We start from the raw sequence: 72,089 nt of genomic DNA on the forward strand, positions 1-72,089 counted from the left end.
CTCAACCCTTCCCCTATACCTCTAGCCAATGTAGAAAAAAAGAAACACATAGCAATACGCACATTAAAACTCAGTTTAAAAGAAGTCCGAGTCCGATGTCAAAATAGGTAACAAAAGAAACTAAGAAAAATGACAATGATACATAAATAAACAAAGGACTACTAGCAGTTACTGACATGCCAGCCCCAAACCTCAATTAAACTGATTGAAAGATTATGTCTTCATCATATGAAAATCAAGTACAATCCCTCCCTTAGAGGTTTAGTATCATACCATCATAAAATATATGAGAAGAACATAACCCGTATCATGCCAACAACTGGTTTTAGAATAAATGTGTTTATTTCCGATGCAAAGACCCTATGAGTGAATCAATATTAATACCAAAATATGAAATCCTTAATGACTTGACAACAGTATCGTAACAATATCCTTTCCGAATAAGTCTGTTTAAAGGTTTGGTTAGCTTTTGAGGTGAATGCCGACATTTTTGTGCTTTGTAAAGAATATTATCGTACCATATTGGCTGTGAAAAACCTGAACGTATAAGATGTCTGCATGTTGATTTATATTTACGAATGATGTCCTTGTACCGATGATAAAATTTAGTAAATGTTTTTACTAGTTTGTGATATCGAAAAACCCTGGTTTAATAATTTTTCAGTAATACAGAGATTTCTTTCGTTGAAATCAAATACGTTGTTACATACACGAGCGAATCGAACAAGTACATGAATTTCAATGGATTACACACAGATGCCAATCAATTGAGTGTGGCACGTGTCGATAAAACATTTAATAACACTGTAACCATTGTGGTAATTACTAAAGATATGATTATATAATTTGAAATTATTTATTTACTTATATAAACATAGTCTACTTTTATATTTCATGTCATGTGTGCCAACTATATCATCACATCAAGTCCCTAGTGCGTAATATTGAGGTGGTCAATTGCCGTATTTCTACGGACGTCTTTATTGCAACATTTTGATTCCTACCGTATTATATTCTGTATAGGCAGTTTATGTAGATGAATCACAAGAACAGAAAATAGTAAATTGAAGTCACATTATTAGTCTCTGTTGTATTGTTTTAAAAACTTAGCATTGGCATGGATTAGTGATTTCTGTGACTGTTTTCTTACATATACAAGTACATGTACCAAATGTACAGGTTTGTTACTTTTCACGTGAGTTTTTTTTTTGTGTGTGACTTATTTCCGTTTACCTTTTTTTTGTTTTGTTTTTGTTTAAACACATTTTATTTCCCAAAGTAGCAAATGGGATTGAACACAAGTTATAACAACATTAGTGAAGTCCTCTCCTTATACAAATACAAACACAAAACACATAAGATAATGACGAAACACAAAATAGGAATGCATGTAATACAAACTATAAACAAAAACGAAAATGCAATATAATATTGTTGTAATATGAACTGGCATGAAATGTGAGTAAGTAGGAATTCAGAGTTTTAATTGTATGTGAAGTTCTGAATCTTTGTGTAATTCTAATATGAGATTGAACAGATTCAAAAATTGCTTTACTATGCTGAAATGTATAAAGGTCTCCGTGATCAGCCAATAGAAGCTCAATTGGTATAGCATATCTTTTTATAATCAAAAAGAATATTTCTCTTGCTTCTTTGTAAAATGGGCACTCGAAAAAATTATGAATACAATCCTCAACAGCATGGCTACAGCTGCATGCGGGATTTAGTTTAATATTAACACGGTGCATATCTGCATTTAAAGAACTTCGCATATATCTGAACCATGAATGATATTAAGTTTTCTAACAGCCCAAATAAAGTAGAAGGGTGGCTGTTTTTATATTTCGGGAAGTCCGATGTCGGAGTTAAGACTTCCATTTAATTGTAGTAGATGGAAAAAAAGATGTTCTGGTTAATCTAGTTGATGACGCGGGGTACTACATAGTTGTTATCAATTCGTAAATCATAATTTGAATTTGACCAATAAGTGGGAGCATTAAATCGCAGAGATAATCAAGGGCAGTCTCGTTATGTAAAGACAATTGCACATTAAGCTTTCTCGACTTTCTTCTGTCTACTAATAATTTCCGGCCTGTTTCGAAATATGTAGCTTCACGACTGACATACACGGGCAACCCAGTTACTATTCCTCCTGCTTCCAACTTAACATGTTCTAAATTATTAGAATCTTGTTGAGTACAACTATCCCGAAACACATATGCATATTCCATAATTGGTATAATAAATGTTAAGTTTATACGAGCAAGACTATTTCTATATAATTCATATTTCAATTTTTCAAGAACATTTAATCTTGTATTGTGCTTGCACAATTCATTATGTTTTCTATATGTGTATGTATTTTCCTTGTTAATACATTCTGTATACATATTCCGGCTCGGAGTTTCATGTGTTAAAACAATACCGTGCGATGATTTTAACTTATTTTACACTGAATAATGTTAAGATGTGTATTCATATTCAATTCATTCACCAAAAGTGTATCACTTTCAACGGCGGAGAATAATTTATCGCATATATAGATAGGACATTTAGCAAAAAACAGTCGGAAGTTTTAGCGCTATAAAAAAAATCCATTTATACCCAGAGGAGAAATTATCAATGCCATTTTAGAGAATATTATTCATTCGTTGTATAATAATGAATTTTAATTTAGTATCATGATAACACAATAAAACCAAAAAATACAGCTAAAAAAAGTCTAAAAAGTAAAAGGGAAACTCCGCAAAAAAAAAAAAAAAAATGATATCATATTCATTTTGTATAAGACAGCACAAATTTCATAAATATTAACGTTTTATTCTCCTAGATAAAATATCACCATCAATTTCAAATTCAAAATATCAATTCTCTACATTCTCTGTCATTTTTAAACTTTTTTTTAACTAACTTTATGAAACAAGTAAATATAGGGGAATTAATTTAGAGCAATTTCTTTTATGGATTCTCTCATTTTTGTATTGTTTTCTGTCTATCGTTTTGTTATTAATATGTTTGTTTGTTTTTTGTTTATTTAGTAACAATCCTATTGTTTGGACTTTAGACTAATAAAATTCTTATTCTTATTCTATTATTCCTAGTTTAATGCCATAGTTAACTAGCGGTGTTCCGTGTAAAATTGTTTCCAATAATCTAATTTGTTCATAACTTCTTTTATCTGGAACTATTATACAATATAAAATCTGTTTATGTCCCAGCCTTTATATAATACCTTTATTCAATTCCCTAACTTGGCCATCAGCATGGCTAAAGGAATAATTGCCAGATGAACTGTGAGGTGACACTTCCAGGTATTCAAGCGATTTCCTGTCGGGCTTAAAAACTTTTATTACACGTAATGCAGGTTCAAGCACCTCTTTACTGCTGAGCAGTGTACGCGGACGGTAATTTGGAACTTTATATTTAAAAATTATCTGATATAATGTACATCACGTGTACATTTTTGTGTGTTTTGAGTCCGACAGTGGTATACTATACATTACTAAACTCATACGTTTAGCCAATTTTACTACCGCTTGTTTATGAAATACATTTCTGGTGTAATGAATGATATTTAATTCCAACCAAAGATTTGAGGAAGTAACAATTTATTGAGATATTTTCCATCTGTAAAATTTGAAAAATGTAAGTTTGTACTACTTGTCAATAATTATTGACATTTTAAAACATATAAATATTCATTTCACAAAAAATGTACGCGCTTGTCGATCGTTGATTTATACAGATAGAAAGATAGCTGATACGGAACTAAAGATAGTCACAATTTAAAATATGTATTTTGAAAATAAGACAAAAATCTCCAGAACTGATCTGATTTAAATTCAGGGTACGTATATGCATAAAGGTACTTAAGTTAAGATTTGTTTCGAACTGACGGATTTTTCTACATGTTCTACGATAAATCAATACTACGATTGGATATCGTTTTATGCATATCAGTCCAGATCTATATCTAACTTGCTTTGCTTCGTCGAAGTTATGAATATAGAAAAATCACAGATTTATATTTCAACTATAACGTTCAAGGACAGTTTGAGAAATTCGTCATCACAATTGTTAGTTATATTGTACATGTATAACTATAATAATGCGAAGCTTGTGAATGGCACGTGAAATTCCAACTAAGCGAGAATACTTTGGAAAAGCGACGGTTCTATTAATACCTATTGTCAATTTCTAGTTCTTTTTCGACATGCAATGTTATATATGTCATTACATGCAATGTAATATATGTCACTGGACGTTAAAATTCCATCACCAATTTCGTCTTTGTCAAATATTGCTGTTGGTTTCTTTTTTTTTTTTACATATACACGTATACACTCCAAGTTATTCCTATGTTATCTCATTTAGATATTTAATGCAAAGTGAATTTTAAAGATGAAAGTCCAATAGGCTGACATAGTTCGATAATGCTTCGAATTAAATATAAATTGAGAATTGAGAATTTATATATAATTTATAACTGCCATATTCCGAATCCCTGACATTCATTTGTGTAAAAGAAGAAAAGATAACAATGATCGGTATCTGAGTAAATCTACGTCTCAATCAAGCTTCATAAAGTTATTACAGAATATTCAAGATCTACAACTTTTCTTGAATAAAAAGATGTGGGCTATGATTGCCAATGAAATAAACTATGCAGCAGAGACCAAATTAGCCCAATCAAATTTTGTGTGTACTATAACAACTGAAACCGTAATTCCGCTATTGTGCAAGTCGATCGTATCTGTTATAACAGGAAGATGCACGGTAACCATACTACCTTACTAAGTTCAAAAGTACATAACAACCCTTTCTTTGTGCATTATATGCTCAGGAACATACATCTTACTATTTTGCATGGATTGGGTTTTTTTTCATCTGACAAGCTAAATTTTGGATTAAGTGATCATACAAGTACGGAGGCTAGGATTTATAATTCGGGTAGTCTGCCTGACTTCGTGCAATACAACCGCTCCGTATTCATTAGTTTTTACATAAATCATTTAAACTTTAGATCCGTCAGTTTGCATATAAATATCATATTTAAATTTCGTTTACAAACTTTACATACCAGAGACGAATAGTAACGTATGGCTTAGTACAACATGCATAACATTTTATCTGATGTCACCAATTGTAAAAATGTAAAATGAAACAATAACCTACTATACCAACATAGACTTTTGTTTTAGGTTTATACAAACCGAAACCACTACTACATGAGGGGGTTGACACGCTCAAATTTACAAAATTGTGTTTCAGAGAACCAACGACCAAATTAATTTTATAGGATTTAGTTTTACATTTAAACCTGTTCGGCCTATAACACGAAATTTGTTCAAAGAATAGTACCAAGCATGTGACAAAATGAGGGATATGTAACAGAGGTATCGCAATTGTAGATGGATTGGTGGATAGTTGCCATTTGTTTAACGTTCCGTGGCAAGTATTTCATGTATATTCAGGACCAAACAAAGTTGGGCAGACGACAAAAGCGAAATGGTGACAAACTCATTGTTCAAAATTTATTTCCAAGTGTTATTTAGGAATTCAAATATATATTATGGAAAGTAAATTTTACTATTATTTATTGAACAACATAAAAGATCAAAACCGCTAAAAGAAAATAAACCCGGTGAATGAAAGCTGAAAAAAATGAAATGTAAAAAAAAAAATTATTACACAAACAACTATAAAATTTCAAGTTTATGACCATAATGCTGATTTTCTTCTGGCCAGTTTTGATTATAGTATAAAATCACAAAAAAGGTTTCTTGAAATATAGCGGAGAATTTGTTTTTTAAATTTTGCATTATCAAGTTGAATACCTTGTGCGATCTATGGAAACACTCCTTGTTGTTGAATTTGGGTTGGGCTGACCTCAATTGATATTACGTTTTAAAACAATAATTCAAATTAAATATACAATTATTTTACTTTGGGTCGGGGGGGGATTCATTGGCCCTAAAAAATATTAACAACAATACAGGCTTATACAACAATATAGACTTTTCTTTTACAAATTGTGACTTGGATGGAGAGTTGTCTCATTGGCACTCATACCACATCTTCTCATATCTATTTAAAGTATTTTGAAGCATTCAAATGAAATGAAACGGAAGATAATTTTTACGAATAAAAAAAAAAGAAAAGCAAGTCCGCCCAAAAATGATTGATATTTCAAAGACAGATTTATAGTGTGTTCATACAAGGATTAGCATAGTAACTATAGAAATCCTTGGTTCATAGTAAACTTAAACCAGAATGCGTAAAGATGTCTCTGCTTATAACAGTCACAAATCACTTCTAAATATTACAAATCAGCGATGTAACATTAATGCATTACTATTTTAACGAAAGTGATCGAGATGCGCTAATTGCGTAATTTAAATTCTCGGACACCTATTTTTTTTCCAAAACACGTTATAGTTAATATCAGAGACACATAATACATGTATTATATGTCTCTGTTAATATGCATCCTTCTCTTAAAGTTTTGTTTTTCTTAAGCACTTTAAGACCGTATCTCGAGGGCACTGCTGAAAATAATCTTTCAAAAAGCAAATTTCAATTAGCATCTTTAAAACTTGTATATCAGATAAATTTGACCACATGACAAGAAATACTACAATAAACATTGGTCATGCACGACATTTTCCGATGCAAGACACGTGCCGTTACGATGTCATAGCCATGCAGTTTTAACGCATCAGCGCACACAGGTTTGTCGAATAGGCCAGTTGATTGGAGGTAAGTTACCGAAAACCACGCCTACATTAAACTAATACCAAATCAACTGCCTTCGAAAGAAACACAATTCAAACATGGATAAGATTACAGAGATTTGGTTGCGTATTCAATATTTGAAAAAGTTAAGACTCTATATTCAAACTTAGAAGTATAGAATATGCCCGCAATGCAAGTTTCGCAATTTTACAATACATTTTATACATCATTTTCACCTACCTAATGAGGAGAAAAGGAAATTTAATAAAATTGCAAATTATTTCGAATTGTTCTCTATTCGTACAAAAAATCACCAGCATTTATCTTAAATAAAAAAAATTAAATAGTTCTTTCACCTGTATGCAATCTCAAAAATAATTCATTTTAGTCTTTGATCTAGATACAAAAGACGACGATGCTCCTTACATTTAAAACAGTCTACTCCAAATTTCTTAATGTATGCAGAGCTTGGCAAATACACCATTACTATGTCGGTAAAGTTGTGAATGATAAATATCTAGAGTAGACTTCTAAATGGAAAAGAAAGTAAAATTTGTGTTGTATTATACAAACTTGTGTTTTTATATTATAATGATAACGGAATAGAAACTAAGTGGATATCATATATAAAAAAATATTTTTGATAATTGCGGTATGAGTATGTCCAATATATGGAATGCACAGTTTGCTGATAAATGGGTGTCAAAATGTATTGAGCAAAAACGCAAAGACAATTTCAACAAGAATGATTTGCTTTTGTTGCAGAATCGCATAAAACTTTATGTTATCGTATTTTTAAAAAGAATTTATAATTTGAAAAATACTTTTCATTTTTACCTTACAAATTCATTTATACATTATGCAAATATAGATGTGGTAGTCACCACTTGCCGATTGAGTCTGGAAGGGTGCAGGGTTTACAGAGAGAAGACAGAATATGCCGTCTCTGTGACTCAAACGACATTGGTGACGAGTACCATTACATTATGAATTGTGGAACATTTAAACTAGAAAGAAAGAACTTTTTACCGAACTACTGTTGGTCAAACCCTAATATCTATAAATTTGATCACCTGTTTAACTCATCAAATATTGTTATATTAGAAAAAACTATGTAAATTTATCAAAGTTATAAATGTGAAAGTCAGTCCTCCTAGTTAATTTCATTGTATCGTTCACACATGCATGTAATAATTTATACCTTATAGGTATATCTATGTATGTTCTCTATAACTAGTAATTGAAGTTTAATGAGAAATAATGTATTCGTATTCCTTTCAACTATAATTTACATGAAGACATACTACGGGTTAAATACAAGTGTATATAATACCATATTAAGTATTTAATCCTCATCCGTCCCTGTAAATGCAAAACTCTGGATTCTCTTTGATATTTACCTGAGGGATCATAAAAGACAAATCTAACAAGACTTTCAAAAGTGTTTGTGAAAAATGAAACGAAATGAAAGATTTTTTTTGTAGACGAGTAACACATTGAAGTAGGAAATTTGACCGAATGAATGAAATAAACTTTAAAAAATCAGTGCACATCTTGCTAGTGGCGAAAAACACGCATATCGAGTTACGTAGTTGAAAAAGAATAAGTATATTAATAATAATTATGATGTCAATTTAATAAATTCAAGGATTATAACTAGAAAACAATCTTAACACGATTCGTGATTACTCATGTAAATAGATTAAAACATATTTATAATTTTTAGTCTTAAATTAAATTCTGAAATACATAGGCATGACTCTGATCCTTGGCAGTTCAGCGAACAATATTACATGAAATGCACGATGCTATTGATCAAAAACAAAGGTGAGAGATTCAAATTGTAAAATCAGCTGCTGGACGTTAGAGTTTCTTTCAATCATTCAATGATAATAAAAGACTTATAAATGTAAAAGTATGACAGAAATACCTTTAACTTATTGTAATTACATATTTTTTTTCATCAAATGAAATTTTTGTTAAACTGCTCCAGACATGGTTATTAGTAACCGTCAGTCCATTGCGATATTTCATAGCTCTTTTACAAATTCCGAAAAAAAAATAATAAAGGGAAAATTAATGTTCCCATGGGGAAAATATATCTTCCCATGGGAAGAACTAATGTTCCCATGGGAAAAATAAATGTTCCCAAGGGAAAAAGGTGTTCCCAAGGGAAAAAGGTGTTCCCATCGGAAGAAAAAATAGTTCCCTTGGGAACAAACATTCCCTTGGGAATTCGAAGAAACTATCTACTAATGTTCCCATGGGAAATTGTAGTTCCGATGGGAACTTTAAAATTCCAATGGGAAAAGTACTTTTTCCGATGGGAACTTTAAATTTTCCCATGGGAACATGGGAAATATACTTTTAATCAGCTGTGGTGACAACATTGATAACAGTGACATGTTGGGACATATGGGAAAATTTTATTTTTTTAATTATCTATCACTTGGCCAAAAAATATTTTTGATATCTTGTAAAATAACAAAGTCAGTTTTGCCAATTCTGGAATTGCAAATTTGTCCCGCACAGTGTTGCAGAATGACAATAACTTACTTTCATTTGACAAATTGAAATTGCTCCATTAACTCCAAATTTCAGCTAATTAGTATGAGTGTACCGGAAATGAATGTTATAACATGTCTGGAACGTTATGAAATACAAAACGTATTGATAGTGGGGCGCAGGACATTTTAGCGAAACATTATAAACTCCATTTTTGCGCAGACATTGTGCGACATGTGATGGTTAACGTCACCCAGCCATTTTTGCTTTCTCGCACAACATATATTAAGAAGCATCGATTGATCTGCTCTACAACATGTCTATACAAGACGAAGAGAAAGAACAGTTCCTATCGAAATTTTATGGACAATCTTTTACAGGGAGTATACTAAGAGTCCGTTACATATCCGTACGTTCATTGGTACATACATTGACAATTAAAAAATTTAGTTAACTTTTTAGACTTTTATTGCTGTATTTTTTGGACGTGTTATATTTTCATTGTGCTATCATGATACGATAACAAAATTTATTATTCTACAATGAATAAATAACATTCTCTAAAATGGCATTGGAAATTATGGTAAAATGGGTTAAAATCTGGCGCTAAAATGGACTATAATTGGCGCTAAAACGTCCGGCTGTTTTTCGCTAAATGTCCCATCTATGCGCTTAAATGTCCTCCGCCGTTGATAGTGATACACTTTTACTGAATAAATTGAATATGAATACACATCATTTTACATAATTCAGTTTAAAATAAGTTAAAATCATCACACGGTGTTGCTTTAACACATGAATCTTGATAACTCCGAGCAGGAATATGTACAGAATGTATCAACAAGGCAAATTTCATACACATATAGAAAACATGTTAAATTGTGCAAGCACAAGATTAAATGCTCTTAAAAAGTTGAAATATGTATTGAATAGAAATTATCTTGCTCGTATATACTTAACATTTATTAGACCAATCATGGAATATGCATGTGCGTTTCGGGATAGTTGTATTAAACAAGATTCTAATAATTTAGAACATGTTAAGTTGGAAGCAGGAAGAATAGTAACTGGGTTGCCCGTGTATGCTAGTCGGGAAGCTTTATATTTCGAAACAGGCTGGGAATTGCTAGACAGAATAAGCCAAGAAAGCCCAATGTGTTCTATTCTTTACATACGGGACTGCCCTTGATTATCTCTGCGATTTAATGCTCCCACTTGTTGGTCAAATATCTAATTATGATTTGCCAATAGTAACAACTATGTAGTACCCCGTTATAGACTGGATATAACCAGAACATTTTGTTTTTCCATCTACTACTATTGAATGGAATAGTCTTAACCCCGACATACGGACTTCCCGAAATATTAATACAGCCACCCTCCTACTTTAGTTGTGGTGATAGAAAACTTGATATTATTTATACACGGTTGAGGAATATGCGAAGTTCTTTAAATGCAGATTTGCACCGTGTTAATATCAAACTGAATTCCGCATGCAGCTGTGGCCATGCTGTTGAGGATTGTAATCATTATTTTTTTGAGTGCCCTTTTCACAATGTAGCAAGAGAAATATTGTTTTTGATTTTTAAAAAGATATGCTATATCAGTTAAGCTTCTACTGGTTGATGACGGTGACGTTAAATTTCAGCAAAATAAAGAAATTTTCGAATCTGTACAATCTTATATCAGAATTACACAAAGATTCAGAACATACAATTAAAATTCTGAATTCCTACTTTCTCACACTTCACGCCACTCCATATTACAACAATCTAATGTTGTATGTTTGTTTTTGCTCATAGTTTATATTACATGCATTCCTATTTTGTTGCTCGTCATCATCTAATGTATGTTTTGTGTTTATATTTGTATAGGGAGAGGACTTTACTAATGTTGTTATAACTTGTGGTCAATCCCATTTGCTACTTTTGGAAATAAAATATGTTTAAACAAAACAAAAACAAAACAAGATAACCGGAAATAAGTCACACAAAAAAAAAACTCACAGGTAAAAAGTAACAAACTTGCATATTGATATTATTTGTTAAAAAAAAATTCACAGAAATCACTAATCCATGTCGATGTCAACAATACAACAGAGACTTATAATATGGCTTCAATTTACTGTTTTCGTTTCCCGGTACGTCTAAACACTGCTAAGGAGTCCTTAGTGCACTAAGGACGTATACTATGCCACTAAGGACAAGAAGAGGTGCAGTTATATGTATTATTTTTCCATATTAAGTAAGAGATTGATATTTAATGCATAAATTTCAAATTTTATAGAATATTAATCACAAATAAACGAGTTATTAAGCATTGATTAAGCACGTGTCGGTTTTTCTTTGATATGCCGAAAATCAGTGAACCGATTGACACGTGCCATATAACATAGCAACTGAATAAACAATCATAATCTTTTTATTTTAAGTAATTAACAATTGTATCGAAAAGATTAATGCATAATAATTTATATTGAAATGTGTTGTTCTTATTTACAATGATTAAAAGGACAAATAATTTGGCTTTTGTTTTATATCTTTTCCCAAAAAATTATTTGCCAAAGGTTTATGTAAGAGATACCAAGACAAAAGGAATAGATATGTTTATAAGTTTTTTGTTTCATTTTTAATTCCGACGAAGATGCGTGTAAATACAAATGGTTTCATTAAATAATATGAGTAAATTCTGATAAAAATATCAAAACCTGATGTTTGCCTTTCCACTTTCTATTACTGCTTCATACTTAGTACGAATTACGATTGAATTGGAAAAACATCATGTGGCGTCCTTGGGGTTTATCAAAACCACTAGTTTTCAACCAGTTTGATATCTGTTTACAAAGGCTTCATACGGTATTTATTTTTTTGTAATTGTTCGACATTTGTTTTTTTTTCTAAAAGTATAAGAAGTTTAAATATCATTTATCGAACTTTGAAGTTTCATTTTCAAATGTATAAAGGTGAAAAATGTTTTTTTTTAAATGTTCCACAGTTTTTAGCACATTATTTACGAAAATTATCCCATATGTGTTATTTTAGAACTATAGATATAATTTTGACATAAAAAGGTTATGCTTCGTACGAATGCCTTGAAAATAAACTTTTTCCACACGATGTGAAAATAATCATTTTTTTGTAATACAAGATAATTTGAATACTTTATACCTTAATCTATCATGTGTAAAAATGAAAGAAAAAATCAAGGATTTGTATAGTATATTACTGTACAAATCCTTGAAAAAAAAAACAACAAAAATATTTTCAAATACAATTTCTTTGAATCTATTTTTTCTTTAAAAAGAACAGGTATGTCAGAAGGAAATCCGATTTGTATTTTTTTAACCAAGTTGTCTGCTTAAGATATTGTATGAATCAATTTATGGAATAATTACTATGTGGTACGTGCTTTACTCATTGTTGAAGGCCGTACGGTGACTTAGAGCTGTTAATTTCTGTGTCATTTTGTCTCTTGTGAAGAGTTGTCTCACCTCCAATCATACCACATCTTCTTTTTTTATATTGGTTGCATGTACATGTAGTAAAAATTTATTATCATATTGAATTATTTTTTGTCCAGAAATATATTGCTCAAACGTGTTCTTCATATGATAAAATTTTTGAAAATGAACCATAGCAAACGCAAAAGATTTAAACTCTGTCCAAACTGTTCATGTTTTGAATACGTCTGTTTACATGTAGCTTGCATTAAATAAGTTTGGTATTACGTAGTAAATATTTTGTATCATATTGAATTCGTTTTTGTCCAGAAATATATTGCTCAAAAGTTTTCTTCATATTATAAAATTTTTGAAAATGAACCATAGCAAACGCGTCAGACAATCTCTGCCTAAACAGTTCATATATGAAATTAGTGTGGTTGCATGTAGTAAAGATTTATTATCTTATTGATTTCGTTTTGTCCAGAAATACATTGCTTAACGTCTTCATATATAAAAATAAATTTAGATATCAAATCTATTATTTACAAGAAATAATTACAAATTACTCTTGATAATCTGAAAAAACCCAAGAATTTCAACACATTATTCAGTGTGAAGTCAAATCAAAATTGATCACTTAAATCTGGGACTATTATACTAATAGTCCCAGCTGAAATATGATCTCAAAAAGAATTCATTTATTAGTATCTAACTTCTCCAATCTTGTCGATTAAACACAACAGATAGCAGGATTCCCGTGTAGTCAGTTATGTAATTTGACACGTGTCTAACGGTTCATTGATTTTCGGCATATCAAAGAAAAACAGGCACGTGTATAAACAATGTTAAATAACTCATTTATTTGTGATTATTTTTCTATAAAATTTGAAATTTATGCATTAAATATCAATATCTACCATAATATGAAAAAAATTACATGTAACAGCACCCCATCTAGTCCATAGTGGCATATCATAAGTCCTTAGTGCACTAAGGACTCCTTAGCAGTGTTTAGACACACCCTTCGTTTCCTGTCAATCATCTACATAAACTGCATGTACAGAAAGAAATCAAAATGTTGAAATAAAGGGGTCCGTAGAAATACCACAAAGGACCAACTTAAAACAGGACTTCGCACTAGGGACTTGATGTGATGATATAGTTGGCACAAAGGACATGGAATATAAAAGTAGACTATGTTAAAATAAATAAATAAATAAATAATTCCAAATTATATAATCATATCTTTAGTAGTTACGAAGTTATTTAATGTTTTATCGACAGGTGCCACACTCTATTGATTGTCACCTGTGTGTAATCGATTGAAATTAAACCAGGACCCGTTTATTACGCACGTGTATACAGGTTGTACATGAATATATTAATCAGCATGTTCTTGTGTTTTTGTTTTTGTTTTATGGGTCTTGTATTTGTATAAAAAATCAAAATGTGCGGTATTTCTACGCACCGGATATAAAGTTGTTTTATAAATTTTTTCATCTACGTTCCAATTAGTTCCATAATAGAAAAAAAAAGTTAAATACAATTAATCTTTTTTAAACATTTTAATGATTTTTCTAAATTTAAAGAAAATCTTAAAATAAAAGAAAGTACAAATACAAGGTAAAAATAATTCAACAATAACTTATCAAATTATCATTGTGACTTTATTTCCTGTGACTTTCCCCCCTACATTCATCAATAAGGAGGTAGGACAGAAGGTCACAAGAAAAAATTGAAGAACAAGAAGTCACAAATTAGTTTTTAAATTATTTTTTGGCAAAGATCTAAAACAAAAAAATTCTTAAACTTTTACATATTGAATACATTTGTAGTAAAACATCAATTATTATAACTTTTTGCTAGGAAAACATAGACGTATTGACTAGCTTTATGACATCAAGATATATATATCCTTTGTATGGTTCAAATTTATTTAATCTCTATTCAAAAAAGCTAATATAGAAAATAAGGAGATGTGGTATGACTGCCAATGAAACAATTATCAACCATAGTTAAAATGACAAAGATAAATCAATTATAGGTCATCGTACGGCTTCAACAACGAAAAAAATCCTAGTCGTATAGTTATCTAACATAAAAGGCCCCGACATAAAACATGTGAAACAATTCAAACGAGAAATCTAACGACCTAATCTATACAATACAATTTACGAAAAACAAATATGGCAGACACGAACCAACGACAAACAAACAAATAAATTTTGAAATTCTGTCCTAGAAAGTTGAAAAAGGACAAAAATACAGTCACTGCTGTTTTCATATTGCGAGATAAGATACAATTATTTTTGTTTAAACATTTTTATTCTTTATATAACTATCAAGCCCTATACATTCTCTGCTATGGATTAATTGATTCCCTATAAAAATAATTTTTTAAAACGTTTAGCCCCAACATATGTTTATATGGTCCTGTCCCCAACCTGGAACTTTGCAGTGGAAATCGGTGTTATCATTTGCCATGTTTTTATGTATCTATTCTTATTAAGTGAATTAGGTGTTGATGGTAGTTTTGTCAATGTCTCTATTTAAGCTATTGGTGTCTTTTAAAATGACTAAATAAGCTATTTTGTGTTGTTGGATTGCGGTCTCGTTGACTTATACCTTTTAAAGACAGCCAGTTAGATACCATAAACATACTAATGTATACACATGCCAGAGTCTGAGCTTGTTTTGCTATATGATATAAAAACTAAATTGATGAAAAAAGGTCATTTATTCAAAATCATAAAATGCAAAAAATACAAACATTTGACATAAAAGTTCATAATTAATGTGGAATTATAATACATAATTAATACGAAATTAAATCAACTTAAATCATATCAATTGAATAAATGACTAAGGATAGCAAAGGTGGGGAGACAAATCTGCCCCACTTATAAACATATATAAATTTCTACTTAATAAAAAAAAATAAAGGGAGGTATGCGGGTGGGAATTTTTCACAAATTGTTTGATAAGAATTACAAGTTAACACATCAAAACCTAATGGTAAAAGGAAGTGACCACAACGCACTTACACGTGAACTCGTGCTGAATCCACAAGATCATTGGCCAATAAGTAAGATGTAATCCAATCATGCACAGGTCATTGGTAAAATTTCTCTACACGTGAACACATGCTATCTAATTTCAACATTTTATCATTTAATCAAGTATGACAAATCTGACCCATTGACCAGTACAGAGACATTATAAATTTACAGTATAAATAGGCGTAATAGCTCACTCTTTATTTAAGTCTGAGTAATAAACAATTAATACAGAATTATCTTCTCTGCTGTCTTAAATGATTTTATTCAGCTTAATTTTCAATTAGCAAATAAAATTGGTTTTAAGACAACCAGTAAGATACCATAAACATACCAAGGTATACACATGCCAGAGTCTGAGCTTGTTTTGTTATATGATTTAAAACTAAATTGACGAAAAATGGTCATTTATTCAAAATCATAAAATGCAAAAAATACATTTTGCAAATAAAACATTTGACATAAAAGTTCATAATTAATATGAAATTATAATACATACTTAATACGAAATTACATCAACTAAAATCATATCAATTGAATAAATGACAAAGAATAGCAAAGGTGGGGAGAAAAATCTGCCACAAATCCACTCTTAGGTTGAAAGAGTGGACCCCCCACCCGAGGACTCTGGCGACGTGAATACAATTTATTTATAACTTGTTAGAATTTGGAAGCATGACAATGACATACACAAAAAATCAACACTATATTTTTGTAAAACGTTTCCACATTGAGGTGAAATATTAAAAGTTCATATAATCATAAACCTACATATATTACTTTTGAATTATCTCTTGCTGATAAAAATGATTGAAGGTGTAAATCTTATTTCGGACAGGACCACAGCAATAAAGTTACAATAATCATCGTTATTAAGTATATTTATTCACATTTCGTCTTACATCTAGACATCTAATAACATAATCCCAAAGGAGTAGGCCCAGTAAGACCCCTTTTTGGCCCCAAAATATAGCAGTTTTACAAAATTGTTAAAGTGTAAATTTTCAGCTATTTATTGGAAAGAAGAATAGTTCTGTTACATACATATGGACTGTTTTTGACAATACAATGCACATGTATCGGGTACTAGCATCATTAAGTCAATCTAAATTACTGAAATCGTCAAAATTTTAGCATTTTGGTTAATTTTTAGACGGTTTCCGTCTGAAATGGAAGTGGCCGCATTTGTGTTCATTCTTAATATTTAAATGTAAGTTGTATTTGATGATAATACATAACATATATAAAGGGTGAGAATGAACACGGATGCGGCCACTTTCTTTTTTGACAAAAACCATCTGAAAAGTGACATATTATGGCATATTTGATAGATTTTTCATATTTAAGCTTGAATTTGAGCATCTTTAATGACTAAATCAGTTCAAATCTTTCACATTAACTAATTGAATCGACTGAAGTAGACACTTAAGTGTTTAAAAAGTGTCCAAAATCTTTCATCAGATGAACCTGAATTTTGAGGCCAAAATCGGCCCTTACCGGACCTACTCCTTTTTCAGTACAGACAATTTGTATTAGTACAGTAATTAACCGAAAACATTTTTGCCTCATTTGAGAGATCTGAAATATCTCTCCATAATCATTGTATACTGGACAACTAATAATACAATGTTGTTCATCTTTAATTTTCAAACAAAATAAAAGTACATTTTTACAAAGCCCTGACTTTTTTTCTAAATAGGAAGTTTTATATCTGACTCTTTCTATCATGGGATCATGGGCACTGATTCTCAAATTACATTTGGCATTTTTCAATCGAAATTGTATGAAAGTAGATGAATTTCTTAAGGAAAACAAGTTTTTAAATTGAAATAAGTAAATAATTTTTCATTTCCTATCGTTAATTATCCATTTTTAGATGGTGACGTTCCCTTGTCACCATCTTATGGTGTTTATATATCTCAAATTGTACGATTCGCTCGTGTATGTAACAACGTACTAGATTTTAGCGAAAGAAATTTATGTATTACTGAAAAATTATTTACACCAGGGTTTTCGATATCATAAACTAGTCAAAACATTTACTAAATTTTATCATCGGTGTAAGGACATCATTCGTAAATATAACTCAACATGCAGACATCTTATACGTTCGGGTATTTCACATCCAATCTTTTATGGTAATATTCTTTACAAAGCACACAAATGTCAGTATTCACCTCAATAGTTAACAAAACCTTTAAACAGACTTATTAAGAAGGAATATAGTTACGATACTGTTGTCAGGTCATTAAAGATTGCATATTTTGTCTTTAATATTGATTCACTTATAGGGTCTTTGCATCGGAATTAAACATATTTATTCTAAAACCAGTTGTTGGCATGACACGGTTATGTTTTTCTCATATATTTTATGACGGTATAATACTAAACCCCTAACAGGAGGGATTGTGCCTGATATTCATATGATGAAGACATAATCAGTTTAATTGAGGTCTGGAGCTTGCATGTCAGTAACTGCTAGTAGTCTGTTGTTATTTATGTATTATTGTCATTTTGTTTATTTTCTTTTGTTTCCTATTCTAACATCGGACTCGGACTTCTCTTGAACTGAGTTTTACTGTGCGTACTGTTGTACGTTTGTTTTTTCTACATTGGCTAGAGGTATAGGGGGAGGGTTGAGATCTCGAAAAACATGTTTAACCCCGCCGCATTTTTGCGCCTGTCCCAAGTCAGGAGCCTCTGGCCTTTGTTAGTCTTGTATCATTTTTAATTTTAGTTTCTTGTGTATAATTTGGAGTTTAGTATGGCGTCCATTATCACTGAACTAGTATACATATTTGTTTAGGGGCCAGCTGAAGGACGCCTCCGGGTGCAGGAGTTTCTCGCTGCATTGAAGACCCATTGGTGGCCTTCGGCTGTTGTCTGATCTATGGTCGGGTTGTTGTCTCTTTGACACATTCCCCATTTCCATTCTCAATTTTAAGTATCTAATTTAGAACTTTTTTATTCTCAGTTAATTTTTTGTTGTGTTCCCAATTGATATGAGACTTTAGAAAGTTTCTGCTTAACTGATGACTTGATAAAAAAGTTAAGCTTTACATCATTATTTTGAATATTCAGCTTTTTAGAAATTCAATGAATGGGTGAATACCAGCATTCGATATTAATAGATATATTTCATATTGATAATACCACTATAAAATATAACGGGAATCTACCAAATTTACTTACCACTGCTAAGGTAGAGGACTTTTAATTTATACTTAAAAAACACTTCATTTATATCGGGAATTTGTTTTTTCTAAAAAAAATTAAAAAAGTAAAAAGTAAAAAAAAATAATAAATATCATTGCTATAAATTATTGAAATAAATATTCGTTTTCTTCCTGGCATGCTGCAGATCTTGTTCTGAAAAAACCTGTAATTTCACTGCCACACATTTAAAAAGGTTTATATTGTATGGTCGTAATTAAGTAGAAAAATGAAAAATATCTTTGAAATCTAAATACAGCATTTAGTAATTTTTGTCGAGCCTGCGACTTTTGTCGCAAAAGCGAGACATAGCGATCCTACATTCCGTCGTCGTCGTCGTCGTCGTCTTCGGCGGCATTCACAAATATTCACTCTGTGGTTAAAGTTTTTGAAATTTTAATAACTTTCTTAAACTATCCTGGATTTCTACTAAACTTGAACAGAAGCTTGTTTATGATCATAAGATAGTATCCAGAAGTAAATTAAAAAAAAAAATCCTGTTTATCCGTATTTCACTTATAAATGGACTTAGTTTTTCTGCCAGTTACCATTACATTCACTCTGTGGTTAAAGTTTTTAAAATTTTGATAACTTTCTTAAAATATCCTGGATTTCTACCAAACTTGAACAGAAGCTTGTTTATGATCATAAGATAGTATCCAGAAGTAAATTAAAAAAAAAAATCCTGTTTATCCGTATTTCACTTATAAATGGACTTAGTTTTTCTGTCAGTTAACATTACATTCACTCAGTGGTTAAAGTTTTTAAAATTTTAATAACTTTCTTAAACTATCCTGGATTTGTACCAAACTTGGACATAAGCTTGTTTATGATCAAAAGCTAGTCTCTAGAAGGAAATTTTGTAAAAATTTATTTCCTGTTTTTCCGTATAGAACTTATAAATGAACTTAGTTTGTCGTCCAGTTAACTTTACATACAGTCTGCAGTTAAAGTTTTTAAAACACTGATTAGATTCATAAACCATCCTGGATTTTTACAAAACTTGGACAGAAGCTTCTTACAACAAAAGATAGTATCTAGAGGAAAGTTTTTAATAAATTTTCCCCATTTTTATTGAGCCTGCGACTAACAGCAAAAGTAGGCGAGACACTGGGTTCCGCGGAACCCTTACGAATTTTTTGTATATTTTTTCTTTACCTTGCGGTAAAAGTCCATAAGATGTAAATTTTAAACCTAGTAAATATTTGTAACTATTGACACATACTCTAATATCTTTCCCGAGAGAGAATTATTCTTTTAAATATTAACCAGGTTAGGTAAATATAATAACTTTGGTGTTTTGATAGATTGACCTCTAAAGACCATAGCATTATTACAAAATTGGGATAAACCATCAAGTCGTTTTATGTATATAATTTGAAAAATTGCAAATTTAAATCAAATAGGCAACGCTGACAACCATAACATATATATGATCTTCAAACAATTCATGTATACATACAGGAAGTTAAACTGAGCCATAAAATTAAACAAAATCAAGTCAATAGTAGCCTATCTACTTTTAACATTGACAGTCTTAATAATGTGTAAAGACATCAGGAGGGCAGGCAATAATGACCCCATCCGTATGAAATAAAGACCATAAAAGTTTTGGCAGGCAATGCTGACCCAAAACAAGATAGTTGTAATTGTATGAAATAAAGATCATAAATGTTTTGGCAGGCAATACTGGCCCAAAACAGAGGCATAGCATTTTCTTACTAAATATCCTATAAATGTTTTGGCAGGCAATGCTGACCCAAAACAAGATAGTTCTAATTGTATGAAATAAAGATCATAAACGTTTTGGCAGGCAATGCTGACCCAAAACAAGATAGTTGTAATTGTATGAAATAAAGATCATAAACGTTTTGGCAGGCAATGCTGACCCAAAACAAGATAGTTGTAATTGTATGAAATAAAGATCATAAACGTTTTGGCAGGCAATGCTGACCCAAAACAAGATAGTTGTAGTTGTATGAAATAAAGATCATAAAACGTTTTGGCAGGCAATGCTGACCCAAAACAAGATAGTTGTAATTGTATGAAATAAAGATCATAAACGTTTTGGCAGGCAATACTGACCAAAACAGCTGAAGCATAAAATTATATTACTAACTTAATCCTTTTTATCCTGTAAAATTCTATAAACGCATTCGACTTCAATCCTAGAATCACGGGGACGAGAATTCCATCCATTAGCTGCAGCAGAAGTCTTTTTTCTAAACTTAGGTGCTGTATAGTACCGAGAATCGAAACAAATTAACGACAAATCGAACTTTAAAGAGCTGGTAGAATAAGAGCGTGCAACTGGTGCTTCAGACTTTCATTGATACTAGGGTCCAGTTGTGTATCCAAATGCTGATCAAAGACAACTTTTGTTAATTAGTATTGATAAAACAGTCAAAGTAGCCTTTGGTCAGTCAATGATTATTGTTGATACGACTCGCACGTCCAGATCAAAATTCTAATCTGAAAATTAAGTATGTGTCATATACGTCAGTGAAACAGCAAACCATCAACATTCGTATGTTTGTATTATCGGACCTATGGCATACCGCTGATATATAAAAGTATATATAAGTTGTTGATATCACGCTTTATTGCACATTTCCTTCAATGGGCGAAAGTTCTTACGTAGCTGAATACCAAACTCAACGCTCTTTGTCCATAGTTAAAACATGATATAAACAAAATTAAAATGTAAAATAATGAAAAACAAAAATTGTCATCATATAACAAACTCGATCTAACAACAACAAGCATAACACATGTTTAGGTTTAATATGCGATAATTTAATTGTTTTTTCAATCAACCATTAAACATATGTATCATGTATTAAACGGAGAGTATGAACTTTAAACTATTATCAGTATATTGATAACGTATGTCTTGTCCATTGTTATTTTTAATAGTAAATCTATTATAAATTAAAAGCAAACGACCTTACAATGCTTCAGTATTGGTATAAAAATTATCAATTAAGTTCATCGCAACCCAAACTATATGAATTATACTAGTAAACATAATTTAACTAATACATTAGAAACATGTATTAAAATACTGACAAACATGTGAAACTACTGTAGCTACATGTCTTAAGATACTGGCAATTATACATGTAGCGAAAGGATTAATTACAAAATAATTTAGTCCAAACCAATCACCATGACGAAATTAACAAAGTAGCATGAGTTTCATGACGTAGCATAAAACAATACCCTCTTCATAATAACATATTTGCAAAAGCAAATACACAAAGGTCGTAAGTCCAAGCTACCACGACCTCTGCAAAAAAAAGTAGCATGAGTTTTATGACGAAGCATAAAACACTACCCACTACATAACATATTTGCAAAAGCAAATACACAAATGTCATAAGTCCAAGCTACCACGACCTCTGCAAAAAAAAAATACACAGAGGACATAAGTGCAAGCAACCACGCCCTCTGCAACAAATAAAATATCGTCCACATTACCCAAACAGGCAAAGACAGGCAAATTGGTTTGTAATAAATAAGCATTCGGTTGCGATACAGGTAAGAGACATATCCTTTTTATACCGTTAACATAAAGCAAACAAGGTACACGTGTATACATTAAAATACTGACAATTATAGCGAATAGGCTAACTTACAAAATTATTTGCTCCAAACCAAGCACCATGACGAGATTTACGAAAGTAGCATGAGTTTCATGAAATAGCATAAAACAATAAACACTACACAAAAACATATTTGCAAAAGCAAATACACTGAGGTCATAAGTACAAGCAACCACGCCCTCTGCACCACTTAAAATATCGTCCACCTTACCCAAAACAAGTAAGGCAAATTGGTTTGTAACACAATAAACAATAGCTTATAGCCTTATTACTTAAACTGTCTGCCTCTTTCATATAAGAGTATTTAAATGTATGGAATAGTCAATAATATCATATATAAGTATGTAACGATTCAGTAACTTGTAAAAATACAACATCGGGTTTATCGTCAGCTATCATTTCCATAGTATGGTAAATAAGTACATTTTGATCGTAAACGCACAGTGTCACCACCAACACCAAAATTAATTTTACCAAAATATCTCTTGTACAAAGAGATAAATTTGACCAACTGCTACGTTTATTGCATACAACAAAATCGTGTAATCTATACGAATGAAAGTATGGTCAAAAATTAACTGTACGCTTGTCCAGAATGTAAGCATAAAATAGCTAAAACATAAAAGTATAGTTCGATTTTACCTCAAATTGCAAAAAGGAAATCATTCCAGTCCAAAATTATCCATAAAATTTAAATTTTTCACAAATTGTTTGATAAGAATTACAAGTTTACACGTCAAAAGCTAATGATAAAAGGAAGTGACCACAACGCACTTACACGTGGACTCGTGCTGACCCCGCAAGATCATTGACCAATAAAAAAGATGTAATCCAATTATACACTGGTCATTAGTGAAATTTCTCTACCCGTGAAAACATGCTATCTAATTTCAACAATTTATCGTTTAATCAAGTATGACAAATCTGACCAATTGACCAGTACAGAGACATCATAAATTTACAGTATAAATAGCTCACTCTTTATTTAATTCTGAGTAATAAACAATTAATACAGAATTATTTTCTCTGCTGTCTTAAATGATTTTATTCAGCTTAATTTTCAATTAACAAATAAAATTGGTTATCTCCTCTTATTCATATTTATTTGCAAATAATGTTGGTGACGTACATTTTGTAAGAGGTTTTGAAAGGTATTTTATATAGGTCATGGCAAATAATGTATTTGAAATCCTTCCATGGCACAATAATGCCTTTAATACTTATATTTCTAATCATGCAGTCAGTATTTAAAAGGATATTTATTTTTATGTAACAATTGAATAAAATTTACGGTAAACGAAAGAATCAAAGTGTACCTAAATATTGCAAATGAATATTTTGTTATCACAACACACACGCACAACTGAATCTAAAAACTTACTTATCATTGCTTCATAGTTTACTGGATAATCAGAGTTTTATGGAAGTTGCATGTTGAGTGCAACTTTCGATACGAAACCATATTGATATCTTGTATAAAACCTGCTTACTGCAATACTTTAACATAAATCCTGTATTTTCAACAAATTTCAATTTTTCTAGGAGAAAAACATTCAAAAAGGAAAAAAATTCCCATCGTAAAATATATATTCCCATGGGAAGAAAAATTGTTCCCATAGGAAGAAAAAATTCTTCCCATAGGAAGATTAATCGTTCCCATGGGAAGAAAAATTGTTCCCATGGGAAGATAAATTGTTCCCTTAGGAAAAGTTAAATTCCCATTAGAACTTTTTGTATTCTTGTTTTCCCATGGGAAAAGTACTTTTTCCGATGGGAACTTTAAATATTCCCATGGGAACTTCTAATATTCCCATGGGAATTTTTAAATTTCTCATAGTAAATGTACTTTTAATCATCTGTAGTGACATGTTGGGACATATGGGAATCTTTTTTTTAAATATCTATCACTTGGCCAAAAAATAATTTTGTTATCGTGTAAAACAACAAAGTCAGATTTGCCAATTCTTGAATTGCAAATTTGTCCCGCACAGTGTTTGAATTATACTATCAACGTGTTTGTACTTAATTGAGCAACACGACGGGTGCCACATGTGGAGCAAGATCTGTTTACCCTTCCGGAGAACCTTAGATCACCCCAGTTTTTGTTGGGGTTCGTGTTGCTCGGTCGGTATTTTAGATGTTGTGCTTTGTGTTCTCTTGGTTTTCTTTCGTTGTTCTTCGTTTTTTGCCATGACAATGTCAGTTTGTTTTCGACTTATGAGTTTGAATGTCCCTTTTGTATCTTTCATCTTTCTCTTAAGGAACTTCGTCGTCCAGTTTAGTTCAGGAATTTGACTGTTTGTTGTCGTAAATGTGTGCGTAGAGATGTGAATCTGAAATAAAAAATCGCTTATCCTTCTGCAATTATAGATTTTTTATATTGGAACATAATAGGTGATTGTCAAATTTCAATTTCTTGAGTTCTTAGACCACATTCGTCCTGTGTCAAAAACCTATATGCTGTGTCAAATATTTAACCACAATTCAAGTTCAGAGATGTACCAAGCTTAAATGTTGTGTACCTACTTGCCCAAACTAGAAATTCTTCCAAATGAAATGGTTCAAAGGTAATTTTCCTCGAAGTTCTCCTGAATGAAAAGTTTCAAGGGGAAACTAACTGGAAACATTAGTTTTTGTTGGGTGATTTACTGTTTTAAACGTTATTTCCTCAATTGTTCCCTTTGAACCCTCTTCCTGTCAGATTTTCAGACAGTTTAAAACGTAATTTCGTGTTATTGCTAAATGTCATTTTCTCAAAAATTTCTCATAGAGACTTCAGTATTATGTGTAATCGAAGGGATACTGAGTGTGTCAAACGAAATGTTATTGTCAAACGTCATTTGAAAAAGTAAAAAGATTTATACAATTACTATTGTATCTTGATAGATTACACAGGGAATGCTTCATTTAGAAGAACTAGAACGTTTGACGACATAACATTTCAAACAGTAAACATTTCAACAAACTATCAATTAAATGTATTCTGCCGTTTTCCACAAGAAACACTTAATTAGGAGACATTTTGCGGAAATGACATTTGAAACAGTAAACATTTCAACAGTTTCTATATAAAACACTTGATTTTAAAGTTTTAATGGAAATGTCGTTTGATACGTTCGACACTGTCAGTTTCCAAATAAAACCCATCAAGAAGAAGTTTCGAAGGAACAGTTTTTAGCGAATGGTATTTGAAACAGTAAATATTTCAACAAACACTGATATATCCTGTCAGTTGGCTAAGAATAGACTTTTTCTAAAAAAAAAATCTAAAGAAACTAGAGTTTGAAACATTAAACATTCTAACAAAGACTTTTGTTTCCTGATAATTTCCCCGGACGAAATTAAATTAACAAGAACTTTTGGGCAAAATGACATTCGAAACAGTAAATGTTTCAACATTTCCACAGGGAACACGAGAAGCTTTTTGAGGAAATGACGTTCGGCATTAACATAAGGTTACGTCTGACACTACAAGTTTCCCCAGAAAATCCTTCGTTTAAAAGTTTTCAAATGAGACTATGTAGGAAATGACGATTCATAATTAAATAAAATTACGTTGACAAAGGGTTTCACTACGAAAACCATCGAGTTAATAACGTTTTAAACAGTTAACATTCCGACAAAATACTATTGTTTCCTAATAATTTTTGAGGAAAATGACATTTGAATCAGTAAACGTTCTAATTGTTTCCCCAGTCAATACTTATTTCGAATTTTCCACGGGAAAGTTTTGAGAAAATGACGTTTGAAAATAACATACTAAAAGTACTTTTGACACTGCCAGTTTCCTCAGGAAATCTTTTATTTAGAAGTTTCCACGGGAAAGTTTCAAGGAAATTCGCATATTCTGCAAATAAAATTCCAACACCATCAGTTTTCCGTATCTGTTGTCCGGTACAGTAGTTCTTATGTAAATCGACACTTAAATGCAAAAAATATCTATGACATTTCTGAACTGAAATGTTGATATAGCTAATAAGCTTACTCCTATACATTTCTAGGAATATCATTGGTTAAAATCGACTGTGTGGAGACTGTGTATATTTAATATGAGGTTAGTGGGGCGTGGTATATTTTAATAATGGCAGTGGTTTTACGTACCTTTAACGGCGTTGATGACCCCCCCCCCCCCCCCCCCCCCCCCTCCCCCGACAACAGATGAAGAAATTGATGATAAACGATTAAAATAAATGCAGAAACTACATAAAAAGTTAACACGTTGTTATTGTTGGCATTTGTTTTTTGTATAGACCAATGGAAGTAGGTTCTTTATATTAAAGACTTGATCACTTTGATAGGCCACTAGTCTTAATGCCACATAATAAGATAGTCGGTAAATTAAATTCGTTACACAGTGTGCCAGTGACACTCTCACTCCATATGGCATTTACTGACCCTATATGTATCGTCTAAGGTGAATAGCACACTGTGTAACTAATAGTATGCTACCAGGAACGCCAAGGTCATTGTGAAATTGTGTCTTTTAATGTTTTGAGTAAATTGATGATAATTGTCATGGGAGTTGACCATCCATATATAGTAGATGTCATAATAAATACTGTGGTATGTCAAAAGGTTAGTTTTCCTTGTTAAACAGATAAATACCGCGGACCAGTTCAATTTAATACATGAGCAAACTTGAGTTAACTGCTGTAAATATTAACTTTGAATGGCTGTTTACCACTATCAGAAGGTCTTCCGCAATTATTAATCAGATCTTTCGGAAATATGTTAAGAAAGCTTGGTAACCATTTGGCATATGAAAGAAATCATAAATACTTAAATGTCTATCAAAAGCGATGTATTCTTCACTCTGTCATCCGTCCAGTTGCTCACGTTAAAAGTCCGATATTAAAATACCACGTGCGAAAACAACGACAGGTTCAGATAGAAGACTATTGCAATCAGAGAAAACTATCCACCTTAATCATTGCGTGCATTAAAATACGAATAATAAAAGTCTCAGCTTAACATAGACGTTTTAATTCAATTCAGTCGCCGGTTTGTTTTATCTACATTTAAAATCATCAAAGGAATTCAGATTGTAACATTATTGTTTTACGCTTAATCTTGTGATTCGGACCCAAATCATTTTTTATGAAATATTTTAATTAAATTAAACATCGATCATTTCGATCTAAACGTATCAACACTAGTCCATGTAATTTATATTAGCGGCAGTGTAGTAAAATACCTTAAACAATTTCATTGTTAAAAATCTCTACTCATTCCAGAATTTTGACAATTGTGGGCAGTTTTTTTTCTTCTTCATATAAATTTTCATCATTAAAATTTTAAACAACATGTTATAAATTTAATGCGTCCGAAGCCCTTTTCAGGATTTACCTTCATCAGGAACGCTCAAAGCCGAATATTTTATAAGATGTATAAGAAACCAAACAGTTGAAGAGCTATATTACTAAAAAGGACCTATAGTTGAGCGGCAGAGAGGACAATTTTAGAAATTTAAATTACCTATATACCTCATGGCATTATAATAACTCATTGGAAAGCTTTAATCGTGTACTTCTTGAAAATATGTGTCGTAAATATGAAAGCTGGTGCCATCATGCCATAAATCAAGGTCAAAGGTCAACACTAAAAAAAAAATCCTATTTGCATCTAGAAAAACAAACCACAGATTTTTTTTAAAATCAATAATCCATTCAATAAATTATTAATTGCCATGTGATTAGGGACTTTCCGATTGAATTTTCCTCGGAGTTCAGTATTTTTGTGATTTTACTTTTTTTTTTTTTTATACCAGTAGTATTATTTACAAATACTTAAGTTCCGACTTAGATGTGTTTCATATTTGCACATGATGTCAGAATAACATATTATTCAACTTTTTCGAAGGTAACACGTTTAATGGAAATTTCAAAGCCTAATAAATAAGTGCAAATAAGACGGTACTGTAATGAATGTAAGCGGGTTTTATGACAAATTTCAAAAAGTAAGACATGGCCATTTTCAAAGAATAATGTTTATCAGTGTCATCAACTATGTTGGCCTGTACATTGTCACAACTACCTACATTTTGGGAAAACACAAATCCGTGCAAGATAGATTGTTTGATTGTTGGTTGCTTAACGTCCAGTGGCAAATATTCCATGCATGTTCAGGATTGAAACACATTAACAATAAATACAATAGGTAGGTCCTGTAACAGCGGCCGTCTGTGATGAAGGTCGGGGAAATTTTGACTGCCACTGGAATATTAGGGTATATCGGATAGAAACAAAAACGTCCTTGCAACCATCTACGACTCTTTTAACAAACAAATATTACAACTAAAACTAAGTTATACTGAAATGTTCGTGACTTACGAGTATTTATTCTCGTAATATTATTTTAGAAATGAGTCGCTGCCCCTTGCAACGCTTGCTGCCTCCACATGCTTTCCCCCTTACACGAACTAACAAGGTCATGTAGACAGTCTGATGCCATTTGTCCTTTGAAGAAAACTGGCTTTTACTTGTCATTATGCAAAATATTCAAACCAAACTCACATGGCCTGCCAATATTTGGGTTGGCAACATGTGGTTACACCCAAACTTTGATATGCCATATTGCACGTGTAATGTAGTACGTATTGCTTAAACACTAACTCACATGGCGGAAGCTTTGTTATACTTTTATCTATATATAACCAACTGTTTTCTTAGCAAATCTAAATGGTTGTGCTATTTATTGAACTTGTATTATAAGTCGTACAATGCAGTTACAAACACCCTTACATCATCTATAGCACTATCAACATCACCGTTTGTTAATGCTACAAGTTAACTGAAGTGAATTGCTTTCGTCCTAAGGAGAATCATGTCCACTCAAGGCATGAATGATCGGCAGAATTTCTGTACCAATGGGTCAGAAATAGGTAGAAATTGACAACCAGAACAAGAATATCAGTTTCATCTGATTTGATTACAATTCTATCCTTACCACCTTTTCCACCATACATAGCATCAGCTGGAAAAGCATAGAAAATCATTGTGGTATCTGCCTCATCATGGTTACAACGTAAAGTCGGACAGTTGATAACAACACCGTCTGTCAGTTTTTGAGCAATTTCCGATCTTGCTATGATGTTAGTCGCGGCTTTAAAGGCGTCGTCAATAGAAATGCCGCTTGCAAAAAAAAAAATCTCGATTTACCTTGTCATTGTTGAGCAAAGAACACTATGGCATCCATGTAGTGCTTCTTAAGTTTTGCCTTGCGTTTAGAGTAATTGCAGTAGGTCTTACTAATGTTATTTGGTAAGAAGACTGGTACATTATCAACATTGATAAAATAACAAGTCTTTTTTGTCACGAATAATGTTTTTGTCTATATTTTCAACTACCCTTTCAAACGCCAAATCCTACGTAGTCTACTAGATTTATCTGTGTATTTTGGCCTTTATGCCAAGCATGTTGTAAAACATGCAGTATGATAAACTGCATTATTGAGCATAATCCCATGCTTTATTTGGTATAACATATCTGCGTATCCTGCTCTAACAGCACCATCATTTATATTTGCTAATCTTCCAGCATGGTATGTAAAGTTTTCACTTTCTATAAATGAGACATTTTCTTTCAAATCATACACTTTGATGTATCGAGATGGTCAATATTACTTTCAACCAACAAAGGATTGGATAAATCTGGCTTCATATCTGGTACTTCCTTTTCAGCCGTGCAATTGACTTCAAATTTTATTTACTTGTGTAGCTTTAAAAGCAAGACTTGTGATACCTATATATGGTGGAATCAGTGTTTGTATCATTACAAAATTCACTGAAATAAATAAATAAATCATCACTTCTCAATGCTGCAGTATTTAGACTTTTATTTTATTTTGTTGCTATACTTAAAATTTCAGCAAATACATTATTGCCAGTAATGTATTTGTCAACTCCAACTTAAGAGTACGATTCCTTGGCATCGAATGGAGCCAGTTTTAACGAACTAGTGTAACTGTTCTTTGACCTGAATATCCAACAGATCAAACACACCTGAAAACCAAACGCACCATACAATGATTGTCACGTTCACGGTTAAATTCAACAAACACGATTAAACATCAATACCTAACAACATGAATAAATCTCAAAGCTTCAGAAATTCTAGTGTAAACAAAAAATACGCAATGATAATAACTACTGTAACAAATGACCATCACAAAATTGTCTTATGTGGGCTTATCACAAGATACCAGAACAGTGTCGGTTCATGTGTGACAAATATCCGGAATTGAAATTCTGATAAAATGCAGATTTTTAACCTATTAAATTGCTTATTACTTATTTTCTTCAAAAAATAAATCTAGTCGATTGAAATATTATACTTCGGCTTTACGGTTGTACATTTAAAATATACATTTATTGCACGTGAAAAAAACTCTAGGTGAAAAAACAGTGATTTTTTGTTTTTTTTCCACTATTTTCAGATGCTCTGTGCTTTAAATATGTTACTTAATGTATGAAGTGCAAGAGTTACCATATTTACCAATTTAGTTCAGAAATCATGTTTATAAAGGGGTTAATTATGAGATTAATCTATCGAAACAGCAGTGGGGTATTCGATGAAAGTTTTGTAACGTCAGTAACGGTCGTTTTTAACGTCACTGGCACCACATTTGACATTTACGACAAATATTTTTCTGAAGTTGAATAATAGATAGACATTTTAAGACATTAAAATTCCATGAAGTATTAAGGTAATTTAAACTCGTTAACTAAGCGTCTTAATCAACATTCGCCGCTCCATTAAAAAAAAAAAAAGCCAAATCCATCTTAGGTCAACTTTGCCTGAGGGAATTGAAACCTTAAAATTGAGAATGGAAATAGGGAATGTGTTAAAGAGACAACAACCCGACCAGAGAGCAGAAAACAGCCGAAGGCCACCAATGGGTCTTCAACACAGCGAGAAAATCCCGCACCCGGAGACAGGCTTCGGCTGGCCCCTAAACAAAAATGTGTACTAGTTCAATGAAAATGGACGTCACACTTAACTCCAAAACCTATAGATGAACTACAATTAAAAAACATACAAGGCTAACAAAGGCCAGAGGCTCCTGACTTGGGACAGGCGCAAAAATGCGGCGGGGTTAAACATGTTTTGTGAGATCTCAACCCTCCCCCTATACCTCTAGCCAATGTAGAATAAACACACACACAGCAATACGCAGAATAAAACTCAGTTCAAAAGAAGTCCGAGTCCGATATCAGAATAGGTAACAAAAGAAACTAAGCAAAATGACAATGATACATAAATGAACAAAGGACTACTAGCAGTTACTGACATGTCCGCTACAGACTTCAATTAAACTGATTGAAAGATTACGTCTTCATCATATGAAAATCAAGAACAATCCCTCCCGTTAGGGGTTTAGTATCATACCACCATAAAATATATGAGAAGAACATAACCCGTATCATGTCAACAACTGGTTTTAGAATAAATTTGTTTATTTCCAATGCAAAGACCCTATGAGTGAATCAATATTAATACCAAAATATGCCATCTTTGATTCCCTGACAACAGTATCGTAACTATATCCCTTCTGAATGAGTCTGTTTAAAGGTTTGGTTAGCTTTTGAGGTGAATGTCGAGATGTTTGTGCTTTGTATAGAATATTACCATAAAAGATTGGATGTGAAATACCTGAACGTATAAGATGTCTGCATGTTGATTTATATTTACGAATGATGTCCTTGTACCGATGATAAAATTTAGTAAATGTTTTGACTAGTTTGTGATATCGAAAATCTTAGTTTCTTTATAATTTTAAAATCTATAAACGGACAATTTAAGAAGGTTTTTTATAAATCATGTCAGTACCGAAGTACTGACTACCGAGCTGATGATACCCTCGGGGACTGATAGTACAACAGCAGAGGTATCAAACCAGTGCTGTAAAAAATGAAAACAACACGTCATAAATTTCATGCGTTCGAAGCTTAAGTTACTTTTGATTTTTGATTTCAGACGAGCCGTCTGCTGTGAAAATAAAAAATGCTTTGCCAGACAACAGAATAAAGGGAACGGAAGGGAAGAGCATATCAATTCAGTGCTCAGCTGTTGGGGGAGAGCTTCCACCAGACGTTAAGCTATATATAGCAGAAACAAATGTTGTAAACGGCAAACAATCCGTTCAATACACAATGATTTTTAACAGATCGCATGATGGTCAGATAGTGAAATGCATTGCAGGATACGAAGAGTTTTCACACTATTCCCTAACTGATTTAGCAATAATTTACATTAATTGTAAGTAATTTTAATATTTGTGTTTTTTAACCATATAAGCAATACCTAGAAATTATTTCTATTGGAGTCAATTATTTCTTTTCTATGAAAGCGTTTGTACTTACATTTTGTTAATTGTGTCAATAGTTATCAAAGGTAACAGGATTATAATTTAATACACCAGACGCGCGTTTCGTCTACATAAGACTCATCAGTGACGCTAAGATAAAAATAGATATAAAGCCAAACAAGTACAAAGTCGAAGAGCATTGAGGACCCAAAATTCCAAAAATTTGTGCCAAATACGGCTAAGGTAATCTATGCCTGGGATAAAAAAATCCTTAGTTTTCCGAAAAATTCATAGTTTTGTTAACAGGAAACGCGTAATTCCTTTCAGGTAGCCAATACTAGTCTGTGGTATTTTCTTCAATTCCTCCAGTCCTTTAAATTTGGAAATTTATGATGATTCTTATCGAAACGGAGACATTTCAATACGGACCAAGTACCATGTGGGATTAAATATACTACAATTGACTATCTTTAGAAGGCATTTTAAAATATGTATCATCGGAAAACTATTTTAATACCATGTATTCTTGTGTAAATTCAGTAATTTGCAATCATTTGATAACCAAAGTTTTTACAACCTTTATTTTATGATCCTATACGCTTGAAACATAACGACTGGTTAAAAACTGTGAATTTCATAAAGAAACAACCTGTCAAACTACATTAATTAATGTTAACAAATCATTATTGTGTTTTTCACTTTGGAGCCGCCCAACAGCAATATTGACCTATATTGAAAACGTATATTGCTGAATTTTCAAAGTATTTCTGCATAATATCTTCGGATATAATTTACTAAGGAGTTTGGCTGAATAAAAGGATATCTAGGTCATGCATCAATAACACAGAAACTGTAAGACACAGCAATCTAAAAGAAATCTATAGATCTAACAATATCACATGTAAGCGTCTATACAAGATATCAAGCTTTTCATCGACCCTAGTCTATAAAAGTGTAAATAGATTTACAGCGGCTTTCAAAGATGCTATAATGATTAGAACACAATTGTCTGAAAATATTACTACAATAACCAACTTCAGACAGGCACATGCACTTGGAAAATAAGGCAATTTTTAATAACTTTTACCACTACTTGTTACATCGGTAACTCGATCATAGAATGTAAACGTTTTCTCAGTATCACTAATACCACTTATGAACTTAATAGTTCGTGTTCTTGCATGTTTGCAACCAAAAAAGGGTTAATGCCTGTTCTCATTTCTATATTTCGAAATACCAGGAAAACAACTATTTCATCTTTTGTAGACAAAAATATCAATAAATCTCAAATAAACCTCAACTTGAAGATTTTTGTTGCCTAATTGCTTCAGTTCTACCTTACCTTTGACAGAAACGGAACCAAGTTATTTCCCCCATTAGTTCAGAGCAATTTTACCATAAGTGAAGGGTCCCCGTTCCTGTCAAAGCTAAGGTAGATTAAGCAACACAATTTTCAAATTGAGGTAAATTTGATAGGTATTGTTTGGCTTGAAAGCGTTGTATGTTTATATTAATAAATCAACTGTTTACAACACTTTGAAATTGTTCAAAATGCTAAGGATTGTCTACCCAAAGGAATAGATTACCTTAGCTCTATTCGGTTAAACCTTTCGGAATTATTTGTCCTCAATTCTCTTCAACTTTGTACTTTATAAAGCCTTTTAACTTTTTAATTCGAGCGTCGCTGATGAATCGTTGGAGACTTGAGTACACAATTATAAGCCTGGTATCTTCGATTTTGTTTTTTGACAGACAGTGTTGTGTTAGATTGTGCAACTTCTTTCGTTCGTGTTTATCTTCATATCAGTACAATTTACTCTTCGTTTCTTCTTTCTTTAAGTGGATAACGTTTATGTTATCTGATTCCGAACACCCAAAATGATACAAAAAGCCTATTCTGGACCTTGAAAAATTGCCGTCAATAAAACTGATCATTTCTGTAGTAAGCTTGATATATAGTTAAACAGTCCTAGTTGTGTACTTAAAAGTCCTATTGTCCGTAATAGTGCGATGACATTAAAGGTTAATTTAGAAATGAAATGGACCGAAATACCTCACGGCTAATTTTGGTCTTATTTTGAAAATAAATATAATGACCTTTGATTGAGTCCTGTCGTAGAGTGCAAAAGTGGTGCAGAGTTTTGAAAACTGTGGTCAAAGGTCAGAAGGAGGGCTTTTTAAAATATCGCAATTTTTTGACATTTTGGACAATTTTTCGATGATCCCTCATGATAACTGAGAAAAAATTTCTATGGAATCATGCTCTGGAGATGTTGCACAATTTCAGTTTGTCATATTTATGCCTGATTGTCAGAGATTAGTTACGTATACCCCTCCTTCCAACATGTAAAAGAATGAAAATAAATTATCGACAAAAAATATTTATATTTAATATTTAGCTATGCAATAATATATGACAACATATAAAGATATTTGTGGGAAAGGTTTGTTAACATTCTATCAATAATATAGGAGAAATAAGTACTGTAAAGTTAACAGCCGGTTTATGATTCAATGAAAAAAATGATGAAATTCATTATTGGTTATTTAAACCCAACGGAATGTTAGATCTATAAAAGTAGTCTTGATGCATAAATGTCAGCAGGAACACGATAGTATCTGAAGTTTTTTTTTATGTAAATAGGTCAATCAGTACAAGAGTAATAGCATATTGAAAACTTGTGTCCCCTTTTTATACAAAAAACACAAACAATGGAATATACAGCAGACTTGATTCAAACCGATTTTAAAGTCCGATATATATGTGAATTACAAACAAACACGATTCTCAGAGATTACGACACAAAGGAAGCTGTCTAGATATATATTACAATTACATTAGACATCAATACGCACGTCTATTTGAAAAGGTAACGGAATACTAAGAACAAAATATGTCGATGTCATGGTATTTAAAATATTCACCAACCGCGTCAAAATCGGAGACAAATTTTGTTGTTTTCCAAATTATTGGAAATATGGGCTATTTCCCATTTCCATACATATTCCTCCAAGGTGATCAAGGTGATGGTTTGGTCGTTTTAGCATTTATCCAGACGTACACTTAGAGTGAAAAGAATGTGTTGTCTGAATGATGCCTCTGAAAGAGGTAGCCTTGAAACGCTAGGGATAATGATAAGGTTAAGGGTTAGGTGGGTTTGTATGTATGATATTTATGTCTACTTTTCCTTTTTATGATTACTGAATCACATTTTACTTCTTGTTTTTACACGTTCGTTGCCGTTGTGATTTGAGTATCATTATCGCGTGTGTGCTGATTGAATGATCTATATGAACACTATTTCTATTGCAGATACTGCGTTCCGCTGGACTTTATATTGTATTTATTGATTGTTATTGTATATTTTGGGAATGAAAGGCATACGTTTGTCTCATTGATGTCAGACCACAAACATGCTTTAGTTCACTACCCCTTGATTGTCACTTGTTCTCACCTTATTGATTCATTTACGTAAGGGCTATATATTGTAATCTGGGCTTTATTCTGTCGTTGTAGTATTTCATTAAGCCCTTATCCCTCTTTTGCCAACATACACAGACTAAAATACTAGAAACCGCCTTAATCGTATTTGGTTTCCAGCCAAAGAATACGCATGAGCATGGTGTGAGAATCCTGTTACCAGGGTTAGGGACCTTTAACCAACTAAACGTTCCGTAGGTCCCCAGAGGTCCCCATGATGGAATTCAAACCCCCGCATCGTCTACAAGAGGTAGATTTCGAACCGCTACAAGCATTTTAAATTTACAAGACCTGTTGGAATATATAACAGAGTGTTACCAGCGTTATCTTTACACACCAAGACGAGGATTTATACAATTATATGTGTACGTTTACCCCTGTATTTATGTATATTTACTGACCTGTGACTTTGACCCAAATATTTTACTACGTCCGTCCGTTGATTTTACGCTAATCTTTATATCTAGCCAAATACTATAAAAGGGGGATGCCAGTTATTCTTAACGCTCTGGGCGTGTTTTTGTTGTGTATATATTAAAACATGTTGTTATTCAACTTTATTAGCAAGATTTAAACAATTCTTGTCCTTTATTAATTATTATAAAATCAGTGTCTTTAGGCCGTGCTACCTATGGTTATACTGTGTTACCAACAGTTTTAGCTTTTCATCACGCTACCAGTGACAAATTTTAAACTAAAGTAACTTGACCCCCTGTACGCTACATTTTTGGTGGCAACGATAGGATTTGAGTCCCCTCTTTTAGAGAAATAAATAAGTGTTATAAACTTGTGTGAAAATTTGATTTAAAAGAAAAAACTAAAAATTAATATTTTTTTTTAATGAAATAAGTTGAATTCATTACATTGCCAATTGTTAAGGGAATTTCCGTTTTGAATTTTCCTTGGAGTTCGGTATTGTTGTTGTTTAATTTTTTTTCAACATGAGTGAACCAAATTCACCAATTCGTCCCAATCAAAGTTCTCGTGCTAGTTCACCTGAATCAATACATTGGTCACCACCTGAAACACATGCAGCTAGAAGTGGTTCAGTGGCAACTGATCCATTCAAGATTCTACAATCACAAGTAAATAATTTGTTCCAACAAATGGACAACACTAATAGAAATGTTCAAAATTTAGGTTCTAATTTTGATCAACTTAGGAGTGAAATTGACCGTAAGCTAGATAGACAATTAATGCATTTCTCAGATATTGTTAATAATCAGATAGATAACCTTTTAAGAAGGCTTAATAATAACCATCCAAATAATGATAGATGTAACAAGTCAAGCACTCAGATAGAATACAGTACTAGAATTCCAAATGTACAGCTAAATGCTAAATGCAGCTAAATATACCTGATACTGTCACAACCAGACAGAATGCATTCCTACCTATTGCTCAAACCAGTTCGGTTAATGAAATTGTCCTCTTCTTCCCGGCTTGTTCCTTTATTCATATGAGGCTGACTGCATACAGGAACTTCTTAGGAAGAAAGAAAAGAAGTAAGCAGTATCCTGTAACTTTACTTTCCGCTATATAGATGATGTTCTCTCACTAAATAATTCAAAATTTGGTGACTATGTTGAACGCATCTAACCCGTCGAACTTACAACAGATATAATTAAGTCTGCCTCATATCTTGACTTAATATAGAAATTGATAGTGATTGTCGGTTAAACAGAAAACTTTACGACAAAAGAGATGATATCAGCTTTCCAAGTGTGAACTTCCCAATTCTATGTAGCAACATTCTAGCAGCGCCTGCATACGGAGTATATCTCTCTCAGTTGATACGATATTCCAGGGCTTGTATTGCCTATCATGATTTCCTTGATAGAGGGTTGCAGCTCACAAGGAAGATATTAAACCAAGAGTTCCAAGTGGTGAATTTGAAATCATCCTTTCGGATATTTTACGGACGCCATCACGAGTTGGTGGACCGTTATGTAATATCCGTTTCACAGATGATAGCGGATATCAACCTATTGTCGTAACTACAAGCCCGTTCCCTGGGTTTGTACTTTCACGAAAAACACGACGGGTGCCACATGTGGAGCAGGATCTGCTTACCCTTCCGGAGCATCTGAGATCACTCCCAGGTTTTGGTGGGGTTCGTGTTGCTCAGTCTAGTTTTCTATGTTATGTTTTGTGTACTGTTGTTTGTCTGTTTGTCTTTTTCTTTTTTAGCCATGGCGTTGTCAGTTTATTTTCGACTTATGAATTTGAATGTCTCTTTGGTATCTTTAGCCTCTCTTTTTCACCCCGGTAGAAAATAAAATAACAACCAATATTGGCTTCACTAAACCCCATGATTATGATGGTAAAACAAACTGGAATGACTACATGGTTCATTTTGATACAGTAGCCAATTTAAATTATTGGTCAAGGAACATCAAGGCAATGAATCTTATAGCTTGTATGCAAGATGTAGCTTTAAGTACCTTAGGGGACATTAATACCAATAGTTCACCTTCATATGATGATTTAGTAAGTACAATTAGCAAACGGTTTGAAGCAAAGAATCAAATGGAACTCTATAGAAACCAAATGGATGCTCGCATAAGAAAGAAAGGTTTGAGTTGACCTGAACTGGCCCAAGATATAAAACGGATTGTCCGTTTAGCATATCCCAATGCACAACAAGATGTAAGAGAGAGTCTAGCTTATAGAACATTTAGGGACGCTTTTAATGACAAAATTAGCAATTGAAATTTGCCAGGGTGATGTTGACACCATTGATTTAAAATATGAAGCTTTTAACCAAAGTTATAAAAGATATAGAAAGCATAATTCAGACAATTTCCCCCAAACAACTATGTATGAAAATAAAAATTCAGAAAGTGAAATATTTCCCGATAACCAGGGAAACTATTACATTCTGGGAATGAGGGTCAATTTTCAGCTGTTCATAATAAAAACAAAGGCCTTAAAAATAACAGTTATAAACATGATGGTTTATATGTAAAGGTTGATATTTATTAACAAACTTTACATTGTTTAGTTGACACAGGGGCCTCAATGAGTGTTCTGCACTCCAAAATATTTAAACATGTACCTGTCCATAACCAGAACAAGCTCAAATCATATGAACATGAATTAAAAATGGCTAATGGATGGGAGAAATGTTAGACGTCTTGGGTTTATAGAATTACCTTTAGTCTTAGATGAACAAATTATTTGGAAAAATGTTGTTGTTGCTGAAATTGATATACATGTGGTATTAGGTTATGACTTTATGTTTGAAAACAAATGTGTTATTGATGTACCAAACCAGTCATTGTTACTTAACAACCAGGGGCCGGTTGTTCAACTTGTCGTTAAGTCTAACGCTGTCGTAAAAATATGCTAACGCGTCGTTAAAATTTAACGCATGGTTAAACCTGTTGCTCATCTCTACGTTAACTGTAACGCAACGCTAAACTGTCGTTAACTTCTATAAAATCTAACGCTGCTATAGACCTTCGTTAAATACTTAACGCAGGGTTATAATTTATAAAATGGTTGCTCTGATGATGGCACCTTGGCAAAGAAAAGAAAGAATTTTCAGAGGAAATGTTTCTTATCTAACAAATTTGACAGATACTGAAATGAGGGCAAGATATTGGTTTGGTAGAGACTCTATTACCTACATATGCAATATTGTGGAAGATAAACTAAGGAGATCAACAACAAAGAAAACTGCTTTAACAGTGGAACAGCAAGTCTGCATAGCCTTGAGGTTTTATGCCTCTGGGTCATTCTTACAAGTGATTGGAGATACGATGGGGTACGATAAAGCAACTGTATCGAGAGCAGTGAATGATGTTACTAATGGTTTGATTGATGTTAAAGACAACTTTATCCAGTGGCCAAAAGACATTAATTCTAAAAACAGAATGAAGTGTGGTTGCCACAGACAAATGAACTTTCCCAATGTTTTGGGATGCATTGATTGCACTCACGTAAGGATACAAGGTCCATCAGAAGACGAGGCAGCTTTTGTCAACAGGAAGGGGTACCATAGTGTGAACGTGCAGGCTGTGTGTGATTATGAAGGTACTTATTTAATTTAGTAATATCAAAATTGTGTATCTCTGATCTCTTCTTCGTCTGTTTATTTGTATACCCTTCATTATTATCTCCCTTAACTTTCTCATCAGTAAATGAACAACTCGGCCCTTGATGTATTACGACCCAGATATTACCAGTTGATCGATCACCGATGACCACCATAACTAAATTTAGAATGCTTATTCCTTAAATGGAGTTGTAAAGTGACGACCCTCACCCAAATGTCCGTCTGCATATTTTGCATTCAAAGGCGATGCAAATATCGAAATCTGAAGCTAATAAAGAGGGGGTGGACAGGGTAAAGGAACATAGAAAACTATTTTGATCGATTTTTATCTAGGAGTAAGGGCATTGTGTGCTATCTTTTTTTCAATTAGAACGCGGACCTGTGAGGGGACACCAAACGCTGTAATATATACCACTTCTAAACTACTTTTTATAATATATACAATGTTTATGAAGAAAAATATATTTGTTGTATTATTTTGTGTATGTATTCCATGATGATTTGATTGAACCTATCAGTAAATTCAATAATTTTGTAATTTATGTAAGTTCAAAGATTGTTTTCGGAAAAAAATACGTTTACTTCGTTATTTGTCACAAGTAACAATAGACTGACCTTTATTCAAGCTGCAATTAACTGTAACATTAAGTTAGTACTCCTCATAAAATTAAAGTAGTTTAATATATTTTCAGGGAAGTTTACCAATATATCCGCTAACTGGCCAGGGTCAACACATGATTCCCACATCTTCAACACCTCAAACCTGTGTCATTACCTGGAGACAAACAACAGAGGACTAGCAGACGGTTTGATCCTCGGAGATATCGGGTATGCATGTCGCCCTTTTCTCATGACACCCTACCCAAATCCCAGAGTAGACACCAGCAAAGATTCAATAGAGCACACTCCAGTACAAGATCCATTATTGAAAGGGCTTTTGGAATCTTAAAGAGAAGATTTCATGTTTTGCACTCCGAGGTAAAGAATAATTATAGGATTATTTGAAATATGTTAAAATAAAAATATGTGGTATGATTGCCAATGAGAAAACTATAAACCAGAGACCAAATAACATAGAAGTTAACATATATAGGTCATTGAATGGCCTTCAACAATGATATAACAAATTTAAAACAATTAAAACGAGATAACTAACTGCCAGATTTATGTACATAACAATATACGAAGCATCTTTACAAACATCCCTTATTATGCATAGCTATAATGGTAAAATAACCTCAGCAGTTTCGTAAAACAAATGCAGAAAAGTTCAATCGAGAAGAAAGAAAATATAGAGAAAAGGACACAAAAAAGAAACTAATTATAACTAGAGGCTCTCAAGAGCCTGTGTCGCTCACCTGATTCTACTTTGGTTTTGGAAATCATGTAAAAATAGATTAAAATCATAACAGATACCCTAATAGTGAGTGAGGCCAAATTTGGTTTAATATTGGTCCTGTAATTTAATAAAAATTCTGGTGGCCATCTTGAACAGTAAATCGGCAACAAAGTAGCAACACTTCATCAGCACCTCATAAGAAACATTTATGCCATGTTTGGTTTCATTCCATTCAGTGCACCTCTAGAAGAAGCATATGTATGTATTTCCCATAGGGTCTTATGTTAAAGGAAGTCCCCCCACTGGCGGCCATCGTGAAAGAAGGATCGGCTTCAAAGTAACAACACTTAATCAGCACCTCATAAGGAACATTCATGCCATGTTTGGTTTCATTCCATTCAGTGGTTCTCTAAAAGAAGACATTTGTAGAGAGGTGTGTTTTATGCTTCATACAAAACAATGTTTTGTGTAGAGCCATATTTACTCAATCTTAAAGTGGCAGATCGATACATCTACAGTAAATTTAGATGTTCAAATATTAAAATCCCTATCGAAGTTGGTCGGTGGAAAAATACACCAAGAGAAAATCGTATATGTTGTCACTACGATTCAAATACAATTGGTGACGAATATCATTATGTTTTTGTATGTTCCAATGAACAAATTATGTCTTTAACAGAAAGGTATATACCTACATATTACACAAAAAATCCTTCCCAATTGAAATTTACTGGTCTATTATCACACTGTAACGTGCCAGTGCTAACAAAAGTGTGCATGTTTCTAAGACATATTGAAAAAAATATTTTCATAATTCATAGCATGTTACAATAACTTCATATCCACGTTGCAATTAAGAATTTTGCAAACAAATCAACCAAATATGGTATATTTCAGTTTTATTGTATGATATCACTTATTTATTTATTGTGTGTCTTGCTTGTAAATGTATAAGTATATATGTAATTGTTAATGTATAATTGTTATTCTCTTGTAGCACCATACGTGTGCCTAAGTTGTAAATAAATTGTATTGTATTGTATTGTTGTAATGTAAATATTTCCCATAGGGTCCTATGTTAAACTAAGTCCCCAATTGGCGGCCATCTTGGATAATGGATTGGCTTTAAAGTAACAACACTTGGTCAGCACCTCATAAGAAACATTCATGCCATGTTTGGTTTCATTCCATTCGGTGGTTCTTTAAAAGAAGACATTTTTATGTATTGTCCATAAGGTCCTATGTTACACTAAGTCCCCCGCTGGCGGCCATCTTGGATTATGGATCGGCTTCAAAGTAACAACACTTGGTCAGCACTTCATAAGGAACATTCATGTCATGTTAGGTTTCATTTCATTCAGTGGTTCTCTAAAAGTAGACATTTGTACGTATTTCCCTTAGGGTCCTATGTTAAACTAAGTCCCCCGCTTGTGGCCATCGTGGATTATGGATCGGCATTAAAGTAACAACACTTGGGTAGCACCTCAAAAGGAACATGCATGCCATGTTTGGTTTCATTCCATTCAGTGGTTCTCTAAAAGAAAACATTTGTATGTATTTCCCATAGGGTCCTATGTTAAACTAAGTCCTACGCTGGCGGCCATCTTGGATTATGGATTGGCTACAAAGTAACAACACTTGGTAAGCACCTCAAAAGGAACATTCGTGCTATGTTTGGTTTTATTCCATTCAGTGGTTCTCGAGAAGAAGTTCAAAATGTAAAAAGTTAACGACGACGACGACGACGACGGACGACGACGACGGACGACGACGACGGACGACGGACGCCAAGTGATGAGAAAAGCTCAGTTGGCCCTTCGGGCCAGGTGAGCTAAAAAGGACAAATGGACACTAAAACTAGAGACAATTGTTGCAGAAAGACACACAGTTCATATGAACTGAAGATTGTCAATTATGAACCTGCTATAAAAGTAACTATCGTTTTCATTAAAATGGTATTTTTCTTGTAAAGGGGATATCTGCATGGGTAATTTTCCGGGAGACAATTGTGGAAGAGAATACACTTCCGAAAGAGTATTTTTTTCCAAATGAAAGATATCCAAATTAAAAATTAACTCTTCATGTCCATAAGTAAAGGCACCAGTAGTATACCGCTGTTCAAAAGTCATAAATCGATTGAAAGAAAACAAATCCGGGTTACAAACTAAAACCGAGGGAAACACATCAACTATAAGAGGAAAACAAAGAAACAACAGAACACTGAAGTGCAACAAAAAACAAACAACAACGCAACATACATAAAAACGTACTATTAAATAACAACTGCCATATTACTGACTTGGTACAAGACATTTTAAGAAAAAAATGGTGGGTTGAACCTGGTTTTGTGGCTAGCCAAACCTCGCGACTTGTGCCAATGTTAAATATACCACTAAAATGACAACATTACATGACGGGAATACAGTACGTATAAATGCAAGAACAATCAGGACAGAGAAATACATAAATAAATAATATAATAGTACATTTCGACATGTTAACCACAGAATTACAACGAATAACTAAAATTAATTTAGGACTGTACACAAAAACAGCATAATATAATTACGAACTATGTTTCTGTGACACGAATGTATCTACGCCACAAAAAAGTGACGTCATAGGTAAATTTGTAAAAATTAGATATAAATCAAGATTAGGTTTGTTATTATGTTATTTGATGTATTTTATAACAATTACAAGAATATTAATATAGAATTGTGTTAGTAATTGTGCAACTAACTGCACTTTCTAACTATGTCGGACTTTCTTCCAAATCAAACTGTGTAAAACAAAAAAATCCTGTGCACATAGTTGCTTTAAACTAAAATTTTACAAATGAATTGGGTGATTAATTACCTTTTCTTTTACATACGAATAGAATATAAAAAATAGAATCACAACTACAAACGATAAGACACAAAACAATATCAAAATCAGAATTAAAAATAAAACTTCGTAACTAAATACATAAACACTGGATAAACAAATACCGAGACACGTCTTACAGCAATGCGAATTCACCCTCAGCAAAACAGTCATATTTGGGAATAGGTCACGTTCGGTACTTAAAAGACCAGACGACGTAAATGGTAAACCACAATCTAAGACGTGGTGAAAATGTCCTTAGTTAGTTTAGACACAGACACATCTTGTGGATCAACCAATTCGTGGTGGTGTCCATAAAATTTACGGAGTGTAATTTTTAATCTTTCCTCCTCATTACTTTGTTGAAGCAGTTTCTGCGTAAGGAGCACACTCCTGTATATGAAGTCCGTATAGTGTGAACATGCACGAGCATGACGTATCAACTGAGATATGTAAACACCATACGATGGGGCAGATGGTATGTTACTGCTGAGAAATGGGAAATTGATAATTGGGAAGTTGAAATCGTCCTGTTTATCATAAATTTTAGTGTCAAGTCGTCCATCTGAGTCAATATTGAGGAAGAGATCAAGGTATGAAGCAGTCCTTCTAGTATCAGTAGTATCTTTAATTTCAATTTCACTGGGATATATGAGATGTAAGTACTGGCTAAAATATGGGATATTCAGTGATAAGACATCATCAATATATCTGAAAGTAAAATTAAAGAATTTCGCAAGGTGCTTTTTCTTTTTGTCTTTTAGAAGGTTCTGAATGAAATCTGCTGCATACGAGTACAAAAACAAATCGGCCAGTAGGGGTGCACAATTAGTACCTATTGGAATACCGACTGTCTGTTGAAATATCAATCCTCCAAATTCAACAAATATATTGTCGATCAAAAAGTCCAGCATTTTGATAATATCATCTTCAGTATATATGGTAGAATCAGTGTGGTTCTTCACAAAATAAGTATTATTATAATCCAAAAAGAAGAAATTTGTATCTACGATTCCCATTTTTATAGAAAAAGCTCTGTTTAATTAGATGGTGAAGTCGATCTTTCAATTGAGTATGGGGAATAGTAGTGTAAAGTGTACAAAAATCGAAAGTCTCAATGTTGCTGCAACATTGCAGAGAACAGTATTTTTTTTAAATTTTAGGTCAGAATGAAACCAGAAAAATCCTGTCGAGTCTTTGGTGCTTGTGCTGTTCTACATAACATAGCTTCAACAAGGCATGAACCTTTGGATGATGTTTGTGATGTACATGTTCATCAAGACCAGCCAGTGCGAGTTCCGCCTTTTGAAGGAGAACAGGATGGTAGACACATTAGAGAGCATATTGCAAGAGTTTTCTTCAACTGAAATACACAAAAAAGTCTATATTTTTTCATCCAATATAAAATTGTGATAAATGATACATTTACTTTTTCTCATAACACATGCATTCAACATGTTGAATTGGAAGCAAATAATGAGTTCATATTACACATACGGTTATGTGAGCTATTGGCACCACGAGGTGTCTGTCGTTAACATCTTCTTTAAACTTTATCTCCCTAATAATTTTACTCTGAATGATATCTTACCCCAAGGATTGATTAAGGTATACATTTATGGTCATCCGTTGGAGTTTGGTCGTCCAATCAGTAAAACCCTTGCCGCAAAGTGGATCTTCCGTAGACTGCTGGATGTGTGAAAATACGCCTGCACATCCGGTTGGAAAGGGGACGTAAAATCTGATTGCATCGTGTTGAAATATTGTAACGCTATGCATATTTTAAGAGCCCTTACAAAAACGGGTCTGATCATACCTATGTTAATTTGTTCTAATCATGAACATGCATGAAGTATTTGCCACTGGATGTAAAGCAAATAATCAAAATGAATGGCCCTTGTAAAAATAGAGTGATCAAATCAAAGGTCAGAACACAGTGACAAAACATTAACATTCCCTATAAATGCATTGCCAAAGTTAAAATGAAAAACATAACATACAAATAGTAAAATTCAATTGTCTCGAATACACAAAAAATTTACATAAGGAGACTCAAAAGTGGTATGAATATATCATAGTCAGGAAATGCAAAAGATTATTTAACGAATAAAAATGACTTCTAAACACCATTTGTGACTTGATACACATGATGTTTTTTCGGGCAAATAATGGTTGATTGACAAGAAATATAAATAATTTAATTCATTAAAATTTGAGAAAATGTGAGTGGAGAATTCTCTTTTTCTCGTTTCATTTCTTCCAGCAACTGTATCTGAAGATCTAATTTCCTCATCTCTTTAGTTTGCTTTTCCATTTCTCCCTTCAAATACAGTATCTGAAATGAAATACATGATACATGTAGATCTATATATTTTTAACATATATCTATATATAATGTGTCTGTATACCTTACAACTCTTTTGGAATTTACAAAAGTATTGCTTGAAATGGAGAGTTCCAGATATATTTATGACCTGTTGGACATATGCTTAGTCCAGATGCTGGAAGACCATAGTTTTATATTGGAAGATTTTCATGAAGATGAAAATATCAACATTTGAAAATGAAATGTAGATTAAGTCTAATTTAAGATTGAATCACGGTCTCACAGCATTGCTTATACGAACCAATCGACCAATCGATTGGAGACCCAAAAGGGGGTTCAGGTCCAATTTTCTTTTTTCTGAGTTATGACTGCTTCCCTGTTTACAGAGGTCAGCAGACCCCTTTTGAAAGTCCTGAACCTACCACCGAGTCATTCATTATAAGACAATGATATGTCAATGGTTTCTAAATTATTCTGGATTATTTCTAAAATAAATGCAATTGAGTAATTTTACCTGTAGCTCATAAACATCATCAGCAGTTGCTTTTCTCTTCTTTGGATTGACTGCTTTCTTTGTCGGTAGAGACTCCAGCTGAACTACTGCAGCTGCTGGTACATTTAACTGGATATTTTCAGCTCGTGGTAAGTAGTAATGGCTGATGAGTTCAATCAGATCCAGGTAGGGAAAATGACTGGCTTGGAGGGGTATCAAACAGGTCCTAGGAAATTGTGTCACTCTCCTCTGGCAATGCTGCTGAGTTGTCAACTAGAAAATATAATGAGGTTGTTGCTATAAATGATCATGAATGGAAGTCATGTGTGTATATTGTTAAATTTTCTTACTGACAACTTTTAGAGATTTTTTTGTTAAGTCATTCTTTCTTTGCTTTCATTGACTTTGCCTGACAAACCATATGCATCAATGCACAGCAAAATAAGATTACTAGTAACAGAACTATATCGGAAGACGAACTTCTTTCCAATTATAAGGCAGTATTGCACCATATAAAATAGATTTCTAGTAAAAATTAATTGATTAATGTTTAACGCTACTTTCAACACCATTGTGCTATTTCGTGGTGGTCAGTTTTTATTGGTGGAGGAAGCTTGAGTAAACCACCGACTTGGGTAGAAAAACCTACATTCCTTAGTCAATTAACATTGGATTGGAGTGCACCTGCCCCATGCGGGATTTGAACTTACAATTTCAGTGTTGACTGGCTATATATATATATATATATATATATATATATATATATAAACAAGTCTAAATTGAAAACAACGTTCAAACCTATGATTGCATTGGATAAAAACAATTTTTATACGTGTGCATGCAAATAAATTTCTTGTTAGAGGGGTCTAAATACAGCACAAACAACATTTCCAAAAGACCAAAATAGTGAAAAAGTATATTTTAACAAAACGCATTTGACTAACAGGTCGAACAACAAATGTTCTTAATCCCTGCTGGGTATATTGCCAAATAAACGATCACCGATGTAATAAATGGATCTTAATTTTAAATTTAATACTAAACAGAAAACAATAAACTTGCGGAGAAGATGATATACCACAAACAAAAGGTGCAAAGGTTTTTGTACACCATATCCGGATTTCGACAAATAATGTCTCTTCAGTGATGTTAGGAATCGAAAAGGTATTTGGAAAGCCCAACAATTAACCTCAATTTAGGATAGACTCTTGAATTTTGAGGAGTCAAAATATAATGAACGGATCATATAAACCCTAAGGCAAATATAATACAAGCCCAAACGAAAAAATATAAACAAGTCTAAATTGAAAACAACGTTCAAACCTATGATTGCATTGGATAAAAACCGCAATTTATATACGTGTGCATGCAAAACAAATTTCTTGTTAGAGGGGTCTAAATACAGCACAAACAACATTTCCAAAAGACCAAAATAATGAAAAAGTATATTTTAACAAAACGCATTTGACTAACAGGTCGAACAACAAATGTTCTTAAACCCTGCTGACTGCTATTGGCGATTGCCAAATAAACGGATCACCGATGTAATAAATGGATCTTAATTTTAAATTTAATACTAAACAGAAAACAATAAACTTGCGGAGAAGATGATATACCGCAAACAAAAGGTGCAAAGGTTTTTGTACACCATATCCGGATTTCGACAAATAATGTCTCTTCAGTGATGTTAGGAATCGAATAGGTATTTGGAAAGCCCAACAATTTACCTCAATTTAGGATAGACTCTTGAATTTTGAGGAGTCAAAATAGGATGAACGGATCATATAAACCCTAAGGCAAATATAATACAAGCCCAAACGAAAAAATATAAACAAGTCTAAATTGAAAACAACGTTCAAACCTATGATTGCATTGGATAAAAACCGCAATTTTTATACGTGTGCATGCAAAACAAATTTCTTGTTAGAGGAGTCTAAATACAGCACAAACAACATTTCCAAAAGACCAAAATAGTGAAAAAATATATTTTAACAAAACGCATTTGACTAACAGGTCGAATAACAAATGTTCCTAAACCCTGCTGACTGCCATTGGCGATTGCCAAATAAACGGATCACCGATGTAATAAATGGATCTTAATTTTAAATTTAATAGTAAACAGAAAACAATAAACTTGCGGAGAAGATGATATACCGCAAACAAAAGGTGCAAAGGTTTTTGTACACCATATCCGGATTTCGACAAATAATGTCTCTTCAGTGATGTAAGGAATCGAAAAGGTATTTGGAAAGCCCAACAATTCACCTGAATTTAGGATAGACTCTTGAATTTTAAGGAGTCAAAATAGGATGAACGGATCATATAAACCCTAAGGCAAATATAATACAAGCCCAAACGAAAAAATATAAACAAGTCTAAATTGAAAACAACGTTCAAACCTATGATTGCATTGGATAAAAACCGCAATTTTTATACGTGTGCATGCAAAACAAATTTCTTGTTAGAGGGGTCTAAATACAGCAAAAACAACATTTCCAAAAGACCAAAATAGTGAAAAAGTATATTTTAACAAAACGCATTTGACTAACAGGTCGAACAACAAATGTTCTTAAACCCTGCTGACTGCTATTGGCGATTGCCAAATAAACGGATCACCGATGTAATAAATGGATCTTAATTTTAAATTTAATACTAAACAGAAAACAATAAACTTGCGGAGAAGATGATATACCGCAAACAAAAGGTGCAAAGGTTTTTGTACACCATATCCGGATTTCGACAAATAATGTCTCTTCAGTGATGTTAGGAATCGAAAAGGTATTTGGAAAGCCCAACAATTTACCTCAATTTAGGATAGACTCTTGAATTTTGAGGAGTCAAAATAGGATGAACGGATCATATAAACCCTAAGGCAAATATAATACAAGCCCAAACGAAAAAATATAAACTAGTCTAAATTGAAAACAACGTTCAAACCTATGATTGCATTGGATAAAAACCGCAATTTTTATACGTGTGCATGCAAAACAAATTTCTTGTTAGAGGGGTCTAAATACAGCAAAAACAACATTTCCAAAAGACCAAAATAGTGAAAAAGTATATTTTAACAAAACGCATTTGACTAACAGGTCGAACAACAAATGTTCTTAAACCCTGCTGACTGCTATTGGCGATTGCCAAATAAACGGATCACCGATGTAATAAATGGATCTTAATTTTAAATTTAATACTAAACAGAAAACAATAAACTTGCGGAGAAGATGATATACCGCAAACAAAAGGTGCAAAGGTTTTTGTACACCATATCCGGATTTCGACAAATAATGTCTCTTCAGTGATGTTAGGAATCGAAAAGGTATTTGGAAAGCCCAACAATTTACCTGAATTTAGGATAGACTCTTGAATTTTAAGGAGTCAAAATAGGATGAACGGATCATATAAACCCTAAGTCAAATATAATACAAGCCCAAACGAAAAAATATAAACAAGTCTAAATTGAAAACAACGTTCAAACCTATGATTGCATTGGATAAAAACCGCAATTTTTATACGTGTGCATGCAAAACAAATTTCTTGTTAGAGGGGTCTAAATACAGCAAAAACAACATTTCCAAAAGACCAAAATAGTGAAAAAGTATATTTTAACAAAACGCATTTGACTAACAGGTCGAACAACAAATGTTCTTAAACCCTGCTGACTGCTATTGGCGATTGCCAAATAAACGGATCACCGATGTAATAAATGGATCTTAATTTTAAATTTAATACTAAACAGAAAACAATAAACTTGCGGAGAAGATGATATACCGCAAACAAAAGGTGCAAAGGTTTTTGTACACCATATCCGGATTTCGACAAATAATGTCTCTTCAGTGATGTTAGGAATCGAAAAGGTATTTGGAAAGCCCAACAATTTACCTCAATTTAGGATAGACTCTTGAATTTTGAGGAGTCAAAATAGGATGAACGGATCATATAAACCCTAAGGCAAATATAATACAAGCCCAAACGAAAAAATATAAACAAGTCTAAATTGAAAACAACGTTCAAACCTATGATTGCATTGGATAAAAACCGCAATTTTTATACGTGTGCATGCAAAACAAATTTCTTGTTAGAGGAGTTTAAATACAGCACAAACAACATTTCCAAAAGACCAAAATAGTGAAAAAATATATTTTAACAAAACGCATTTGACTAACAGGTCGAATAACAAATGTTCCTAAACCCTGCTGACTGCCATTGGCGATTGCCAAATAAACGGATCACCGATGTAATAAATGGATCTTAATTTTAAATTTAATAGTAAACAGAAAACAATAAACTTGCGGAGAAGATGATATACCGCAAACAAAAGGTGCAAAGGTTTTTGTACACCATATCCGGATTTCGACAAATAATGTCTCTTCAGTGATGTTAGGAATCGAAAAGGTATTTGGAAAGCCCAACAATTCACCTGAATTTAGGATAGACTCTTGAATTTTAAGGAGTCAAAATAGGATGAACGGATCATATAAACCCTAAGGCAAATATAATACAAGCCCAAACGAAAAAATATAAACAAGTCTAAATTGAAAACAACGTTCAAACCTATGATTGCATTGGATAAAAACCGCAATTTTTATACGTGTGCATGCAAAACAAATTTCTTGTTAGAGGGGTCTAAATACAGCAAAAACAACATTTCCAAAAGACCAAAATAGTGAAAAAGTATATTTTAACAAAACGCATTTGACTAACAGGTCGAACAACAAATGTTCTTAAACCCTGCTGACTGCTATTGGCGATTGCCAAATAAACGGATCACCGATTTAATAAATGGATCTTAATTTTAAATTTAATACTAAACAGAAAACAATAAACTTGCGGAGAAGATGATATACCGCAAACAAAAGGTGCAAAGGTTTTTGTACACCATATCCGGATTTCGACAAATAATGTCTCTTCAGTGATGTTAGGAATCGAAAAGGTATTTGGAAAGCCCAACAATTTACCTCAATTTAGGATAGACTCTTGAATTTTGAGGAGTCAAAATAGGATGAACGGATCATATAAACCCTAAGGCAAATATAATACAACCCCAAACGAAAAAATATAAACTAGTCTAAATTGAAAACAACGTTCAAACCTATGATTGCATTGGATAAAAACCGCAATTTTTATACGTGTGCATGCAAAACAAATTTCTTGTTAGAGGGGTCTAAATACAGCAAAAACAACATTTCCAAAAGACCAAAATAGTGAAAAAGTATATTTTAACAAAACGCATTTGACTAACAGGTCGAACAACAAATGTTCTTAAACCCTGCTGACTGCTATTGGCGATTGCCAAATAAACGGATCACCGATGTAATAAATGGATCTTAATTTTAAATTTAATACTAAACAGAAAACAATAAACTTGCGGAGAAGATGATATACCGCAAACAAAAGGTGCAAAGGTTTTTGTACACCATATCCGGATTTCGACAAATAATGTCTCTTCAGTGATGTTAGGAATCGAAAAGGTATTTGGAAAGCCCAACAATTTACCTGAATTTAGGATAGACTCTTGAATTTTAAGGAGTCAAAATAGGATGAACGGATCATATAAACCCTAAGTCAAATATAATACAAGCCCAAACGAAAAAATATAAACAAGTCTAAATTGAAAACAACGTTCAAACCTATGATTGCATTGGATAAAAACCGCAATTTTTATACGTGTGCATGCAAAACAAATTTCTTGTTAGAGGGGTCTAAATACAGCAAAAACAACATTTCCAAAAGACCAAAATAGTGAAAAAGTATATTTTAACAAAACGCATTTGACTAACAGGTCGAACAACAAATGTTCTTAAACCCTGCTGACTGCTATTGGCGATTGCCAAATAAACGGATCACCGATGTAATAAATGGATCTTAATTTTAAATTTAATACTAAACAGAAAACAATAAACTTGCGGAGAAGATGATATACCGCAAACAAAAGGTGCAAAGGTTTTTGTACACCATATCCGGATTTCGACAAATAATGTCTCTTCAGTGATGTTAGGAATCGAAAAGGTATTTGGAAAGCCCAACAATTTACCTCAATTTAGGATAGACTCTTGAATTTTGAGGAGTCAAAATAGGATGAACGGATCATATTAACCCTAAGGCAAATATAATACAAGCCCAAACGAAAAAATATAAACAAGTCTAAATTGAAAACAACGTTCAAACCTATGATTGCATTGGATAAAAACCGCAATTTTTATACGTGTGCATGCAAAACAAATTTCTTGTTAGAGGGGTCTAAATACAGCACAAACAACATTTCCAAAAGACCAAAATAGTGAAAAAGTATATTTTAACTAAACGCATTTGACTAACAGGTCGAACAACAAATGTTCTTAAACCCTGCTGACTCCCATTGGCGATTGCCAAATAAACGGATCACCGATGTAATAAATGGATCTTAATTTTAAATTTAATACTAAACAGAAAACAATAAACTTGCGGAGAAGATGATATACCGCAAACAAAAGGTGCAAAGGTTTTTGTACACCATATCCGGATTTCGACAAATAATGTCTCTTCAGTGATGTTAGGAATCGAAAAGGTATTTGGAAAGCCCAACAATTTACCTGAATTTAGGATAGACTCTTGAATTTTGAGGAGTCAAAATAGGATGAACGGATCATATAAACCCTTAGGCAAATATAATACAAGCCCAAACGAAAAAATATAAACAAGTCTAAATTGAAAACAACGTTCAAACCTATGACTGCATTGGATAAAAACCGCAAATTTTATACGTGTGCATGCAAAACAAATTTCTTGTTAGAGGGGTCTAAATACAGCACAAACAACATTTCCAAAAGACCAAAATAGTGAAAAAGTATATTTTAACCAAATGCATTTGACTAAAAGGTCGAACAACAAATGTTCTTAAACCCTGCTGACTGCCATTGGCGATTGCCAAATAAACGGATCACCGATGTAATAAATGGATCTTAATTTTAAATTTAATACTAAACAGAAAACAATAAACTTGCGGAGAAGATGATATACCGCAAACAAAAGGTGCAAGGGTTTTTGTACACCATATCCGGATTTCGACAAATAATGTCTCTTCAGTGATGTTAGGAATCGAAAAGGTATTTGGAAAGCCCAACAATTTACCTGAATTTAGGATAGACTCTTGAATTTTGAGGAGTCAAAATAGGATGAACGGATCATATTAACCCTTAGGCAAATATAATACAAGCCCAAACGAAAAAATATAAACAAGTCTAAATTGAAAACAACGTTCAAACCTATGATTGCATTGGATAAAAACCGCAATTTTTATACGTGTGCATGCAAAACAAATTTCTTGTTAGAGGGGTCTAAATACAGCACAAACAACATTTCCAAAAGACCAAAATAGTGAAAAAGTATATTTTAACTAAACGCATTTGACTAACAGGTCGAACAACAAATGTTCTTAAACCCTGCTGACTGCCATTGGCGATTGCCAAATAAACGGATCACCGATGTAATAAATGGATCTTAATTTTAAATTTAATACTAAACAGAAAACAATAAACTTGCGGAGAAGATGATATACCGCAAACAAAAGGTGCAAAGGTTTTTGTACACCATATCCGAATTTCGACAAATAATGTCCCTTCAGTGATGTTAGGAATCGAAAAGGTATTTGGAAAGCCCAACAATTTACCTCAATTTAGGATAGACTCTTGAATTTTGAGGAGTCAAAATAGGATGAACGGATCATATAAACCCTAAGGCAAATATAATACAAGCCCAAACGAAAAAATATAAACTAGTCTAAATTGAAAACAACGTTCAAACCTATGATTGTATTGGATAAAAACCGCAATTTTTATACGTGTGCATGCAAAACAAATTTCTTGTTAGAGGGGTCTAAATACAGCACAAACAACATTTCCAAAAGACCAAAATAGTGAAAAAGTATATTTTAACCAAACGCATTTGACTAACAGGTCGAACAACAAATGTTCTTAAACCCTGCTGACTGCCATTGGCGATTGCCAAATAAACGGATCACCGATGTAATAAATGGATCTTAATTTTAAATTTAATACTAAACAGAAAACAATAAACTTGCGGAGAAGATGATATACCGCAAACAAAAGGTGCAAAGGTTTTTGTACACCATATCCGGATTTCGACAAATAATGTCTCTTCAGAGTGATGTAAGGAATCGAAAAGGTATTTGGAAAGCCCAACAATTTACCTCAATTTAGGATAGACTCTTGAATTTTGAGGAGTCAAAATAGGATGAACGGATCATATAAACCCTAAGGCAAATATAATACAAGCCCAAACGAAAAAATATAAACAAGTCTAAATTGAAAACAAGGTTCAAACCTATGATTGCATTGGATAAAAACCGCAATTTTTATACGTGTGCATGCAAAACAAATTTCTTGTTAGAGGGGTCTAAATACAGCACAAACAACATTTCCAAAAGACCAAAATAGTGAAAAAGTATATTTTAACAAAACGCATTTGACTAACAGGTCGAACAACAAATGTTCTTAAACCCTGCTGACTGCCATTGGCGATTGCCAAATAAACGGATCACCGATGTAATAAATGGATCTTAATTTTAAATTTAATACTAAACAAAATACAATAAACTTGCGGAGAAGGTGATATACCGCAAACAAAAGGTGCAAAGGTTTTTGTACACCATATCCGGATTCCGACAAATAATGTCTCTTCAGTGATGTTAGGAATCGAAAAGGTATTTGGAAAGCCCAACAATTTACCTGAATTTAGGATAGACTCTTGAATTTTGAGGAGTCAAAATAGGATGAACGGATCATATAAACCCTAAGGCAAATATAATACAAGCGCAAACGAAAAAATATAAACAAGTCTAAATTGAAAACAACGTTCAAACCTATGATTGCATTGGATAAAAACCGCAATTTTTATACGTGTGCATGCAAAACAAATTTCTTGTTAGAGGGGTCTAAATACAGCACAAACAACATTTCCAAAAGACCAAAATAGTGAAAAAGTATATTTTAACTAAACGCATTTGACTAACAGGTCGAACAACAAATGTTCTTAAACACTGCTGACTGCCATTGGCGATTGCCAAATAAACGGATCACCGATGTAATAAATGGATCTTAATTTTAAATTTAATACTAAACAGAAAACAATAAACTTGTGGAGAAGATAATATACCGCAAACAAAAGGTGCAAAGGTTTTTGTACACCATATCCGGATTTCGACAAATAATGTCTCTTCAGAGTGATGTAAGGAATCGAAAAGGTATTTGGAAAGCCCAACAATTTACCTCAATTTAGGATAGACTCTTGAATGTTGAGGAGTCAAAATAGGATGAACGGATCATATAAACCCTAAGGCAAATATAATACAAGCCCAAACGAAAAAATATAAACAAGTCTAAATTGAAAACAAGGTTCAAACCTATGATTGCATTGGATAAAAACCGCAATTTTTATACGTGTGCATGCAAAACAAATTTCTTGTTAGAGGGGTCTAAATACAGCACAAACAACATTTCCAAAAGACCAAATTAGTGAAAAAGTATATTTTAACAAAACGCATTTGACTAACAGGTCGAACAACAAATGTTCTTAAACCCTGCTGACTGCCATTGGCGATTGCCAAATAAACGGATCACCGATGTAATAAATGGATCTTAATTTTAAATTTAATACTAAACAAAATACAATAAACTTGCGGAGAAGGTGATATACCGCAAACAAAAGGTGCAAAGGTTTTTGTACACCATATCCGGATTCCGACAAATAATGTCTCTTCAGTGATGTTAGGAATCGAAAAGGTATTTGGAAAGCCCAACAATTTACCTGAATTTAGGATAGACTCTTGAATTTTGAGGAGTCAAAATAGGATGAACGGATCATATAAACCCTAAGGCAAATATAATACAAGCGCAAACGAAAAAATATAAACAAGTCTAAATTGAAAACAACGTTCAAACCTATGATTGCATTGGATAAAAACCGCAATTTTTATACGTGTGCATGCAAAACAAATTTCTTGTTAGAGGGGTCTAAATACAGCACAAACAACATTTCCAAAAGACCAAAATAGTGAAAAAGTATATTTTAACAAAACGCATTTGACTAACAGGTCGAACAACAAATGTTCTTAAACACTGCTGACTGCCATTGGCGATTGCCAAATAAACGGATCACCGATGTAATAAATGGATCTTAATTTTAAATTTAATACTAAACAGAAAACAATAAACTTGTGGAGAAGATAATATACCGCAAACAAAAGGTGCAAAGGTTTTTGTACACCATATCCGGATTTCGACAAATAATGTCTCTTCAGTGATGTTAGGAATCGAAAAGGTATTTGGAAAGCCCAACAATTTACCTCAATTTAGGATAGACTCTTGAATTTTGAGGAGTCAAAATAGGATGAACGGATCATATAAACCCTAAGGCAAATATAATACAAGCCCAAACGAAAAAATATAAACAAGTCTAAATTGAAAACAACGTTCAAACCTATGATTGCATTGGATAAAAACCGCAATTTTTATACGTGTGCATGCAAAACAAATTTCTTGTTAGAGGGGTCTAAATACAGCACAAACAACATTTCCAAAAGACCAAAATAGTGAAAAAGTATATTTTAACAAAACCTATTTGACTAACAGGTCGAACAACAAATGTTCTTAAACCCTGCTGACTGCCATTGGCGATTGCCAAATAAACGGATCACCGATGTAATAAATGGATCTTAATTTTGAATTCAATACTAAACAGAAAACAATAAACTTGCGGAGAAGATGATATACCGCAAACAAAAGGTGCAAAGGTTTTTGTACACCATATCCGGATTTCGACAAATAATGTCTCTTCAGTGATGTTAGGAATCGAAAAGGTATTTGGAAAGCCCAACAATTTACCTCAATTTAGGATAGACTCTTGAATTTTGAGGAGTCAAAATAGGATGAACGGATCATATTAACCCTAAGGCAAATATAATACAAGCCCAAACGAAAAAATATAAACAAGTCTAAATTGAAAACAACGTTCAACCTATGATTGCATTAGATAAAAATCGCAATTTTTATACGTGTGCATGCAAAACAAATTTCTTGTTAGAGGGGTCTAAATACAGCACAAACAACATTTCCAAAAGACCAAAATAGTGAAAAAGTATATTTTAACAAAACGCATTTGACTAACAGGTCGAACAACAAATGTTCTTAAACCCTGCTGACTGCCATTGGCGATTGCCAAATAAACGGATCACCGATGTAATAAATGGATCTTAATTTTAAATTTAATACTAAACAGAAAACAATAAACTTGCGGAGAAGATGATATACCGCAAACAAAAGGTGCAAAGGTTTTTGTACACCATATCCGGATTTCGACAAATAATGTCTCTTCAGTGATGTTAGGAATCGAAAAGGTATTTGGAAAGCGATATAATTTACCTCAATTTAGGATAGACTCTTGAATTTTGAGGAGTCAAAATAGGGTGAACGGATCATATAAACCCTAAGGCAAATATAATACAAGCCCAAACGAAAAAATATAAACAAGTCTAAATTGAAAACAACGTTCAAACCTATGATTGCATTGGATAAAAACCGCAATTTTTATACGTGTGCATGCAAAACAAATTTCTTGTAAGAGGGGTCTAAATACAGCACAAACAACATTTCCAAAAGACCAAAATAGTGAAAAAGTATATTTTAACAAAACGCATTTGACTAACAGGTCGAACAACAAATGTTCTTAAACCCTGCTGACTGCCATTGGCGGTTGCCAAATAAACGGATCACCGATGTAATAACTGGATCTTAATTTTAAATTTAATACTAAACAGAAAACAATAAACTTGCGGAGAAGATGATATACCGCAAACAAAAGGTGCAAAGGTTTTTGTACACCATATCCGGATTTCGAGAAATAATGTCCCTTCAGTGATGTTAGGAATCGAAAAGGTATTTGGAAAGAGATATAATTTACCTCAATTTAGGATAGACTCTTGAATTTTGAGGAGTCAAAATAGGATGAACGGATCATATAAACCCTAAGGCAAATATAATACAAGCCCAAACGAAAAAATATAAACAAGTCTAAATTGAAAACAACGTTCAAACCTATGATTGCATTGGATAAAAACCGCAATTTTTATACGTGTGCATGCAAAACAAATTTCTTGTTAGAGGGGTCTAAATACAGCACAAACAACATTTCCAAAAGACCAAAATAGTGAAAAAGTATATTTTAACAAAACGCATTTGACTAACAGGTCGAACAACAAATGTTTTTAAAACCTGCTGACTGACATTGGCGATTGCCAAAAAACAGATCACCGATGTAATAAATGGATCTTAATTTTAAATTTAATACTAAACAGAAAACAATAAACTTGCGGAGAAGATAATATACCGCAAACAAAAGGTGCAAAGGTTTTTGTACACCATATCCTGATTTCGACAAATAATGCCTCTTCAGTGATGTTAGGAATCGAAAAGGTATTTTGAAAGCCCAACAATTTACCTCAATTTAGGATAGACTCTTGAATTTTGAGGAGTCAAAATAGGATGAACGGATCATATAAACCCTAAGGCAAATATAATACAAGCCCAAACGAAAAAATATAAACAAGTCTAAATTGAAAACAACGTTCAAACCTATGATTGCATTGGATAAAAACCGCAATTTTTATACGTGTGCATGCAAAACAATTTTCTTGTAAGAGGGGTCTAAATACAGCACAAACAACATTTCCAAAAGACCAAAATAGTGAAAAAGTATATTTTAACAAAACGCATTTGACTAACAGGTCGAACAACAAATGTTCTTAAACCCTGCTGACTGCCATTGGCGATTGCCAAATAAACGGATCACCGATGTAATAAATGGATCTTAATTTTAAAGTTAATACTAAACAGAAAACAATAAACTTGCGGAGAAGATGATATACCGCAAACAAAAGGTGCAAAGGTTTTTGTACACCATATCCGGATATCACTCCTATGGCCATTGAGGCGTTTGTGGAAAGGCTGCTTTGACTCACCAACATATTGGAGGCCACAAACCGAACATTCTAGAATGTAAATAACATTCATACTTTTGCAGTTAACATTGCAAAATATCCTATGGTTATTTTCAGTTGCCTTACTGTGAAAAGTTGATGAGTGATGCATCTGTAGGCAGCATTTGCAGCGTTTTTCATCACACGAACGACATTCTCCAGAAGTACATCTATTATCAGACACTTCAGCCCGCACCAGCAGGTTCCGCAGACTATTGGGTTGCCTTAAAGCTATCATGGGAGGCTCGGGAAAAATCTTGGATAGATTGGAATTCTTTTCAACTGTTTTCCAATGCTCACGAATGACACCGAAACTGTTTTTGAGAGATGGGTGGTAAGTAAGAACACATGAAATCCTTTTATTTTTCTTTTTATATTTGTTTTCTAACAGTTTACTCCTTGGAATAGTTTCCGCTTTCTGAAAGCCTTTTTGGATAGTTCTGTGTTTGTAGCCCCTTCTCTTCAAGTGGGTTTCGAGTTGACGTAGTTGTTTTTTAGTTGTTTCTGTGTTGGAACATATTCGCTTGATTCTGATTGCCTGACTGTACGGGATGCTCTTAGTACAATGAGCAGGATGGCAACTTTTAGGGGACAGATATTGGTGAGTGTCAGTAGGCTTAGAATATAGATCAGTGGATATGATGCCATCTGTGAGCGAGCTGGAGGTATCGAGGAAGGTGATTTTGGATTTAGATTTCTCATTAGTAAATTTGATACTTGGATGTGTGTTGTTGGCATGAGTGATGAATGTATCTAAATCCTCGTCACTTTTATTCCATTTCATATCCACATCATCTATAAATCTAAACCAGGAAAGCGGTTTTTCGATGGAAGATTCAAGGAGTTGTTTTTCTAATTTGCCCATAAATATGTTGGCATATGAAGGAGCCATTTTGAGTACCAGCGTGAGCATTTTGACCAGGCATTCAGTAGGTTGATATTTCACTGGTCGTGAATTCCAAACTTCTTTACATGCATCAATGCCATCTGCATGTGGAACATTCGTGTAGAGGGAGGTGACGTCCATAGAGACAAGTGTCGTGTCAGAGGGGAGTGGATTTAAGGCCTGCAATTTTCTAAGATAATCGGTAGTATCTTTGATGTGAGATGGTAAGTCTTCAACATGTTGACAAAGATGGAAGTCAACGAATTCCGATATTTTTTCCGTCGGATGACCATTCGCTGAAACTATAGGTCTTCCTGGGTTATTGGCCTTATGAATTTTAGGTAAAAGATAAAATCTGCCCGGTTTTGGATTTTCTGGTTTCAAATATTCTAGAGTGTTTTCATCGATGAAACCATCGTTGTGCATTTCTACCAAACTACCAGTTATTTCTCTGCTAAAAGATGTTGTAGGAACAGTCTAGTTTTTGGTAGAACCTTGCATCGCCAAGTTGTCGTTCAGCCTCTTGAATATAGGCAGATATATCCATGACAACCACTGCACTGCCTTTGTCTGCAGGTTTAATGACGATATTGTAGTTAGATCGTAAGTTTTTCAGTGCAGTTCGTTCTTCATTGGTAAGATTGTCAAAAGGTTTATTGTTATTTCTAGTATTTCTAATAATGTCCGACTTAAAATTGTCAATAAATGATTCCAAGGTGGCATTTTTGCTCGGTTTAGGGATCCAAGTACTCTTTTTTATAAATATATATATATATATATATATATATATATATAGATTGCCTAACAATGTAATTTTAACACACTATTTAGTATGTAAATATTAGAATGTTTAAAATATTTACAAAACGATAAAAAAACACGCAATATTTCGCTAGACCAACTAGCTTCATCAAGCGTACATCTATCCAGGTGAAATCGGATGTAGAAGATAAGAAACTTTTGCAGCTCAATGTACATGTTGCACATGAATTTAGCTGCCTTGTAAATAAGACACAATTTGGATGAAGTTCAAGATTATATACAAAGTTGGTGGTTGAAGTTTGCAACGTCCATAGGCCAATATTACAGGATGAAAAGGACGAAGCTGTGTACTAAATTATTCTTTATCTTTCCTGTATCTTTTCTCGTCCTTTTCGTTAAGACCATCAGGTTCTAAAGTGTGGAGCTGGTGGATCCAAAAGTTTTCTCTTCTCCTTCTCGCCGTGGTGTCCCACTCGGTGTTGACTTCTATGATTTGGAAAGTTATATTATCAAAAGGATGTTTTTTTGTGCGAAGATGTCTTGTGAGAGGACAGTTTTTGTTAGTTTTGTACCATGAACGATGGTTATTGAGCCGAATATTGAATTTATCCATTGTTTCTCCCACATACTGAATGCCACAAGTGTTACATGTTAATATATTAATTGAGTTCTCCGTTTTACAGTTGGAATTTGAGTAGATGGTATAACTTTGTTTAGTGACGGAGCTGATGAAAGAACTGCTTGTATTGGCAGCTTTGCAACATAAGCAATTCCTTCGACCACATTGTTTGTAGCAACCGGGAGGTGGAGTAGGTTGCTTTGTTAATACAGATGTCACTAACTTGTCACGGATATTTTTAGGTCTTCTGAAGACCATGACTGGTGGTGAGGACAATACTTTTTTTAAATTGGAGTCATTTTCTATAATTTTCCAATGCTTCTGAACAATAGATGACACATTTTTAAAATAAGGATGGTAAGTGAGTACAAGTGGTGTTCTGTTGACTCCTTTATTCTTATCCTTGTACTCCAGAAGTTCTTGGCAACTAGTTCTGTTTGCTCTTTCGAAAGCTGTATCAATGATGTTGTTATTGTATCCTCGAACAACTAGATGTTTGCGTAGTTGCCCAAGTCTAGCATTTTGTTTATTTTCGGTAGAGCATATTCTCTTGATTCGCAATGCCTGGCTGAATGGGATACCACGGGAGCAGTGTTTAGGATGGCAACTTTTAGGAGAAAGAAACTGATGTTTGTCCGTTGTTTTCGTATGAAGATCCGTTATAATGGTTCCGTTTTTACATCTGGTGATCCGTTTATTTGGCAATCGCCATGGCAGTCAGCAGGGTTTAAGAACATCCGTTGTTCGACCTGCTAGTCAAAGGCGTTTTGTTAAAATATACTTTTTTTTACTTTTTGATCTTTTGGAAAATGTTGATTGTGCTGTATTTAGACCACTCTACCAAGAAATTTTTTTTTTCATGCACACGTATAAAAATTGCGGTTTTTATCCAACGCAATCATAGGTTTGAACGTTGTTTTCAATTTAGACTTGTTTATATTTTTTCGTTTGGGCTTGTATTATATTTGCCTTCGGGCTTATATGATCCGTTCATCCTATTTTGACTCTTCAAAATTCAAGAGTCAATCCCAAATTGAGGTAAATTATATCGCCTTCCAAATACCGTTTCGATTCCTAACATCACTAAAGAGACATTAATTGTCGAAATCCGGATATGGTGTACAAATTTTTGCACCTCATGTTTGCGGTATACCATCTTTGCCGCAAGTTTATTGTTTTCTGTTTTGTATTTAATTTATAAATTAAGATCCATTTTTACATCTGGTGATCCGTTTATTTGGCAATCGCCATGGCAGTCAGCAGGGTTTAAGAACATCCGTTGTTCGACCTGCTAGTCAAAGGCGTTTTGTTAAAATATACTTTTTCACTTTTTGGTCTTTTGGAAAATGTTGTTTGTGCTGTATTTAGACCACTCTACCAAGAAATTTGTTTTGCATGCACACGTATAAAAATTGCGGTTTTTATCCAACGCAATCATAGGTTTGAACGTTGTTTTCAATTTAGACTTGTTTGTATATATATACATATAACTTATCGTAAAAATGTTACACTGTCTAGAGAAATTACAACCCCTTGGTATGTTTGACAAAAATAAAAAGGACCTATTCCAGGGGCACTTCTGTGTATACCTTTCTGTAGAAACAACCCCCCCCCCCTCAACATAACATAACTTTATCACTCATACCCCACTCAATTTAACACCATCTATATACATATATATATTTAGAATCTGGGACGATTATCAAAAGATGATTAATAAAATTGTTTTAGTCTAGGCCTATACGAGCGTTTTCCACGATCGAATTTAAGGTACGGGTTAGCAAGGGTCCGAGAGACATCGTCCTGTCGGCTACACATCAAAGGGCAATAACAACAAACAGGTTCATTGATGGATGAACGAAATTTTGAACTGAACATGTACTATTGTCCCAAACCATCATTACAACATTGTCAAACGACAATATTTGAAATCAACCATCCCTAGAAGAAAGTGTGTAATGAAGTAAGAAGGTCAAAACCCAATATGTTCATTAGCATGCTGAGCGTCTTTCAAGGTTGATATTTAGGACGTAAATATGTGAATGCAGACGACATAAATAATTGATCAAATGAATTAAAATAACTTACTATTCAAGTAGTCAAACTAAATATAGCCGAATGCCAATCAAATACTAAGCTTAAAAGTTATTAAGGAACAATAATATAAGCTAAATACCTGTCAATTGGAGATGACAAGGTATAAATAATCGGCGATTTTTTTATCAACATGAAATCGGAGGGAATAAGAAATAGTATATTAGTTATTTTTCTATAATATTTTTTTTTTATCTATTCACAATAGAGGATGAATTAGTTAATGATACATACCAAGTACACTTTCAACTCCTTCAAGCCCCTTGAAAGAAGCTGAGTCTTTGCAAAGGTCTATTGTCCTTTCTATGGCCAGACTCAATTTCTTTGGCTGTGGACCACCACCAGTATCCCTCTGCTCTCTATTCAATTTGCTAAACACCCTTTTAGCCTCCTTCTTCGTGTTAGCCCTCTTGTCTTTACAGTCTTTGGTTGATCTGTTGGTAACACCCAGAGCACTGACCAAGATTGAAATTCTGCTCCAGACAGCAGTCTTTCTGGAATTGGTGACTCCATCCCAAAACTTTTCATTTAAAATTTTGTAATTTGTTTCTACTTGGTCTTGAATAACATTCACTTCTTCTTGCGTAAAGTTAGGTTTTCTGTCCCTTTGTTTTTTAGCAGTAGACATATCAGCCATGTTGAAATGAATATTAACAAACAAATGCTTTTATGGGTAACAAAAATAATCTCTAAACTTTAGTTAAATATTTAACGAGTGGTTAAAATATTTAACGTCATCGTTAACTAACGATGGCGTTAGACTAAGTTGAACAACATCATTGTAACCATGCGTTAAGTAACGACACGATAGAGTAATTAACGACACGTTAAGTTAAAAGCTAACGTTAAGGTAACGACAAGTTGAACAACCGGCCTCTGGCCATAAACCGTGAATTAGAGAATCAGGTACCAAGACTTTTTAAAATCTCTTTAAACCAAAGAATTACAATACCACCCAGAATTGAGATAGTTTTGCATGCTAAACTAATGCAAGAATTACCACATGGTACGACCCTTCTTAGGGACACTACCTGTCCAATATTTAAGGAATAAAGGTATTATAAAATTGAGAAGGGAAATGGGGAATGTGTCAAAGAGACAACAACCCGACCATAGAACAGACAACAGCAGAAGGTCACCAACAGGTCTTCAATGCAGCGAGAAATTCCCGCACCCGGAGGCGTCCTTCAGCTGGCCCCTAAACAAATATATATACTAGTTCAGTGATAATGAACGCCATACTAAACTCCAAATTGTACACAAGAAACTAAAATTAAAAATAATACAAGACTGACAAAGGCTAGAGGCTCCTGACATAGGACAGGCGCAAAAATGCGGCGGGGTTAAACATGTTTATGAGGTCTCAACCCTCCCCCTATACCTCTAGCCAATGTAGAAAAGTAAACGCATAACAATACGCACATTAAAATTCAGTTCAAGAGAAGTCCGAGTCTGATGTCAGAAGATGTAACCAAAGAAAATAAACAAAATGACAATAATACATAAATAACAACAGACTACTAGCAGTTAACTGACATGCCAGCTCCAGACTTCAATTAAACTGATTGAAAGATTATGTCTTCATCATATGAATATCAGGCACAATCCTTCCCGTTAGGGGTTTAGTATCATACCATCATAACATATATGAGAAGAACATAACCCGTGTCATGCCAACAACTGGTTTTTAAATAAATGTGTTTAGTGCCGATGCAAAGACCCTATAAGTGAATCAATATTAACGCCAAAATATGAAATTTTAATGACCTGACAACAGTATCGTAACTATATCCATTCTTAATAAGTCTATTTAAAGGTTTTGTTAGCTTCAGAGGTGAATACTGACATTTTTGTGCTTTATAAAGAATATTTCCATAAAAAATTGGATGTGAAATACCTGAACGTATAAGAAGTCTGCATGTTGAGCTATATTTACGAATGATGTCCTTATACCGATGATAAAATTTAGTAAATGTTTTGACTAGTTTGTGATATCGAAAACCCTGGTGTAATAATTTTTCAGTAATACATAAATTTCTCTCGTTAAAATCTAAAACATTGTTACATACACGAGCGAATCGTACAAGTTGAGATATATGAACACCGTAAGATGGTGACAAGGGAACGTCACCATCTAAAAATGGATAATTAACGATAGGAAATGAAAAATCATCTCTTTTATCATATATTTTAGTATAAAGCTTTCCGTTAATGATATAGATATCAAGATCGAGACAAGGGCAGTGGTCATTGTTAGTATTAGCTTTATTCAAAGTAAGTTCAACAGGATAAATTTCTTTAGTATACATACTGAAGTCGTCATTATTGAGAGCCAAAATATCATCCAAATATCTAAAAGTATTATTAAATTTGTGTATCAGATGTTGTTTCGATGGGTCTTTGCTGATTTTTGTCATAAATTGTAACTCATAGCAGTACAAAAAAAAAGGTCCGCAATAAGTGGTGCACAGTTAGTCCCCATTGGAATTCCGATAACCTGACGATATACGGAATCTCCAAAGCGAACGAAAATGTTATCTAGTAAAAATTCAAGGGCATATATAGTATCAACGCATGTCCAGTTGACATAGTGTTTTTGTTTATTGCTACTAAAAAATGACCTAAAAGAGTTTCAACATATATATTCACATTCTGACTTTTTAAATGCCCATTTAATTAGGTGTGTGAATTTTTTCTTAATGAGAATGTGAGGCAATGTGGTATATAGGGTAGAAAAATCAAAACTTTGAACAGATTCAAAATCACCAATATATGCATGCAATTTATCAAGTACTTCCAACGAGTTCTTGACACTCCAAAAGTAATTAATTCCACTATTTTCGAAGGCCTTATTTGAACAATTTATTATCAGGTTTTTGATTGTACCAAGTGTACTGGTAAGAAGAATAGACAATTTAGTAGTGGAACAATGGCTTGAAGACGAAATGAATCTATATGTGTAAGGTGTTTTGTGTAGCTTCGGAAGCCAATACATAGTTGGGACTTTCATTGTATTTGGTTCTGCTTGTAAAGCGGTAGCTAAAGGTTTATGTTTGTTACAGATGTCGTTTTCTGTAAATGGAGTCAGTTGGAATGTTGGTGAATTGGTGATTTCTTTTTTCAGAACCTCAATGTAGAATTTACGTCAAACAATAATAATATTATTAGCAGCTTTATCGGCCGGGACAAAAACAAATTCCTTGGCTAGTTCTTTCAGTTTATGTTTGATAGGAGAAATAGGTTTATTGTGGTTATTGTTAAGAGTAAAATGTTCTTTAAAATGTTGAATACGTATATCAACTATGTTCATTACTGATTTAAAAAAAGAGTCCAAAGATTTTTTGTCAGCTTTTTCCCGTTTTATCCATTTCAAACAGTAAGTATGGAGTGAGTCGTGGATGATATTACGACACTCATTCCAATTAATAATTGACGGGGGACGATATTTAGGTCCTTTACTGAGGAATGATTTTAACTCTCGGTCTTGAACGATGTTAAGATCTCCTGTTATAACATGGGAAATGGGTCCATAAATGTATTCGGAATTACTGCAATTACATGAAGTATGTGTATTTTCACTGACATTAACATCTTTACACAATTGGCTATAATTAAACACAAATTTCCGGGTAGATTTCTTGTAAATATAACAAATAAGAGGGAGCTCAGTAGTATCAAAATATCCCGGAATTTGTTCTTTAACAGAATGGTCGTTAAAAATACCGGCAATATTTACAAAATCAAAACCTTTATTGACATACTTTATTTTAATAAACTGTTTTTTATGATCTTCAGGGCTATCAATTTTGGGAAACAGTTTAGAATAACAATATGCCATTATAATTTGAACGATTTCATACTTAGGACTGCTATATGAAATTGTGTTGCAATCCTCTAAAATTTTATTTAACTTATTAACCGGTAATGAACAGAGCTTTGTTAACAGATAATGTCTGCCGTTGTTTTTTGAAATAGAAATTAGGTCCGAAATATTGGTACGATTGGTCCGAAATTTTCTTTGATTGCGATTTTTTCTACGACCATGAGAACGGTTTTTTACGAACAGTTTTAGAAACTATATCCAAAATGTTAACAGAATCGGTTCTTGATATATTACCAATTCCCATGATATTATCATTAAGACCGAGAGGGTAGACTGTCTGTAATTTTTTAATCCAATTTAATTCAATTATTTTCCGCGATCGTACAAACTTCGAATGAGCGTTTAAATCGTACTATTGAGGACATGCTCAGCAAGTTTGTTTCTAAACATCAGAGAGACTGGGATAAAGTTTTACCATTTGTTATGATGGCATACAGATCCTCAGTACTCTTGGAGAGACCCATTATTTCATGATGATTGGTAGGGAAGCTACATTACCAGTATACATTTTTTATGGCAGGTTAAAAACTCAATAAAATGAGTCAATACCAGAATATTTAGAAACGTTATTAAATCGTTTAGAAAAGATTCATGAAGTAGTTGGATATAAACTTATAAGTGCAAGTGAACGTCAAAAGCCAGTATGATTTGTCATGCACTTTCCCAAGATTTAAAGTAGGTGATGGTGTTCTATTACAAGACACTAGGAAATATAAAGGGCTATCTAGAAAACTACAATTTGGATGGTTAGGTCCTTTTACAATTATCAAGGTCTTATCTGATGTTCTATACAAAAACAAGGAAAAATCTAAAACAAAAGCCAAGGTTGTTCATGTGAACAGGCCTTACCAAGGTGAACCTGCCCTCAAAACCAGAGGCCATTGTTGAGAAATGTAAAACAAAAACTAACTTTGCTTTATCAAGTACAGACGGACCTGGACTGAATATTGTTGATGTTAATGTATTATTATAGATTTTTGATAAACAGTAAATTTACTGTTTTATGTATTCAAATGAATATATACCTGTATATATCTTGGAAGCGCATGTTATTAAAAAAAAAATCACTTTTTCTTTGATGACTACTTAATGCCTCATGCATTCCATAGTTGTCTACAGTCTCACTGTGAACGCATCTTTAGATAGCGCCGACTTCACTCTTGAGTTTATTGAGATCATCATGTATGATTGAGCATTGCCTCTGGGGTCATATAGATCAGCGATGAATTGACTTTCCGATGCATCAGATGTGTTAACATTAGAACCAGCTAGATTGACAAACTTTGGTATATGTATGGGTTTTGTTTCGACGCCTTATTAACTCTCTTTTTGTCAATTCCGAAGAAAGAAGACGTGTCGCATCCTGAAAGAGCGTGAGCAGCTGGTAGTGTTCAAGGCATCACTGGTCAAAATAACTTTGCATATGTAGTAAACAGATATAAGCCGTCTTGCGTCTTTGGTTTAAGAAACGCATCCAGTCTGAAACCACAATTCATCATGTTTGACATCTGTGGAATATACTTTTTATCCATAATTCTATAATATACTTTAAAACATAAGTGTCTGGTGATTTATTACAATGCGACCCCTTGAATTACTTTAAATCGTCTGTTCATTAGCAAAAAGAGACGGCGGAATAATTCTTGTACATGTATCTGCCTCTCCCTATGTATACTGAAGTGACTGATTACAGCAACATAAAGTATACTGAGCAACTGATTATAGTCACTTACAGTTCTAGCAAAACATTGTCCAACAGTCTATGGATTTTGAAAAAATCCCGCTAGGAATATATTCGTCATGGTCTTGCAAATACAATTCATTGTAGTGCGGGATTGCATAGTCACTTAAAAATCTTATCAATCCCTGTTCATTTTCGGATGCACATAGAAATGTCTTTCAATCGCTAATTAATCTGCCTTCAATGATATGAGAAACCTTAGATATACCACCAATTGAAATAGACCTCCTTATTATTTCTGCTGATTTTGTAGAATGATCCACACCATACCAATCAAACAAGTCCACGACACACCCGAATTTTTCAAAACAAGCTATTAGGGTTTTGAAGTCGTCCTAGACCAAATCTTCAAAATTGTTGTACATTTTTACATAAAGACTTTATGCATTAGTATACATTATTGTTTATGTGTCAGTTGAATCCCGACTCCAGGTGCAGGATTTTTTCGCTACGTTGAAGATTCATTGGTGGCCTTTTATCCTCTTTGGTCGGGTTGTTTTCTCTTTGACACATTCCCCGTTTCCATTCTCTATACCAATTTGTACAGTACCCATACCATCTCTGATCAGGGGTGTACTGGTTTTTAATGCAGGGATATCATGAAGGGTTCTGATTTTCAGAGTTTTTGGGGGTATGGAATCATTTACAAATTTTTTTTCTATCTCTAAATTTTAATTCCGCTTTCAAACAACTGGCAGCGCGAATAGCCTCGAAAACACTTATTGAGTTACTGAGAGAAAATCATATTTGATCTGCCCTGTCCTCTTTGAATCTAAACAACAATGTTACCACCGAAGTGATTTTCTAGATGTATACTTACTAAGATAGAAAGGAACAATATGTATCTGGCAAATTATACGACAATGAAAATGCTTTTCATACCGACTTTCTGTTAGTTTTTGGATAGCAACATCATACTACGACTCATTGGAAGCACCAAAAGCAAGTTCAATACTTCATTTCAGCAAGTAGTTAACAACGTATTCTGAATGGTGTAGCGCTTTGTCTTTGAAATAATCTATAGAGAGTAATCTTACCATTGGATAGTCGGACGGGTGCTATGTGGCATTTAAAACATAATCGGCACGCTCAATTGACTCGACATGCCTTAATTGCTTAAATCGTTTTATGACTTTTGTATACAGAACAAACATTTGGACCAGTCAGAAGGTAATGCCATGAAGCGTGTTTTAACCCGTTGATTCATCTGCGGAACGTTTTGCACACGCTGATAAACATTGGTTTTTCCCTAATTGAAATTTATGAAAATTTAATCTACTTGTTTGTGTATATGCTTTATAACACGACCTATGATACATTTGTACTTTATTTGTTCTGATGAAATCAGGACTGTCCATCACTTTCCTGATTAATTCGCATGTTTTCCAATGTGGTTTAAAATTAGTCCACTAGTATTCGAAAAACTCAACAAGAATAAAAACACCTCAAAAGTTACTAAACCTTACAACTGTACTAAATCAAGCATCTAAACACAAACATTGTTACAAATCTATATTCTTATTTACAAAATTTAAGAAAAGGCACAATTTAATTCCTACGTGAAAATCAGTAAATCTTTAGTCAGGGAAAAATAGGAAAAGGAAGCGAACTTGACTTATTGAGGTAAAAATTGAATAGTAAAACTGCTA

The 72,089-nt window shown here is 33.1% G+C and overlaps 1 long non-coding RNA gene and 1 pseudogene across 1 annotated transcript; both read left to right on the top strand.

Moving 5' to 3' along the window:
- Positions 1-39,932: 39,932 nt before the first annotated feature.
- On the top strand, positions 39,933-45,976 carry LOC127702808 (putative nuclease HARBI1; annotated as a pseudogene).
- Positions 45,977-48,248: 2,272 nt separating this feature from the next.
- LOC127701746 (uncharacterized) lies at positions 48,249-58,127 on the top strand. The gene is made up of 3 exons (XR_007982198.1): positions 48,249-48,374; positions 54,284-54,436; positions 57,669-58,127. It is a non-coding gene; the product is annotated as an uncharacterized LOC127701746 (long non-coding RNA).
- Positions 58,128-72,089: the final 13,962 nt, after the last annotated feature.

Source organism: Mytilus californianus, unplaced genomic scaffold, assembly GCF_021869535.1.
Source record: "Mytilus californianus isolate M0D057914Y unplaced genomic scaffold, xbMytCali1.0.p SCAF_5, whole genome shotgun sequence".
NCBI lineage: Eukaryota > Metazoa > Mollusca > Bivalvia > Mytilida > Mytilidae > Mytilus > Mytilus californianus.